This window comes from Nerophis ophidion, linkage group LG07 (assembly GCF_033978795.1).
Source record: "Nerophis ophidion isolate RoL-2023_Sa linkage group LG07, RoL_Noph_v1.0, whole genome shotgun sequence".
NCBI lineage: Eukaryota > Metazoa > Chordata > Actinopteri > Syngnathiformes > Syngnathidae > Nerophis > Nerophis ophidion.
In genome coordinates this window covers 18255183-18327271 of record NC_084617.1, presented here as the reverse complement: position 1 = coordinate 18327271, position 72089 = coordinate 18255183, and the positions used below count along the sequence as shown (strand labels likewise).

Here is a 72089-nt window from a genome sequence, read left to right as displayed (position 1 = left end):
GAGAAGCGACAAGGTCCATGTCCAAGCAGAGGTCGAGGATCGAGGGAGGCAGTCCATAATCCTCGAACAGGAGGAAACGGGAAGGACACTGTGGAGAACACAAAGGACATGAGACGCGGGGAACTCGGAAGACAAGGAGATAGCAAGTACGCGGGAGGGAAGCCAGAGACGGGATGCTTACTGTAAGGAGAAACTAGGTTCCGGCGTCAGCTCCTTAGTTCTGCTGGTGTTTATGCTGTTTGCTGCGACTAGCACCAAGTGCGCTGATTTATGATTGTCTGCAGCTTCGCTGTTGCGTGGGCGTGAAGAGCCAGGCGCGAGCAAGGGTGTTTCCTGGCATGCTGCCAACAGATGTGCTGGCAGAACTTGCTGCCGATGAAAGTCGAGTTCGAGCCCGCGCCGTGACATCCCTCACGGAACAATCCACCTTTATTGACCGTGATCTTGTGTATGCCTGTGAATCTGTACGTGTTTGTGTACGGTTGCATCTGCTTACTTTATCTTTTAACATGCTCTATCTACACTTCTGTTAAAATGTAATTATCACTTATTCTTCTATTGTTTGATACTTTACATTAGTTTTGGATGATACCACAATTTTGGGTATCAATCATGGGGGTGTGTATATTCAATCCAATCCAATCCACTTTATTTATATAGCACATTTAAACAACAATAACGTTTCCAAAGTGCTGCACAGCCATGTTAAAAACAATATTATGCTCCACCAATGACTGAATAAAACAAAAAATGAATAAAAATAAAACCAATAAAAACAATATAAAAACAAATATGATTAAAAACTATTTTAAAGGGTAAAATCAATTAAAACAGTAAAATAAAAAAAATAAAAAATAAAAAATAAAAAAAAAATTAAAAATTAAAAAATACATAAAAAATAAAAGTGTATAAAAGTGTATATTGTAGCGTCTCGGAAGAGTTAGTGCTGCAAGGAATTCTGAGTATTTGTTCTGTTGGGATTATGTTGTGTTACGGTGCGGCTGTTCTCCCGAAATGTGTTTGTCATTGTTGTTTGGTGTGGGTTCATAGTGTGGCGCATATTTGTAACAGTGTTAAAGTTGTTTTTACGGCCACCCACTCTCAGTGTGACCTGTATGGCTGTTGCCTAAGTATGTCTTGATTGACAATCAACTCACTCTCTCACTCTCCCTGACTCTGCCCTTCCCTTCCCTTTCCTTACCTCACGACTGTCCACAGCCATTGCCACGTTTTTTGTACCCTTTTTGTCAGGTAAGATTAGTTGTTTAGCATTACCTCCCTTGGAGCACCTTTTGTTATATTTTGCATATTTTTCTCTTTGCACACTTTTTCCCTCCGCAGCTGGAGCGTTTAGAGTTCATTGAGATTTTGTTAGTTTAGAGAAGGGGTCACCAACCTTTTTGAAACCAAGAGCTACTTCTTGGATACTGATTAATGCGAAGGGCTACCAGTTTGATACACACTTAAATAAATTGCCAGAAATAGACAATTTGCTCAATTTACCTTTAATACATAAATCTATATATATATATTTTTAAAAATGGGTATTTCTGTCTGTCATTCCGTCGTACATTTTTTTTGCTTTTACGGAAGGTTTTTTGTAGAGAATAAATGATAAAAAAAAACACTAATTAAACGGTTTAAAAGAGGAGAAAACAGGGAAAAAAATAATTTTAAAACATAGTTTTTCTTCAATTTCGACTCTTTAAAATTCAAAATTTAACCGAAAAAAGGAAGAGAAAAATTAGCTAATTTGAATCTTTTTGAAAAAATAAAAAAAAGAATTTTTAGAACATCATTAGTAATTTTTCCTGGTTAAGATTAATTTTAGAATTTTAAAGACATGTTTTAAATAGGTTAAAATCGAGTCTGCACTTTGTTAGAATATATAACAAATTAGACCAAGCTATATTTCTAACAAAGACAAATCATTTCTTCTAGATTTTCCAGAACAAAAATGTTAAAATAAATTCAAAAGACTTTGAAATAAGATTACAATTTTATTCTACAGATTTTCTACATTTGCCAGAATATATTTTTTAAATTTTAATCATAAATTTGAAAAAATATTTCACAAATATTCTCCGTCGAAAAAAACAGAAGCTAAAATGAAGAATTAAATTGAAATATATTTATTATTCTTTACAATAAAAAAATAAATTTACTTGAACATTGATTTAAATTGTCAGGAAAGAAGAGGAACGAATTTAAAAGGTAAAAAGGTATAAGTGTTTAAAAATCCTAAAATCATTTTTAAGGTTGTATTTTTTTCTCTAAAATTGTCTTTTTGAAAGTTTTAAGAAGCAAAGTAAAACATTTAATTAATTTATTTAAACAAGTGAAGACCAAGTCTTTAAAATATTTTCTTGGATTTTCAAATTCTATTTGAGTTTTGTCCCTCTTAGAATTAAAAATGTCAAGCAAAGCGAGACCATCTTGCTAGTAAATAAATAAAATAAAACAAAAATAGAGGCAGATCACTGGTAAGTGCTGCAATTTGAGCTGTTTTTAGAACAGGCCAGCGGGCTACTCATCTGGTCCTTATGGGCTACCCAGTGCCCGCGGGCACCGCGTTGGTGAGCCTTGGTTTATAATTTAGGTAAGCTGGGCTTTTGATAGCCTTTTAAGTTTCTCCCTTTTTGGACCCTTTCCCTTGTTTTGAATAAATATTTGTTTTCAAACTCCTGCATCTGTGTCCAGAGTCCTGTTCAGGTCTTGACAGATAATGGTGTGCCAGGGCATACATTCATTTTATATTTACCACAAAAATCTCTGGAGTCTATAACTTCAGATCTATTCCTCATTTCAAAATGTTTTACTTTTTTACGTAGTTTTTTTTTTTGTTTGTTTTCCGCCCTTTTTTGTCAAACAAAACTATGTTTTTTTATGGCAAACACACAAAATATGCAAAATATTACACCACAAATATTTTTCAAAGTGAAATATTTGATGTGACGTAATCGTGGTTGAGGTGGGGGGCAAGGGGGGGGGGGGGTATATCGTAGCGTCCCGGAGGAGTTAGTGCTGCAAGGGGTTCTGGGTATTTGTTCTGTTGTCTTTATGTTGTGTTACAGTGTGATTGTTCTCCCGAAATGTGTTTGGCACTCTTGTTTGGTGTGGGTTCACAGTGTTAAAGTTGTTTATACGGCCACCCTCAGTGTGACCTGTATGGCTGTTGACCAAGTATGTCTTGATTGACAAACAAGTCACTATCTCGCTCTCTCTATGGCCGCCCCTCTCTCACGAACGTTGCTGCGTGCGCACACCTTCACTATTTGTGTTGTTTTCGACTCCTTCTTAACCCTGGACGTACACTGAGAATGCACGCAACCCTGACTCACAACGCCGGAAATTTGAGGCATTTAAGAAACCCCGCCCGGAGAGACTGGACAGCCCCGCAAAAGAGGACATGTCCGGGGAAAAGAAGACGTATGGTTAGCCTACTTAGCATTAGCATTAGCATTGCAAGCACAGCACGGACAATCGGCTTGGACGCACATCGCCACGAAGGAAGACATTCCTGATTGAAGCCCCGAAGAACTCGCCAGGAGAGCTGAAAGTAACCGGAGAAATGCGAGGGCGCGAGGTGTGCATAAAAGACAGATGTCGGGATCTTCGCTCAAAGCCCAGAGACAACAGTTCTCATCTGCGCTTCCAGGATGTCCGTGGACGGCAGCCATATTCTTCCTCTTTGGGGCGACGGCATGCACGGCGTGCCGCCAGGGGATCGAACGGCGGGGCCGAGGGGAAGAGGAGCTCGCTCGCCTGGGACTGATTAGGAGGAGACGCACTCCGCCGTGAAGAATGAATATAAGACATCCAAGTTACAAGATGGAAGCTGAGGGATGTTAGCCAGATGATGATGAAGACGGTACTCTTGATGTTTGTATTGTCATATTCGTTTATACTAGCTCGGGTGTCACACCTTCAAAGGACGGAGGCAGGTTTAATACGCGGACGTGGTCATATATCAACATATTTACGTTTGACCTCTGACCCACAGCGCTTGTCGCCATTCATCAAGCTGCACCTTAGGTCAAAAATCAACTCCCAGGCTAATTAGTGATTTGTTCGGAGGTGAGGGGGTGCACTCGTCCCCCCTGGGCGAGTGTTTACAAAGCTCCTTTTACGCTTTTATTGGAAACACACCCCGGCAAAAAAAAACAAAAAAAAAAACGAGCCAACAAAAGTCCAAAATTCGAGGATGTTCAAAGTTTCCCGGCGGCCATATTTCTCCTGACATTCCGCAGTGAAGGAGCAAGAAGAGATGACCTGCAGCCAACTTTGCTGATACGTACAGCAGATGTGCTCCTGGTGGGCGGGGGCGGGAGGGGTGACGGGGGTCGCTGAGCCCTTCATATGGAATGGAGATGTTTCAAAGAGCTAATGGACGCTAATTGATGCTAACTGCCGCCGCTTGCCTGTCATTCACAAGCCTTATGTAAGACAAATGTTTTCCTTTCTCAATGCATTCTAAGTCATAAATAAAGGCTAGCAAAAGTCAGCCAACAGAGAAGGGCATCCTTGCGTCTATTCCACACTGCAAAATGACAGTTTTCAAAAAGAAGAAAAAAGAATACAAAAATTAGGGGTATTTTATTTGAACAAAACTAAATTATCTGCCAATATCAATCAATGAATGTTTATTTATATAGCCCTAAATCACTAATGTCTCAAAGGGCCGCACAAACCACAACACAAACCACTACGACATCCTTGGTAGGCCCACATAAGGGCAAGGAAAACTCACACCCAGTGGGACGTCGGTGACAATGATGACTATGAGAACCTTGGAGAGGACCACATATGTGGGCACCCCCCCCTCCCCCATTCTTAGAACAAGAAAATTCGGCTTGTCAGGAAAAAGACAAGAGTGTTCACTCTGTTTCTCATTTTTCGAAGAACCTTTCAGGAAATGTCAGAAATACAACAAGAAATGTTGTGGTTTAACAAGAGGAGTGACGGCAAACGGACAGCAGGTGGCAGTGGCAGTAGTGTACAGAGATTTAATATATATATATATATAGTAAATATATGTATATATATATATATATATATATAATACTACTAATAATAATAGACAATAGTAATATAGAATGGTGTGTGTCAAAAACCCAAGAGTGTGTATGGTGTAAGACTATGTGAATTATTTAATTGGAGCGTTTTACCATAAGTGTTGGAGACGCGGTGCTGTCAGACAAGGGCGAGGCAGGCAGGGAAGTCCAAGGGCGGAAGCGGGGTTCGAAAGGCAGGAGCGAGTCGTCGTTGTCCAGGGGCGAGCGAGGAGTCTACGAACGAAGGAGGCAATCAGCAAAAAGGAGGAGATCCGGGGAAAAGTGAGACGCACAGCTCACTTTGGAGGCGACGGAGGGTACTGCAGGGATACGGGAGAAGACAAGGGACAAGTCAAGCCACGGAGAGGAAACAAGACAGAGCATAAATCTTCGCTTACGGTTCACCATATGAGAACGAAGTTCCTGCTACAATCCTTGGGTCCACTGGTCCCTTTATACAGCTTAACGTCATCAGTCACAGGTGTGCAGGTTGACTGATCGTCTGCAGGCTTGAAGTTGCGTGGGCGAGCTGCGATCAGCGTGAGCGGGGCCGTGTGCGCTGTCAGCGGGTCCTCTGGGTGGACCCGCAACGGAGGGAGACGCAGACTGCGCATGTGCCACAACAAGAAATTAGTGATTACATTTTGGAGCTGATCACTGCCTGGGTTCAGGACTACTGACCTGCTCAGTGGCTTTGTGGTTAGAGTGTCCGCCCTGAGACTGGAAGGTCGTGGGCTCAAACCCTGGCTGAGTCCTACCAAAGACTATAAAAACAGGACCCATTGCCTCCCTGCTTGGCACTCAGCATCAAGGGTTGGAATTGGGGGTTAAATCACCAAAACGATTCCCGAGCATGGCCACCGCTGCTGCTCACTGTTCCCCTCACCTACCAGTGGGTGAACATGGGGATGGGTCAAATGCAGAGGATCATTTCACCACACCTAGTGTGTGCGTGACTGTTGTTGAGACTTTAACTTTTAACTACTTTTTGCGGCACAATGATCACAGAGTCCTACCTAACTTATGCTGCTATATTGACAGAGATTATAAATCATGCCTCTCACCAGGATAGCAGAAGCTTGTGAACATAAACTGAGAAGTTGGAACCCAGCAGCGAGAAAGACACGAAAAGACGCCCGTTTGTGCCAACTCTTTTTTTTTAACCCTTTTTGAGGTTTATCAATAATTCTTCATCTAAACGGGAAGCTATAAACATCCTAGGGAGAGCAAATACTGTTCTGTAAGTGACTGTCTTATTATGTCCGTAGTTTGTAGCTCTTGTTCCGCACTTAACAACGCTGCTTCTTGCTTACCACGCAGCTTTTAAAACAACAACTTTTCAACAACAACTTTTGAACTCATCCTCCGTATACTCAGGCTCAAAAATATAAGTTTCTGGATCATCATTTGTCCCAATGTAATTTTTGTGTCTCATGAATAGTAGTGTTGTTGTTGAAGGTAATAGCTTAAGTTGTGATGTGTCTGTTACTACATTACATATACACTCACAGTGTGTATACGTGTAAAATGTTCCAGATTTTTTAGAGCACTTTATAGGCAGAATTAAGGGAATCCTATTAACTCCATTGTAAGCTGACTTTTGCTAGTGTTTATTTACAATTTAGCTTGCATTAGAAAAAAAAATAAAAACATATGTGTTCTTGGATTGTAAATGATGGACAAAATACATTTTAAAAAATTGCAGGTCCTGTTAAAGTTCAGTCAGTCAAAAGTTCAAAGAACGTTTTTATGCACCTGTTTATGATCTTCATGTGTGTGGCTCGGGCATCTCTCTGGGTATCCTTTACAATAGTATCTGACACCGGTGCCAAGTCAGTACTTTTGAAATAGTGCCCAAACCAAAAGGAAACCACATTTTGCCAAAAGGAAACAAGCCATTTTTATTTTTGGTGGGTTTTTTTTACATGCAAGTTGAACACAATAGTCACTTAAATACTTCAATAATATGACAACATACCATAATTTGACTGGCTGACTGAAATAAGTATATGGATGATAGAGTTATAGTTACTGATCTGATATTGATATCTGATATCAGTCTGATATCAGCCAAAAAAAACAACCAAATTCTGTAGTCCCGCTTGTAAAATGTGTGATATAAGCTCCAATACAAGCAGTACGATTTGTGCTAGTTGGCAACTGGGCAGCCAATTAGTATCTAAATGTCCTCAAATAAGCACACAATTTATTCTGTTTGAGTCGAGTCATTTAAAAAAGGTAAACATGGTGGGCTAGAGGCTACTAAGAGCTAGCAGCTACACAACAGCTAAGCGCACAAAAGCACACAAGCCAGACACACATAATAATTATTAAACAGTGTTAAACAGCACGTGTCATTATAAAAAAAGTATCAAGTAATTAATGTTGTGTAATATTTTCACATGCAAAGTCTCCAAGGCAGATGCGTATAGGAAAGTACACAGTAACAAACGTGTCCGCATAAACTTAAAGGAGAACTCCACTTTTTTTTGTAATTTTAACTTTCTTTCACAATCCTTATGAAAGACATGATGACGGATGTATTTTTCTTTATGCATTCTAACTCGTAAATAAAATCAATCAATCAAAGTTTATTTATATAGCCCTAAATCACGAGTGTCTCATAGGGCTGCACAAGCCACAACGACATCCCCAACTCAGATCCCACATTAGGGCTGGAAAAAACTCAACCCAATGGGATGCAAGAGAAACCTTGGAGGGGACTGCAGATGGGCGACCGGTGCAATGGACGTTGAGTGGATCTAGGTCATAGTGTGAAAGTCCAGTCCATAGTGGGGCCAGCCGTAGATCGTCTTGGGTGGAGACAAGTCAGAAGAGCAGAGATGTTCCAAACTGATGCACAGATGAGTGGTCCACCCTGGGTCCCGACTTTAAGCAGCTAGCGCGTCATCTGTGATCACCTAATCTGGGTAGAGCAGAAAAGAGACGGCAGATCAACTGGTCTAAAAGGGGGGTCTATTTAAAGGCTAGAATATACAAATGAGTTTTAATATGGGACTTAAATGCTTCTAATGAGGTAGCATCTCTAACGGTTTCCGGGCATTCCAGAGTACTGGAGTCCCAATAGAAAACGCTCTATAGCCTGCAGACTTTTTTTGGGCTCTGGTAATCACTAATAAGACGGAGTTCTTTGAACGCAGATTTCTTGCCGGGACATACGGTACAATACAATCAGCAAGATAGGATAGATAATATTTATTAGTATTATATACATAAGTAGTAAAACCTGGAAGCCAGTTCAGGTGAGCCATTATAGATATATATATATTCTTATATATGTATGTATATATGTATATTGTTAGGAATTGGTCAAGGAGGAGACCCCAGGATGCAGAGATGGGAGGCAAGATTGAATTACAAAAAGGGAAAATTTAATAAGTACAAAAAGTGTAACAAAAGGCGATGGGGCAGAAGTGCACAACATGAATACGCAAACGAAAACAGTTCCCTCAGTGGTTGGCAGGGGAAAAGGCCAGGGTGCACTGAGCACAACAAAAGGTCCAACACAAAATCATTTTTACGTCAGGGAGGCTAGGAAGCAAACACAAAGAGGTGAGTAATTTCAGGAATAAGGAGAGACAACATACCAGGACTGACAAAGTGAAGCAGGTGCATGCACGTGGGAAAATAATCAGCAAGACCAAGCTGTCAGTGACAAGCTTAAATACTCCTGGGTGAAATTGGTTGCAGGTGTGCCTTAGTATACGCCCCGCGCTGAGGACTATTTAGCTGGAAGAAACAGACATCAGAAAAAAAAGGAGAATGCGGGGAAAATGATAAAACACAACATATATAGGCGTAATATGATCAAACTTTCTTGTTCTTGTCAAAAGTCGCCACATTTTGTACCAACTGTAATCTTTTAATGCTAGACGTAGGGCGGCCCGAAAAAAATACGGTACAGTAATCAAGATGAGACGTAACGAACGCATGAATAATGATCTCAGCGTCACTGGGACAAATTTTAGCGATATTACTGAGATGAAAGAAGGCTGTTTTAGTAACACTCTTAATGTGTGACTCAAACGAGAGAATTGGCTCAAAGATAATTCCCTGATTCTTTACCAAGTTGCTTTGTGTAATTGTTTGTTTGTCAAATGTTAAAGTTGTATTATTAAATAGAGGTCAGTGTCTAGCAGGACCGATAATCAGCATGTCCGTTTTCTTGGCGTTGAGTTGAAAAAAGTTAGCGGACATCCATTGTTTAATTTCATTAAGACACGCCTCTAGCTGACTACAGTCCGGCGTGTTGGTCAGCTTTAGGGGCATGTAGAGTTGGGTGTCATCAGCATAACAGCGAAAGCTAACACTGTATTTGCGTACTGTACCCTGTCAGTAAGATAGGAGTTAAACCAAGACAAGGCTAAGTCTGACATACCAATACGTGTTTCGATACGCTCTAAAAAATATTATGATCGATGGTATCGAAAGCAGCGCTAAGATCAAGAAGCAGCAACATGGATGATACATCAGCATCCATCGTTAGCAATAGATCATTAGTAATTTTTGCGAAGACTGTCTCCGTAGACTAATTTGTCCTGAAACCGGATTGAAAGGGTTCACAGACATTGTTAGACGCTAAGTGTTCATTTAGCTGCTGTGCAACCATTTTTTTGTGGATATTCGAAATAAAGGGAAGGTGTGATACCGGCCGGTAGTTTACCATGTTAAAAGTCATTGTGACGTCCTTGATCCCGCCCATAAAGCCCTCTAAAAAACCATTCAAAAAGCGCCACGATTACTCCATTTGCATTTTGTGACTTGAATATCAATCAAGTATTACTGATATTGTTATTATAAGCGCTTACACAGACCAACTCTGTTTGACTCATTTTACTTGATCAAACCTTTTCTTACATTTGTATATACGGCAGATCAACTGGTCTAAAAGGGGGTCTATTTAAAGGCTAGAGTATACAAATGAGTTTAAATATGGGACTTACATGCTTCTACTGAGGTAGAATTTTTAACTGTTACTGGGAGGACATTCCAGAGTACTGGAGCCCGGATATAAAAAGGCTCTATAGCCCACAGACTTTTTTTGGCCTCTGGGAATCACTACAGGGAGATTGTTGGACGCTAAGTGTTCATTTAGCTCTTATGCAACCATTTTTTTGAGGATTTTCAAAATAAAGGGAAGGTGTGATACCGGCCGGTAGTTTACCATGAGGTCGGGATCAAGGTTAAAAGTCATTGTGACGTCCTTGATTCTGCCCATAAAGCCCTCTAAATAACCATTCAAACAGCACCAAGATTATACTCCATTTTCATTTTGTGACTTGAATATCAACCCAGTATTACTGATATTGTTATTATAAGCGCTTACACAGACCAACTCTGTTTGACTCATTTTACCTGATCAAACCTTTTCTGACATTCCACACTACAAAATAATAAAAGTATGTAGGATTCATGCTAATATGATATCGGATCAATGTCAATATCGGCTGATACACAAGGATCCAATATCGGTATCGGAAGTGAAAAGTGGACTGAGACACCCCATGTTTTGTGAAGGCCTGCCATCTTTTATCTTGTTCTTTTAACTCAATTTACTCCTTTTTTTCATGCATTTGTTACGTCTCGTCTTGATTACTGTAACGTACTATTTTCGGGTCTCCCCATGTCTAGCATTAAACGATTACAGTTGGTACAAAATGCGGCTGCTAGACTTTTGACAAGAACAAGAAAGTTTGATCACATTACGCCTGTACTGGCTCACCTGCACTGGCTTCCTGTGCACTTAAGATGCAACTTTAAGGTTTTACTACTTACATATAAAATATTAAACAGTCTAGCTCCAACCTATTTTGGTGATTGTATTGTACCATATGGCCCGGCAATAAATCTGCGTTCAAAGAACTCCGGCTTATTAGTGATTCCCAGATCCCAAAAAAATTCAGCGGGCTACAGAGCGTTTTCTATTCGGGCTCCAGTACTCTGGATTGCCCTCCCGGTAACAGTTAGAGATTATACCTTAGTAGAAGCATTTAAGTCTAATCTTAAAACTCATTTGTATACTCTAGCCTTTAAATAGACCCCGTTTTTAGACCAGTTGATCTGCTGTTTCTTTTCTGCTCTGCCCCCCTCTTCCTTGTGGAAGGGGGGGCACAGGTCCGGTGGCCATGAAGTCCAAAGTCGGGAGCCGGGGTGGACCGCTCGCCTGTGCATCGGTTGGGGACGTCTCTGTGCTGCTGACCAGTCTTCGCTCGGGATGATCTCCTGCTGGCCCCACTATGGACTGGACTCCCACTATTATGTTAGATCCACTATGGACTGGACTTTCACAATATCATGCTAGACCAGGGGTCACCAACGCGGTGCCCGCGGTCACCAGGTAGCCCGTAAGGACCAGATGAGTCGCCCGCTGGCCTGTTCTAAAAATAGCTCAAATAAAAGCACTTACCAGTGAGCTGCCTCTATTTTTGTTTTATTTTATTTATTTACTAGCAAGATGGTCTCGCTTTGCTCAACATTTTTAATTCTAAGAGAGACAAAACTCAAATACAATTTGAAAATCCAAGAAAATATTTTAAAGACTTGGTCTTTTTTTGTTTAAAGAAATTCATTTATTTTTTTTACTTTGCTTCTTATAACTTTCAGAAAGACAATTTTAGAGGAAAAATAAAACCTTACAAATGATTTTAGGAATTTTAAACACATATACCTTTTTACCTTTTAAAGTCCTTCTTCTTCTTTCCCGACAATTTAAATCAATGTTCAAGTAAATTAATAGTTTTTATTGTAAAGATTAATAAATACATTTTAATTTAATTCTTCATTTTAGCTTCTGTTTTTTTGACGAAGAATATTTGTGAAATATTTCTTCAAACTTATTATGATTAAAATTAAAAAAAATTATTCCGGCAAATCTAGAAAATCTTTAGAATCAAATTTAAATCTTATTTCAAAGTCTTTTGAATTTCTTTTAAAATTTTTGTTCTGGAAAATCTAGAAGAAATATTGATTTGTCTTTGTTAGAAATATAGCTTGGTCCAATTTGTTATATATTCTAACAAAGTGCAGATTGGATTTTAACCTATTTAAAACATGTCATCAAAATTGTAAAATTGATCTTAATCAGGAAAAATTACTAATGATGTTCCATAAATTCTTTTTTTTTTTTTTTTTTTTTTTTTAAAGATTCGAAATAGCTAGTTTTTCTCTTCTTTTTTTCGGTTGAATTTTGAATTTTAAGGAGTCGAATTTGAAGATGCACTATGTTTCAAAATGTAATTTTCTTTTTTTTTCCTGTTTTCTCCTCTTTTAAACCGTTCAATTAAGTGTTTTTTTCATCATTTATTCTCTACAAAAACCTTCCATAAGAGGAAAAAAAATGTACGACGGAATGACAGACAAATACACATTTATATATATATATATATATATATATATATATATATATATATATATATATATATAACTGGTATCCCTTTGCATTAATCAGTACCCAAGAAGTAGCTCTTGGTTTCAAAAAGGTTGGTGACCCCTGTGCTAGACCCACTCGACGTCCATTGCATCCGGTCTCCCCTAGGTCATCCACATCTGTGGTCCTCTTCAAGGTTTCTCAGAGTCATTCTCATTGACATCCCACTGGGTTGTGAGTTTTTCCTTGTCTTTATGTGGGATCTGAACCGAGGATGTCGTTGTGGCTTGTGCAGCCCTTTGAGACACTTTTGATTTAGGGCTATATAAATAAACATTGATTGATTGATTGATTGATTGATTGATTGATACTCCAATTCAGCAATTTAAGCAGTGATTGCTGTTTTAAAAAAGTTTATGCGAATAAAGTTGACTCGATTATTGTTTTATGTCAGCATAAATCACTTTTTTTTTTAATGCAGTGCGACAAGAAGTCACATTAGTACTTCTTCAGGCTCCAATAGATGAATTATTGGGGTGAGCAAAAAAATGTGAGCGTGTCAAAGCATGACAAATAATGTCTGGCAACAAGGTGTTGTGGTCGCACCAGGTTGCCATCATTCTTCGTGGAATTATTCCACAGTGGATGCAGCTGGCTTCCTCAGCACTAATTAATTTGCAAGCAGAGAAAAGACTAACACGCTTGGCTATAAAAACATTATTTTGGACGGAGGATGTGTGGAGTGAAGGTACAATAAGAGCCCTTTAAAAAAAAAAAAGGGTTATATATTCCTGAGAACCTCTGTAGTGGACGTTTGTGTTTTGCATAGGACGTTTTATGTTTTCTGAAATTACCAGAAGAAATAGATCAAAAACAAACATTCACTGTTTTTATTTTCCTATTTTAGTTCTGATTCATTGATTTTATATATGTTTTTACATTTGGTTTATTTGTTTCATATTTAATGTTTTGATTTATTTTTTAAATCAAAATATTGGCTATATAAATAGATACAAAAAAAACATTTTCTGTTTTTTTTTCATTTTTAGTTCTGATTCATTGATTTTATTTAATTTTTTTATTTGGTTTATTTGTTCCATATTTAATTTGTTAGGATTTATTTTTTTAAATCAAAATATTGCCAAAAGAAATAAATCAAAAACAAGCATTCACTGTTTTTTTCCCTATTTTAGTTCTGATTCATTGATTTTTTGTTTTGTTTATTTGTTTCATATTTCCGCCCGATTGTAGCTGAGATAGGCGCCAGCGCCCCCCGTGACCCCGAAAGGGAATAAGCGGTAGAAAATGGATGGATGGATGGATGGATATTTAATTTGTTAGGATTCATTTTTTTTAATCAAAATATTGGCAAAAAAATATCAAAAACAAACATTCACTGTTTTTTTTTTTCCTTTTTTTAGTTCTGATTCATAGATTTGATATATTTTTTTAAATTTGGTTCATTTGTTTCATTTTTGATTTGTTAGGATTTTTATTTAAAATCAAAATATTGGCAAAAGAAATAGTTCAAAAACAAGCATTCACAGTTTTTTTCCTATTTTGGTTCTGATTCATTGATTTTATATATATTTTTTTAAATTTGGTTTATTTGTTTCATATTAAATTTTTTATGATTTATTTTTTTTAAATAAAAATATTGGCAAAATAAATAGATCAAAAACAAACTTTCATTGTTTTAGTCATACATTTTAACTTCTGATTCACAGATTTATTTATTTTTTTATTTTATTTAGTTTATTTCATGATTATGATTTATTTATTATAAAAATATCGATAACATAAAAATGAAATAAATGGATCAATAACCAACTAAGAGGATGTAGCAGCATATAATGACTGATATATGGCATACTAAAACCTTGTATTTATTAAATTTAATCTTTAAACTGAATAAAATAATGTATTTAAATCTCTTTTTTATTCTATATTTCTTTCATAATTAATGTTAATTTTCATCATTCACAAAAATAAAATGGTGTTTTGGATAAATATTGTCACATGCTTATTATACTCTCTTTTTTTGAAGTAGGACATCCTTTTCCAACTTCCATCTTGTCTTGAGCACTTTCTATTAAGGCAAGGAGGGGATTTTTTTTTCTGTTTGTAAGGTCAGAGGTCACGGAACAGGTGTTCTCCCGCAGCAAAGACATCGTAGCATGCCTTTTTTTGCACTAAGAACAGACAGAGGTCTTCTACAGGGGTGGACAAACTTGTTCCACTAAGGACTACACACGGAAAAACCAAAAAACATTTCAATTTTTAATATACAATTTTATTTTAACGTTTAGGGCGCTCCTCAGATGTGGTCCTGGGGACCCAGAAGGGTCTCTGTCATAAAAACAAAACAAAATAAGTTGTATATTGTTGTTTTTTTAATCATTATTAAAACCTTAAATCTCCAGATCAACTTCAGATCTATCTGCTGATATAAAGTAAAACCTATTTTTTATGTGTAATGCTCTTTTTGTCAAAGAAAACCCTGTTTTTTGGGGGGGCATCAGAAAAAATATGCAATGTTATCCACAAAAAATTCTAAGTGGAATAAGACGTAATTGGAGCCTTGAATAGAGCAATAATGATTAACATCGGAAATATATTAAACATCCCAAATGTCGACATCCCAGTGAGAGCAGACATTGTACAGTAAGTGATTGTTTAATTACATAACCCCAAACCAGTGAAGTAGGCGCGTTTTGTAATTCGTAAATAAAAACTGAATACTATGATTTCCAAATCCTTTTCAACTTATATTCAATTGACTATACTGCAAAGACAAGATATTTAATGTTTGAATTGAGAAACTGAATATTTTTTTGCAAATAATCCTTAATTTAGAATTTAATGGCAGCAGCACATTACAAAAAAGTTAGCACAGGGGCATTTTTACCACTCTGTGACATGGCCTTTCCTTTTAACAACACAGTAAATGTTTGGGAACTGAGGAGACCAATTTTTGAAACTTTTCAGGTGGAATTATTTCCCATTCTTGTTTGATGCAGAGCTTAAGTTGTCTCCCTGGTAGTATTTTAGGCTTTATTATTGCGCCACACATTTTCAATGGGAGACAGGTCTGGACTACAGTGGAATATTTGATGTGAAGTAATTGGAACCTTAAATAGGTCAATAATTCATACAAACATTGTTTTGATTCATTATTATATCATATGATATCCGTCAATTATACATTTTTATTTTGTTATGGGTTTGTGTGTTTGATCGTTTGTTTGACACGATATTATTTTTTAAGCTATGAAATGGGTTGGTTTTTTTTAAATCCCACTAAAATTATTCAGATCCAAAAGGACCCCCACTCATAAAAGTGGTAAAATAAGTAAAAAAAAAAGAAAAAAAATGTTTGGCAACTTTAAATCTCTAGATCAACTTCAGATCTGTTTGTTGATGTGAAGTAAAAACTAAATGTTTTATGCACTTTTTGTCAAACAAAAAAACGTATTTTATGGCAAAAAAACAAAACACAAAATTTGCAAATTTTTCCACAAAATATGCAATATGCCCCCCCCCCAAAAAAAAATTGTAAGTGGAATATATATTTGATGTCAAATAATATATATATATATATATATATATATATATATATATATATATATATATATATATATATATATATAAAAACCCTGTTTTCATATGAGTTGGGAAATTGTGTGAGATGTAAATATAATCGAACTACAATGATTTGTAAATCCTTTTCAACCCATATTCAATGTAATGCACTACAAAGACAAGATATTTGATGTTCAAACTCATAAACTTTATTTTTTATTTTTTTTGCAAATAATAAATAACTTATAATTTCATGGCTGCAACACGTGCCAAAGTAGTTGGGAAAGGGCATGTTCACCACTGCGTTACATCACCTTTTCTTTTAACAACACTCAAAAAACGTTTGGGAACTGAGGAAACTAATTGTTGAAGCTTTGAAATTGGAATTCTTTCCCATTCTTGTTTTATGTAGAGCTTCAGTCGTTCAACAGTCCGGGGTCTCCGCTGTCGTATTTTTCGCTTCATAATGTACGTGTCACGCCTGTAAATCTGGTTTTATGTTTGATCATGTTTTGTTTTGTTTTCTGGACTCTTGTTCCATTTTGCACTTCCTGGTTTGCTTTTGTTACCATGTCAACGTATTAGTTCCCACCTTGTCACACCCCTGCCCTCAGTCCCGCACCTGTTCCTGATTATCACAGCCAGTTTTTAAGTCATTTTCTTTCTGTTCATCAGTCTGGGAACTTTGCTTTCATTGCCTTTTATACTTCATGCCATGCTTTTCGATTCATCCACGCCAAGTAAGTTTTTGTTTGTATTTATGCCTTTGATAGTATATTTTGTTTGTTTGTAGATAATATTGCCATTGTGCTGTTTTTGTTCTAAGTTTTAGTATAGATTAGTATCCGCCATTGAGCGCGCTTTTTGTTTTGCCTTTTTTTGTGTTTTAAATATAAATAAAAACAAACATGTACCTGAACTCACGCCTGGCTCGTCCTGTAATCCCGCTGCGTCGAAGGAGCAAAAACAATCCTTGTCCAGGTCTGACGGTACGTAAGTCTCTAAATCAGCTTCATATCTATTTGTGTATTGTAAGTTTTTATGGATTTTTTAAATGTTTTTTTAATGTATTTGTTTAATGCTCTTTTGTCAAAAATGAAACTTTTTTTTATATGGCAAACACAAAAAATGCAATATTTCCTCCCCCCAAAAAAATTTCAAAATGCAATATTTGATCTAAAGTAATTGAAGCATTGAATAGGTAAATCATTCCTAACAAAATTGATTTTGATTCATCATATATATTTTGGCGCAATGACTGATGTAAAGAAAAAAAACAGCCTGTGTTGCAACTTTGTGTTATCAGAGCCAAAATTGCAACTTTTTATTTTTGCATTTCGCCTGTTTGCTCTTTTATTGCACTTTTCTAATTTTTTTTACAATATGCTGCAGGCCGTTAAAGAAAACAGCTGGCCGGGCGGCACTTTGGTCCCCCCCTGATCTAAAGTGTTCCCCCCAGCTTGGAAGCATGCGCTTGTCCAAAAGGTCTGTGATTATGAATAAAGAAGGAAGAGGATGTTGTTGTTATCAAATAGCATGGAGATGAAAACATGATCCTCTTCCTGCAGCCATCTTTGACTTCCTGTCTCTTCCTCCAACAAGTCAATAACCGTATGGATTTATTAGCTCTCATTTATACACATGGCCCCTATATTCTTATTCACGTGTGTGTGCGTGTGTGTCTGCGTGTGTCTGTGTGTGTGTGCGTTCACTTTGACGCACATGTCGTCGCCTCAGAGGACGCGACCTTTCGCGGGCCACAAACGCAACGCGCGGCTGCTCGCTAATGTACTGTAAATCCTGGATAACAAACACTGGCTGTGCGTCCACATGCAAACTGCACGTCTCTGCTTGAAACAAAAACATTTGTATTCATTCAACGTCTTTTCTTCTGCCGTCTTTCCCCATTATCTAATTTTCCAGGCACTGCTTATCACTGCTTTTCTACACGCCGAGCGTGCCAATAAAGTTTTGAAATGGGTTTCTCATGCTCCACTATGAGGGCCCGTCAGGGTCATTATTCAGAATTATTTCTTACATGCACCACTGAAATGCTCTCACATAAACAACGAAAACATATTTTCTCACACACAGTATTGAAATGCTCTTGTAGACACTGCTGAAACACTTTTATACACAAATGAAACACTCTCATACACACTACTGAAACACTTTTATATACACAAGTGAAACACTCTTAAATACACAAGTGAAACATTCTTACATACACAAGTGAAATACTCTTATATACACAAGTAAAACACTCTCATACACACTACTGAAACACTCACATGCACACTACAAAAACACTTTTATATACGCAAGTGAAACGCTCATACACACTACTGAAATACTCTTAAAATACACAAGTGAAACGCTCTCATACCCACTGCTGAAACACTTTTATATACACAAGTGAACAACTCTTATATACAAAATTGAAACACTCGTATATACACAAGTGAAATACTTTTGTATACACAAGTGAAACACTCTTACATACACAAGTGAAACAGTCTTATATACACAAGTGAAATACTCTTATATACACAAGTGAAACACTCTCATACACACTACTGAAACACTCTTATATACACAAGTAAACAATTCTCATACACACAACGCTCTGATACAAACTACTGAAATACACTTATGTATACAAGTGAAACGCTCTCATACCCCCAACTGAAACACTTTTATGTACAAAAGTGAACAACTCTTATATACAAAAGTGAAACACTCATATATACACAAGTGAAATACTTTTGTATACACAAGTGAAACACCCTTATGTACACAAGTGAAATGCTCTCATATGCACAAGTGAAACACTCTCATACGCACTACTGAAACACTCTTATATGCACAAGTAAACCGTTCTCATACACACTAGTGAAACACTGTGATCCAAACTACTGAAATACAATTATGTATACAAGTGAAACACTCTCATACCCACTACTGAAGCACTTTTATATACGCAAGTGAACAACTCTTATATACAAAAGTTAAACACTCGTACTTACACAGGTGAAACACTCTTATATATACAAGTGAAATACTCTCATATACACAAGAGAAACACTCTCATACATACTACTGAAACATTCTCATATACACAAGTAAACCGTTCTCATACACATTACTGAAACGCTCTGATACAAACTACTGAAATACACTTGTGTATACAAGTGGAAACGCTCTCATACCCACGACTGAAACACTTTTATATACAAAAGTGAACAACTCTTATATACGAAAGAGAAACACTCATATATACACAAGTGAAATACTTTTGTATACACTAGTGAAACACTCTTATATACACAAGTGAAATACTTTTATATACACAAGTGAAACACTCTCATACACACTACTGAAACACTCTTATATACACAAGTAAACCGTTCTCATACACACTACTGAAACGCTCTGATACAAACTACTGAAATACAATTAGGTATACAAGTGAAACGCTCTCATACCCACGACTGAAACACTTTTGTATACACAAGTGAATAACTCTTATATACAAAAGTGAAACACTCATACATACACAAGTGAAATACTTTTGTATACACAAGTGAAATACTCTTATATACACAGGTGAAACACCCTTATATACACAATCAAACCGTTCTCATACATACTACTGAAATGCTCTGATACAATCTACTGAAATACACTTATGCATACAAGTGAAACGCTCTCATACAAACTACTGAAATACTTCCTATATACACAAATGAAACACTCGTATATACAAAAGTGGAACACTCGTATATACACAAGTGAAACGCTCTTATACACACTACTGAAACACCCTTATATACTCAAGTAATACGTTCTCATACACATGACTGAAACGCTCTCATACACACTACTGTGACACTGTTATATATACGAGTGAAACACTGTTATCTACACAAGTGAAACACTGTTATCTACTGAAGTATAACACTCTCATACACACTACTGAAACACTCATATACACAAGTTACTTTTTTTTTTTAACAAATTTTACACATATACACCTCAGAGTCATATATTTTGGTACTTCACGCATGTTAATGCTTTGCATGCTAGCTGTTTTGCACATTTTACATGTATACCCCTAAAAGTCATATATTTTGGTGGAAACTGGGCATGCTAGATTTTTTTTTAAACTAATTTTGCATATATTCTTTTCAGAGACATATATTTTGGTACTTGAAGCATGCTAACTATTGGCATGTTAACATGCTAACGTTTCTAAAGTGTACACCTCAGAGTAATATATTTTAGTACTTCACAAATGCTAAATGTTAGCATGCTAACATTTTGTTTTTGCAGCTCATTTTACACGTATACACCTCAGAGTCACATATTTTGGTACTTCACACATGCTAACTGTTAGCATAATAGCTCTTTCAGCTCATATACATATATACACCTAAAAGTAATATACTTTGGTACTTAACGCAGGCTAACTGTGATCGTGTTCGATTTTTTTAAGGCTAATTTTGCTGGTATACTCTCAGAGTCATATATTTTGGTACTTCCCGCATACTTTAAGCATGTTCGATATTTTTGCTCATTTTAAATTTATACCCCTAAAAGTTATATATTTTGATACTTTTATGCATGCTAACTGTTAGAGTGCTAGATTTATTTTAACTAGCTTTGAAGGTGGTTCTTGACACATGCTAATTATTGGCATGTTAGCTTTTTTTTTTAGCGTCTTTAACATGTATACAACTCAGAGTAATACATTTTAATACTTGACACATGCTAACGGTTAGCAAAGTAGCATTTTTTTTTTTTACCATTTGTTGCAGGTATATACCTCAGTCATATTGTTTGTTTCTTGACGCATGTTAACTATTAGCATAGTAACATTTTTTTTTTAGCTTAATTTACATGTACCCACCTAAAAGTCATATACTTTGGTACTTGACACATTCTAACTGGAAGCATGCTCGATTTTTCTGAACTAATTTTGCTGGTATACACTTCAGGAGTCATATATTTTAGTACTTGACGCATGCTATAACTATTAGCATGTTAGCATGCATACATGTACACACCTCAGAGTAAATATATTTGAATCCTTCACACATGCTAACTGTAAGCATGCTACTTTTTTTTTTTTTACCATTTTTTGCAGGTATATACCTCAGTCATATTGTTTGTTTCTTGACGCATGTTAACTATTAGCATGCTATTTTTTTTTTTTTTAGCTTATTTTACACGAATACAACTCAGAATTATATATTTTGGTACTTTGCGCATACTAGCTGTTGGCATGCCAACAATTTTGCATTTACGGTATACACTGAGAGTCATATATTTTGATACTTCACATATGTTAACTGTGAGCATGCTATATTTTTTTTAAACTAATTTTGCATTTATACACCTAGAGTCATATATTTTGTTACTAGGGGACGGCGTGGCGCAGTGGGAGAGTGGCCGTGCGCAATCAGAGGGTCCCTGGTTCAAATCCCACCTTGTACCAACCTCGTCACGTCCGTTGTGTCCTGAGCAAGACACTTCACCCTTGCTCCTGATGGGTGCTGGTTGGCGCCTTGCATGGCAGCTCCCTCCATCAGTGTGTGAATGTGTGTGTGAATGGGTAAATGTGGAAGTAGTGTCAAAGCGCTTTGAGTACCTTGAAGGTAGAAAAGCGCTATACAAGTACAACCCATTTATCATTTATTTATTTACTTGATGATGTCTTGCTATGTGAAGTGAATTATATTTATATAGCGCTTTTCTCAAGTGACTCAAAGCGCTTTACATAGTGAAACCCAATATCTAAGTTACATTTAAACCAGTGTGGGTGGCACTGGGAGCAGGTGGGTAAAGTGTCTTGCCCAAGGACACAACGGCAGTAACTAGGGTGGCACAAGCGGGAATCGAACTTGCAACCCTCAAGTTGCTGGCACAGCCACTCTACCAACCGAGCTATGCCGCCCCATGCTAACTGTTGATTGATTGATGGATGGATGGATTGATTGATTGATTGATTGATACTTTTATCAGTAGATTGCACAGTACAGTACATATTCCGTACAATTTACCACTAAATGGTAACACCCGAATACGTTTTTCAACTTGTTTAAGTCGGGGTCCACGTTAATCAATTCATTTAGCATTGTAGTTCAGCTTTTCAGCTTTCAAACGCAATTTTTTTACCAAGATTGTTTTGTCCAGTTAATAATTTGAGCAATTGTTGTTAATTCTTACTTTCTGCTAAAGTGCTGTGTCAGCGTTCTGCTTCATTGGCAGTTTCTGTCTGTTTTAGCAGACGGCGTTCCCAACTTTTCTCCTGTTCAGTTCCCAGGGTTGGCGACATAGACGCTATTTGTTTCATTGACTTAATTGTTTCCTGAACTTTGCCCTTCCGCTTCGTCTTTTACCGCCTGAAATATGGCAGGCAGGAGGACACCTGAAGGGAGGGGGTCTCGCCTCGCCACTAATGGAGATGGATATGGACTCGGAAGCTCCGCGGAGACCCGGGAGAGTGAGTGAGCGAGCGAGTGAACAGTCGTCTTTTTCTCCTGCACTGTGGCTGCAGGCAGCAGTAGTGGCCTAATGAGGGGAGTGGGGGACACTGGGATGTGATTTGAGACAACGTGATGGTGGGAATAGGAAGGTCTGCAGAAGTGATGGTGGTAATGTTGTCAGGGGAAGCAGGGAATCATTCTAAATAAAGACAAATACATGCATTATCATTATATTGTCTTATACTTCAACCATTTTGTTGACCCATCCATCCATCCATTTTCTACCGCTTATTCCCTTTGGGTCGCGGGGGGACAAGTCATCACCTCATCACAGGGCCAACACAGTTAGACAGACAACATTCACACTCACATTCACACACTAGGGCCCATTTAGTGTTGCCAATCAACCTATCCCCAGGTGCATGTCTTTGGAAGTTGTCAAAAATAATGCAAATTTATCTATCAATTCAACATAAATAATAGAAATGTGAATGTATTTCTACATATTTAAATTAGGGTTTAAACAAACACTGAAAAATGTCAACACGAGTTGATTTAAATCAGGGGTGTCCAAACATTTTCCACCAAGGGACGCATAACATTAAAGGCCTACTGAAATTAGATTTTCTTATTTAAACGGGGATAGCAGGTCCATTCTATGTGTCATACTTGATTATTTTGCGATATTGCCATATTTTTGCTGACAGGATTTAGTAGAGAACATTGACGATTAGAGTTCGCAACTTTTGGTCGCTAATAAAAAAGCCTTGCCTTTACCGGAAGTAGCAGACGATGACGTCACGGGTTGTCGGGCTCCTCACATCCTCATATTGTTTATTATCATAGCAACCAGCAGCAAGAGCAATTCAGACCAAGAAAGCGACAATTTCCCCATTCATTTGAGCGAGGATGAAAGATTTGTGGATGAGGATATTTATAGTGAAGGACTAGAAAAAAAATAAAAAAATAAAATGAAATAAAAAGCAACAACTCCGAGCGGCGGAAGTGTGAGCGCTTCAGATGTAATTAGACACATTTACTAGGATAATTCTGGAAGATCCCTTATCTGCTTATTGTTTTAATAGTGTTTTAGTGAGATTGTAAAGACATACCTTAAAGTCGGATGGCTGCGGTGAACACGCAGCGTCTCAGAGAGAAGCCGAGGAGCCAAGCTCACAGCTGCCTTTTTTGACAGCTACTGCAGGAGAATGCATAATCCACTGATGTCTCCGGTAAGATATATGTCACAATTGGAGCCGGAAAAAGGTCAACAATTCATAACACCATTGATTTTAATTCACTCTAATTTTTTGTGCAACGACACTTAAAAACAAAACACACTGATCCAAAAGGGTCCTACTCATTAAAGTGTTAAAAAATAAATTATACGTTTTTGGTTTTTTTTACTGTTTACTTTTAACACAATGGTCTCGAGATCAACTTCAGATCTATCGGTCAATTATAAGTTGTTTTTTTTTGTTAATGTTTTTTGTTTATTCGTTTTAGGCCATTCTTTAAAAAAAAAAAAAAAGCTCAGTTCTTTTATATGGCAAACAAAATATCCAACATTTGCCCCAAAAAATATTTCAAAGTGGAATATTTAATGTGACGTAATTGGAGCCTGGAATTGGTCAATAATTCATAATTGATTTTGACTCACTATTTTTTTTTTTTTTAAGAAAGAAACAGCCTGCATGGGAGCTTTGTGTTATCAGAGTAAACATTGCAACATGTGTGCTCTTTTATACCACTTTTTATGTTTTTAATTTTTTTCCATTGTATTTTTAAAATGTGCCGTAGGGCCGTTAAAAAATGACCTGCGGGCCGCACTTTGGACACTCCTAGCTTAGGGCCTCAATTTAACAACAGTATGACGGCAAATTGTTCCATGGAGATGCTTTTGGGTTTGTAGACATGCGTACGTGTATAAAAGCCATATTATTTAATAATTGGAAAAACAAACAAAACAAAACAAAACATTGGTTGTTGTTGTTTTACACCACCAATATAAGGTAGTTAGTGTCAGCACTACTTGGGAATAAAGCACAGTGGAAAGAATAGACTTTATTTAAGTGTGATTTTGTTCAGATCATTTTTATATTTCTATTCTAACTGTGTGCGACGTTAAAGGGACCACTTCCTGTCTCTTATTCACAACACATGTTAATTTTTCTTTGTCGTCGTGATTGTAAAAACGACACCAGATGTAGCAGAAATTAAGTTCATGACGTCTTCAAGCTGAAGCGCGTTGAGCACATTTGGTGCAACAGCGCCCTCTGGTGGATGAACGTGTGAGTTGTTAGCAAAGTCAATGACGCTTACAGTTACGTTTAAAGGCCTACTGAAATTAGATTTTCTTATTTAAACAGGGAGAGCAGGTCCATTCTTTGTGTCATACTTGATTATTTTGCGATATTGCCATATGTTTGCCATGTTTCAGTAGGGCTTTAACTGAAACCCACTACTACCGACCACACAGTCTGATAGTTTATATATCAATGATGAAATATTAACATTGCAACACATCCCAATACGGCCTTTTTAGTTTACTAAATTGCAATTTTAAATTTCCCGCAAAGTGTCCTGTTGAAAACGTCGCGGTATGATGACGCGTGCGTTTGACGTCACCGGTTGTAGCAGACATTATTTTTCAGCCCGATCCAAGCTATAAGTAGTCTGCTTTAACCACATAATTACACAGTATTCTGGACATCTGTGTGGCTGAATCTTTTCCAATTTGTTCATTTAATAATGGAGAAGTCAAAGTAGAAAGATGGAGGTGGGAAGCTTTTAGCCTTTAGCCACAAAAACACAGCCGGGGTTTCCATGTTTAAAATTCCCGATGATGAAGCTTTACTATGGATTAGAGCGGTCAAGCGAACATGGATTCCGACTACATGTCAACAGGCAGTTTTCGGTGATAAAATTGCGGTAACAAGTCGCATCTTACCGGCGACATCAGCGGAGCTTCCGTCCTGCTGCAGCTGCCGTGACTTCCCTCAGAGACTCTGGCGTCAACACACCCGTGGCCACAGCCCTCCGACTTTCAGGTACTATTTAATCTTACTAAAACACTAGCAACACAATAGGCAGATAAGGGATTTTCCAGAATTATCCTAGTAAATGTGTCTAATTACATCTGAATCACTCCCACCGCAATCGTCTTTTTTTTCTTTCTTTTTCTAGTCCTTCACTCTAAATTTCTTCATCCACGAATCTTTCATCCTCGCTCAAATTAATGGGGAATTTGTCGCTTTCTCGGTCCGAATAGCTCTTGCTGCTGCTGGCTATGATTGTAAACAATGTGAGGATGTGAGGAGCCCTACAACCCGTGATGTCACGCGCACATCGTCTGCTACTTTCGGTAAAGTCAAGGCGACCAAAAGTTGCGAACTTTATCGTGGATGTTCTCTACTAAATCCTTTCAGCAAAAATATGGCAATATCGCGAAATGATCAAGTATGACACATAGAATCGACCTGCTATTCCCGTTTAAATAAGAACATCTCATTTCAGTAGGCCTTTAAGATGAAAATAATATTGTTGGCTGAATGTGTGCCTAATGTTGGGAACTCTTGTGTTTGCGTCTCAGGTCCTGGATGAGCGTCCAGCTGTGCTCCAAACTCCTCCTCACCTCGGCCAGGTCCACCCTGATGTCCTCCAGGAGGTCCAGTTTGCACAGTTTTTTGTCAATGGAGGAGAGCAGGTCCGCCCCGGCGTCACTTGATTGCACCGGCTCCCGCAGCGTGTCGAAGTAGCGGTCGATGAATGCCTCCAGCTCGTCCAGGCCGCGGTCGCCGCCGCGCTGGACGTACCGCCGACTGCAGAGCGAGCGCTCAAAGCTGCCGTTCCCGCCTGAGAGCATCTGTAGGTGAGCTTGATGCCACACCAGGAGCATCATGGGAAGTCTGGGTGAGCGCTCAGCCTGAAGATACTCTGGGAATGGAACCGTTAACCTTTGTCCTTCTCTGGGCCTCGGCCTGTCTGCGCCTGCCAACATGGCGAGCAAACAGGAAGTGACGTTGTCTCCGGTCCACACAGCGACGCCCTTCTCTCCTCTTTGGCGTCCTGCGTCCTGAAGACCCACTTGTTCGTCGTCTGCTGTCTGACTGACTGATGGACTCGTGGACGCTGCAACGACTACAACAACAAGGTGACAAGGTGTGTGTGTGTGTGTGCGTGCGTGCGTGCGTGCGTGAGTGCGTGCGTGCGTGAGTGTGAACAAGTCAGGACAGGGGTAGGGAACCTATGGCTCTCGAGCCAGATGTGGCTCTTTTGATGACTGCATCTGGCTCTCAGATAAATCTTTGCTTAAAGGCCTACTGAAACCCACTACTACCGACCACGCAGTCTGATAGTTTATATATCAATGATGAAATATTAACATTGCAACACATGCCAATACGGTCTTTTTAGTTCACTAAGTTGCAATTTTAAATTTCCCGCTGAGTTTCTTGTTGAAAACGTTGCGGAATGATGACGCATGACGTCACGGACTGTCAGGAAATATTAGCGCAACACCACTTGTGGCTAAAAGTAGTCTCTTTTCATCGCGCAATTAAACAGTATTCTGGACATCTGTGTTGCTGAATCTTTTGCAATTTGTTCAATTAATGATGGAGAAGTCAAAGTAGAAAGATGGAGGTGGGAAGCTTTTAGCCTTTAGCCACACAAACACATTGTGTTTCCTTGTTTAAAATTCCCAGAGGTGAAGCTTTACTATGGATCAGAGCAGTCAAGCGAACATGGATCACGACCACTTGTCAACCGGCAGGTTTCGGTGAGAAAACTGGGGAAATAGGTCGCCTCTTACCGGAGCCAGAGTCCTCCTGCTGCCGTGACTTCTCTCAGAGACTCTGGCGTCAAAACACCCGTGGCCACACCCCTCCGACTTAAGGTACTCTTTAACTCACTAAAACACTAGCAACACAATATGCAGGTTAAGGAATTTCCCAGAATTATCCTAGTAAATGTGTCCAAAAACATCTGAATTGCTCTCACTTGCCCTCGCCTTTTTTTTTTTCTTTTTTTTTCTTTTTTCTAGGCCTTCACTCTAAATTTCCTCATTCATGAATCTTTCATCCTCGCTCAAATTAATGAGGAAATTGTCGCTTTCTCGGTCCGAATAGCTCTTGCTGCTGCAGGCTCACATTATAAACAATGTGAGGATGTGAGGAGCCCTCACACCGGTGACGTCTTCGTCTGCTACTTCTGGTAAAGGAAAGGCTTTTTATTACCGACCAAAAGTTGCAAACTTTATCGTCAATGTTCTCTACTAAATCCTTTCAGCAAAAATGTGGCAATATCGCGAAATGATCAAGTATGACACATAGAATAGACCTGCTATCCTTGTTTAAATAAGAAAATCTCATTTCAGTAGGCCTTTAAGACCACGCTTTGTAGGAGGGTTTCTCCAATGATTGGCGCTGGCATCAAATTTCTGAGCAATCCTGCCATGGAAACAGCCGAACCAGAACTACCACGACCCCACACAAACACACACACATACACACATACACACACACAACGTTGATTAAGACTCACCGTCATGTGAAGGCTGCTGCTCCTTGCTCGGCATCAAACGTGGATCCTTCCTGCCGATTGTGTGCGGGCGTGCAGTGGACGGCGGTGTCCTGTCGTGACGAGAAGCCGCCATCATCTCGTCCACCTGCGTCATCAGCCGAACCACCTGCCCACCGTCCCCCCGCCGCTTGCTGTCCAGCACGTGGTACCTATTCCCGCACCTGTCCACCAGCCTGCGCAGCGCCGCACCCTCGCTCTCGATGCGTTCTTCGATGCCGGCGTCCCCCAGCCAGTCACCGTGGCTGAACAGGACCAGCGCCCTGCCCCAGGCCGAGTCCCCGCCCCCTTCCAGCTGAGCCTCCAGCGCGTCGCCTCGGTGCTCGGAGAACGAGGCGCTGGCGTTGACCACCAGCAGTACAGCGCAGGGCGCCCTCAGGAGGTCCGGGGTCACGCGGAAGCCGGCGGGCGTGTCGACCACCCTCACCATTCTGTCACCTATCCTGCCTCGTTCCTCGGTGCAGGAAGTAGTCCGGCGGTCGGCGGGGAAGCGGTCTTCGCCCAGGATGGTGTTTCCGCAGCAGCTCTTGCCCGTCTTCCTGTCGCTGACCAGCAGCAAGGTGACTTCTCTGAGGGGGCGGAGCTTCTCTGAAACATCCACAAGCCCATGTTGGTGGACGGGGGCAAGTTTATACAGTGGGGCAAAAAAAATATTTAGTCAGCCACCTTTTGTGCAAGTTCTCCCACTTAAAATGATGACAGAGGTCTGTAATTTTCATCATAGGTAATAGAGATGCGCGGTTTGCGGTCTCATCCGCGGAGTCCGCGTATAAATCGTGGGTCGGGTGGGTGACATGACGAAAAAATAGATTTGAATTAGATTCGGGCGGGTGGCGGTTGAACCTTCCGGAAATATTTGATATACATGGTTCTGGGATCGGTATCCTTTGTCAAAAGAGCCATTTAAGACCCGTGTCACAAAACGAAGAAGACAATAGGAGACGCTACTATTCACTAGAACGACTGCCGGCAGTCACCCAGATAATAAGTATTAGTGCGTGCTATGAAGCCATTGGCTTTGTCGCCTACTACAACATGTACGATCTACTTGTCAGTCCAGCATCATGTTGTGTGTGGCTTCCGCAGCAACACGCACACGACTGCAAGGCATATTGGGTGACACAGAGTACACTAATGGTTGTGATATAAACTGTGAAGCCACACCAAACAAGATTGACAAACACATTTCGGGAGAACATCCTCACAGTAACACAACATAAACGCAACACAACAAATACCCAGAATCCTTTGTATTCATGACACGGGCTGACTATTTTATACACCCCGCTAGCAATCGGTTTGTACATGTTGTTGAAGGTGTCACTAATTGTCTTCATTACTTACTGTGAAACGGGTTTAAATAGCTCTGTGAGTGGTAAAGGTGACCGACCTCTGATGTATTTCAGCGGGAGGGTGGCAGGCGGTTGCGGTTCTGATAAAATGTTGGTTCGGGTGGACGGCAGGTGGATGACGACTTTGGTGATGCGGTTGCGAATTATATAATTGCCTATCCGCGCATCTCTAATAGGTACACTTCAACTGTGAGAGACAGAATGTGAAAAAAAATCCAGGAATTCACATTGTAGGAATTTTGAAGAATTTATTTGTAAATTATGGTGGAAAATAAGTATTTGGTCAACCATTCAAAGCTCTCATTAATGAAAGGAGGTTTTGGGCTCAAAATCTCACGCTACATGGCCCCATTCATTCTTTCCTTAACACGGATCAATTGTCCTGTCCCCTTAGCAGAAAAACAGCCCCAAAGCATGATGTTTCCACACCCATAGGTATGGTGTTCTTGGGATGCAACTCAGTATTCTTCTTCCTCCAAACACGTCGACGAGTTGAGTATATACCAAAATGGATACATGGATGATACAGCAGAGGATTGGGAGAATGTCATGTGGTCAGATGAAACCAGAATAAAACTTTTTGGTATAAACTCAACTCGTCGTGTTTGGAGGAAGAAGAATACTGAGTTGCATCCCAAGAACACCATACCTACTGTGAAGCATGGGGTTGAAACATCATACTTTGGGGCTGTTTTTGTCACGTTTGGAACGCATTGAGATGCGCGGAGGTGTCAACTCGAGATGCATGGGACCAGACAAGCAAGTTAGCAGGTAGGAGCTGGATTTAATATATAAAATGACAAAAGAACACTGGTACAAAGGTAAAAGAAAACGCGTGCAATGCACGGGGAGCTAGGTTAACACTAGCACTGAGTAAAAGTCCAAAAGCTGCGCGTGTCATGCGCCCAAAAGCTAAGGTGGAGCTTAGCAAGCCAAAAACAGGACCAGATAATCGAACGTGTGTGTTGCATAAAGCAAGTGAAGAACTCAGGCAGGGCAAAGGGAGGAGGCAGCTATAAATACAGAAATGGTAATCAAGGACAGGTGCGTTGGGCGCCAGTGCAGGTGGAACAGATGACGAAACCATGGTGACTAATATAAACAAGGAAGTGCACTAACTAAGAATCGGAAGAGTCAAACCATAAACAAGAAAAACAAAAGACTCAAATATAGACAAAAGATGTGATCCGGGAATCGGATCACAACGGTTTTTCTGCTAAGGGGACAGGACGATTGATCCGTGTTAAGGAAAGAATGAATGGGGCCATGTATCGTGAGATTTTGAGCCAAAACCTCCTTCCATCAGTGAGAGCTTTGAATGGTTGACCAAATACTTATTTTCCACCATAATTTAAAAATAAATTCTTTAAAATTCCTACAATGTGAATTCATGGACTTTTTTTTTCACATTCTGTCTCTCACAGTTGAAGTGTATCTATGATGAAAATTACAGACCTCTGTCATCATTTTAAGTGGGAGAATTTGCACAATCGGTGGCTGACTAAATACTTGTTTACCCCACTGTAAATAATACAGAGCAGGGGTCGGGAACCTTTTTGGCTGAGAGAGCCAAAAAGCCAAATATTTTGAAATATATTTCCGTAAGAGCCATATAATATATTTTTTTAACACTGATCACAACCAAACGTGTGCATTTTTAAGTAAAACCAACCATTTCTAGAGTATAATAGGTCTCTTATTCTTTGTAATAACATTGTTATTCTGAAGCTAACTGTGGAGGGGGCGTGGCGTGCGGGCCTGCAGCGACAGGTGTGTAGATGGCCCACCTGGGCCTTGTTATCTAATCACCTGTCGCTCTGTTATAAGCAGCAGCCAGGAGGAGAGATGGGGTTGGGGCTGGAAATACTATTGCTGGAAAACAACTGAGAGACTTATTGAAAAACTAAACAATATTGTAACCCTGAAACAGGCTCTCATGTCGGTGCTTGGGGGTCTGAAGAACCCCCAAGAGGGCAAGCCCCACACTAACCAATAATAAATAAATAACTTCTTACCATTGATGCAACTTCTTGAACAGGTGCGGTAGGAAACGGATGGACGGATTAAAAATGCATGAGAATAATTTATATTTTGGACATTATTTTTAACACTGATTACAAGTGGAATTATTCATTACTTATCGTGTTAAGCAATGTCAGCTCAGATTTATCAGAGAGCCAGATGCAGTCATCAAAAGAGCCACATCTGGCTCTAGAGCCACAGGTTCTCTACTCCTGATACAGAGCTTGGCTTACCGGGGAGCACGCCGGCCGCCGTCCTCCTCATCAGTCTGTGCCGGGCCCTCGTCCTGTCAGCGTTCATCGTCCTCTCCAGCCGGGTCACACGCGTCGGGTCCTCTTCATGATGCCGGCCGCCGCAGCCCGCCACCACCTCCTCCATCTTCCCGACCAGCTCCCTCACCTGGAAGCCGTCTCCTCGGGTCCTGCTGTTGAGGACGTGGTAGCGGTTCCCGCAGCGCTCCACCAGCCGGCGCAGGGGCTCGCCCTCGCTCTCGATGTGCGTCTCGACGGTGGTCCCGCCCAGACAGTCGCCGAAGCTGAACAGCACCATGACGCGCCTCCAGACGTCCCCGCCCAGCAGCTCCAGGTGCTCCTCGGCCGCCCTCTCGTAGGTCTCGGAGAAGGCCCGGTCCATGCGGACCACCAGCAGGAAGACGTGGGGACCGGGGGGACACAAGGACGGACCCAGCTGGATTTGTCTCCGATCGAATACGGCGCTCTCGTCGCTGAAGTAGTTCATCCACCAGCCGGGCGTGTCCACCACCGTCACCCGTCTCCCGAAGGCCACGCCTCTTTCCACCGCACAGCTGGACGTTCTCCCCGACAACACCTGCTCCTCCCGGCCCAGGATCGTGTTGAGCGCTGACGTCTTTCCGGAACCTTTGGCTCCAAGAAGAACAATCCGGACATCAGTGAGAGGACGCACCCGGTCTGGAAAACACACAACGCTTTAACTTAGAGTAGTCCGTGTACATCTTCAACAGGAAATATAAGAACTCCACAGTTGTTAAAGGCCTACTGAAACCCACTACTACCGACCACGCAGTCTGATAGTTTATATATCAATGATGAAATATTAACATTGCAACACATGCCAATACGGCCTTTTTAGTTTTCTAAATCACAATTTTGAATTTCCTGCGAAGTGTCGTGTTGAAAACGTCGCGGTATGATGACGCGTGCGTTTGACGTCACCGGTTGTAGCGGACATTATTTTCCAGCCCGATCCAAGCAATAAGTAGTCTGCTTTAACCGCATAATTACACAGTATTCTGGACATCTGTGTTGCTGAATCTTTTGCAATGTGTTCAATTAATAATGGAGAAGTCAAAGTAGAAAGATGGAGGTGGGAAGCTTTTAGCTTTGAGCCACAAAAACACAGCCGGTGTTTCCTTGTTTGAAATTCCCGAAGATGAAGCTTTACTATGGAACAGAGCGGTCAAGCGAACATGGTCAACCGGCAGTTTTCGGTGAGAAAATTGTGGTAATAAGTCGCCCCTTACCGGAGACATCAGTGGAGCTTCCGTCCTGCTGCAGCTGCGTGGCTTCCCTCAGAGACTCTGGCGTCAACACACCCGTGGCCACACCCCTCCGACTTTAACGTACTATTTAATCTCACTAAAACACTAGCAACACAATAGCAGATAAGGGATTTCCCAGAATTATCCTAGTAAATGTGTCTAAAAACATCTGAATTGCTCCCACTGCAAGCGCCTTTTTTTTTTCTAGTCCTTCACTCTAAATTTCCTCATCCACGAATCTTTCATCCTCGCTCAAATTAATGGGGAAATTGTCGCTTTCTCGGTCCGAATAGCTCTAGCTGCGGGTGGCTATGATTGTAAACAATGTGAGGATGTGAGGAGCCCTACAACCCGTGGTGTCACGCGGACATCGTCTGCTACTTCCGGTAAAGGCAAGGCTTTTTATTAGCGACCAAAAGTTGCAAACTTTATCGTTGATGTTCTCTACTAAATCCGTTCAGCAAAAATATGGCAATATTGCGAAATGATCAAGTATGACACATAGAATGGACCTGCTATCCCCGTTTGAATAATAAAATCTCATTTAAGTAGGCCTTTAACGTAACGGTAAAATTCTGCATGCCATTTTGTGTTTTTTTGTTGTTTTTACCCTGAACCTGGACCATTTTTAAACCTTTTTTTTGCTGTAAAATCTACAGTCCTGGTTTTTAGAGTGCATCACTGTGTATGGAAAAACGGTACCACTCTTTTTTTACGGTAATATTCTGCCGACTGAGCTACCAGTTTTGGAAAGGGTAAAATCTACAACTGTTGTTTTTTAAAGTCTGCACTTCTTCTCATGGAAAAACTTTACGACTTTGAATTTTTACGATGAAATTCTGGCTGCCATTTTGTTTGTTTTGCAGTGCATTATTGTGTATGGGGAAAAAAAACTGGTACCACTTTTATTTTTACAGTACAATTCTGGCGACTGAAATGCCTTTTTTTTTATGCTGTAGAATATACAGTCCTGGTTTTTACAGGAATGGAAATGTGAATGGAAAAAGATGGTACCACTTTTATTTTCGCAAACAAAATTCTGGCAACTAAGCTACCAGTGTTTTACTGTAATTCCTACAACCATTGTACTTACAGCGAATTATTGTAAATGGAAAAACTGTACGATTTAAAATTTTACAGTAAAAATATGTGCTGGCTGTTTTTTGGTGGGGTATTTTCCCGTAAATCTACGGTAGTTTTTACAGTGCATTACTGTGTATGGAAAAAATGGTAAAATAAGAAACTTTTATTTTTACGGTAAAATTCTCGCAGCTGAGCTACCAATTTTTGGAGGGTAAAATCTACAACTGTTGGTTTTTCAGTCTGCCCTACTTTAAATGGAAAAACTTTACCACTTTGAATTTTAATGGTAAGATTTTAACCGCCATTTTGTTTGTTTTTTACGGTAAAATTCTGGCGAATAAAACGCCTTTTATAATGCTGTAGAATCTACGGCCCTGGTTTTCACAGTGCATTGCTGTGAATGGAAAAAAACGGTGCCACTTTTATTCTCGCAAAAAAAAAATTCCGGCAACTAAGCTACCAGTTTTTTACTGTAATTCCTACAACCATTGTATTTACAGCGTATTATTGTAAATGAAAAAACTGTACGATTTCAAATGTTACAGTAAAAATATGTGCTGGCAGGTGTTTTTCTGGGGTATTTTCCCGTAAATCTACGGTCGTTTTCACAGTGCATTAACGTGTATGGAAAAAAATGGTAAAATAAAAAAAGTATGTTTACTGTAAAATTCTGGCAACTGAGCTACCAATTTTTGGAGGGTTTTGAATGTTAATTGTAAAATTTTAGCGTGTTTGTTTTTACCGTGAACCTGTACCGGAAAATTTTGTCGACTGAAATGTCTTTTTTTAAACCCATTTTTTTTTTTGCAAATAAAATTCTGGCAGTAAACTACCATTTTTCTACTGTAATTCCTACAACTGTTGTACTTACAGTGAATTATTGTAAATGGAAAAACTGTACGATTTTAAATTTTACAGTAAAAAGATGTGCTGGCAGGTTTTTTTCTGGGGTATTTTCCCGTAAATCTACGGTCGTTTTCACAGTGCATTACTGTGTATGGAAAAAACAGTAAAATAAAAAACTTTTATTTTTGCAGTAACATTTTAACTACCAATTTTTGGAGGGTAAAACCTACAACTGTTGTTTTTTCAGTCTGCACTACTTAAATGGAAAAACTTTACCACTTTGAATTTGAATGGTAAAATTTCAGTTGCAATTTTTTTTGGTTTTTACCGACAAACTGTATCATTTTTTACGGTAAAATTTTGTTGACAGAAATGTCTTTTTTAAACCCTTTTTATTTTCGTAAATAGAAATCTGGCAACTAAGCTACCATTTGTTTTAATGTTATTCCTATAACTGTTGTATTTACAGCGTATTATTGTAAATGGAAAATGGTACCTTACCGTAAAATTCTAACCACTTAGCTGCCATTTTTTTCACCCTAAAATCTACGTTTCCTGTTATTACAGAGCATTACTATAAATTGAAAAACGGTACCACTGTTATTTTTATGGCAATATTCTGCCATTTTTATTCCATCAAATCTACTGACTTTAATTACAGAATTTAGCAGCAAAACCCCTACACCAAACCATATCCTAGTCCTGACCTCTGACTTGTACCAGAGTCTACCCGAGAATAGCCCTCGAAGCACCAGGAAGGTCACCTGCCAGTGTCCTCTAACCTCTCATGACGGACCTCTGAGTCTTCATCATCAGAAACCTGGCGTGGGCGTCCTCCTCCACTCGTCTCTTCTGGTCCGCGATGGCCTTGCAGACGCCCTCCGTCATTTTGAAGACTCTGTTTCCGTTTCCCGCGACCAGTCTCTGGATGTTCTCCACCAGCTCTGAAGCGTCACATCCACGGCTCAAGCTGAGACATCTTTGTCCACATTTGTCCTCCAGCCAGCGTACCCCGGCCCCCTCCGCGACCCCTTGCCTCTCCTTGTCCGTGGAGGTGAAGACCACCAGGCAGTGAGTCCAGACCCCCTCTCCCAGGAGACCCAAATGCTCCTCCAGGGCCCGGCGACGCCTCTCAGTGAAGTTCGAGCCAGACTTGACCGCGACCAGGAAGACGTGCGGACCGGGGGCGCAGAGAAGGACACTGGCCTGGATCTCGCTCCCCACCAGCCGGGTGGTCTCAGCTGCGGTAAAGTCGCACCACCAGCCGGGGGTGTCCACCACTGTCAGCCAGCATCGCCCCACTTGGGACAGCCTCCTGGAGCATGTGGTCCTCTCCTTGGTGGCAAACTCCTCTTTGCCCAGCAGGAGGTTTCCTAAGGAGCTCTTCCCTGAGTTCCTGCCTCCCAGAAGCACGATCTTCAACTGTGGCGGACACCAGCCGTCCGCTGACATGGACAAAAGAGTAAGAACAGTTATGATCGTACACAGTCTAGAAGCGTGTTTCAAAACCTCGAGCCAAATATGTCTTCGTGTATGAACGTTTCTTTCATTCATTTAGTGTCCCGCTGGAAGCCATTTTGTGCTTGCTGTTATTTTAGCTATCGAAGAAGCCGGCTTCATGCCATAGCAAGTTTTTAATTGTGATGAGAGACGACTTTTCTGGGAAAAATGCCAAAGCTGACTTATTTCACTGACAACTTCCTGTTCAGTGGCACCTCTTCCAAGAGCACACACACACTTGGCTAAGATGTGAAATTTTATTTCTAAAAATATCTCTAGTTTTAAGAGCTATTCATTTATTTTTAGTCATTAAATGATCTTAATTTCAGCACAAATCATTTCATATTCTCTATTGTTGGTTAAAATGTTTACATTTTGAAAATAACTATTCAAATAGGATACTTTGGTTTTTCCCCCATAGACAATTTTGTTTAATTTTCTGCGACATCTCGAGGATGCTGCGAGGAGGGGAGGACTTGTCCAGAGTGTACCCCATCTTCCGCCCGATTGTAGCTGAGATAGGCACCAGCGCCCCCCGTGACCCCAAAAGGGAATAAGCAGTAGAAAATGGATGGATGGATCTCGAGGATGTTTAATTTAATTTAATTTATTTTCAGAACAAAATACTTTATTTCTATCTTAAAAGTCCTGCTAATTTCTAGGCATAAAAATCTTAATTTGGAATATATTGTCAAGTAAAATTATCTGTCTATGCAATTTCACAACGTTTTTTTTTTGTAGTTTACCCTAAAATTGTATTTTGCCATTGCACACAGGACCTTCCCCCAGCCCCTCCGTCTGCTCCTTTCTCTCCTTTCGTGACCTGCTCCTTTGTGGCGGTATATACAGTAAGTAGATGTTTTACTTTTTTTAATGTTTACTATCAGAGCAATATGATTGTTAAAGTTGTTGCTTTTTGTGATTTCTGATTGTTTGTGAGGGCACCAAAATGACTTCTGTGTGAGTGCGCATACAGCGCAGTTTAGCATGTTGTTGTTTTAGCTTGTTACTAAAGATAAAGTGATTATCACCCCCTCGTTATGTTTTTTTGAATGAATGAATGAATGGTTTATTTTGAGCCATGCAAACAAAACAAGAGAATGACATAAAATACAAAAGAAATATATAAATACATTATTTTTACACTTACATTGAAAACATTACATGTGACTAATCTTTTGTAGATGTCAAGATTGGCTCAAAAGGGAGTGGGAAGAAGTAAACGTATTAGGTCCCACCCCTATACATATACAATATATATATACAATATATAATACAATAATATATATAATATAATTCAGTTCAGTGGTTGCTGCGTAGATGCTATTAATTATCTATATATAATACATTTAAATTCACACACACTTACATATATACATATGTACACACACATATATACACACACATACATACAATTTATATATATATATATATATATATATATATACATACATATACATATATACATACACACATATATACATACATATACATATATATATACATATACATACATACACACATAATCACATACATACACAAATGGATATACCCAAAATACACATATGTCCATCATATACACACACACACACACCTATATAAATACTATATATATGATAGTATATATAATATACACTTTTGTCTAAACATTATTAACAGTTTATGGTGCCTATGGGAACAAGCTTTCATTTTGACTGCGATATTAGTGGTTAAAAGTGGATCTGTGGCTGTGGAGCTACTGCCCCTGATCAACAGGACCTGAGGACCACTCTTGCCATGTGTCCTATGCTGTGCATTAAAAGAGACGAGGGGAGCCCCCTGCCAGAGGAGTTATCCACGAACATAAGATCCCCCACTCGCCTGCCCTGTACTCCAGATAGTGTACCCAAATCCCTTTTCTTAGTTTCCATCGGCACCAATTCTTTAGTCAGAATTCATATTTGTTTTTACATTTGCAGAATATTAGTATTACTCAAACTGCATATAGGATTGTTTGTACACACACACACACACACACACACACACAATTCAATGTACTCCTCTTATTGATACTAATTCATGTAGTTTAACTAGTTGGGTGATGTAATAGAAGTAATAGTAATAATAATAATGATAATATCAACAATGACTAAACAATAATAATAACGATAAAGATAACAATAATAATAACAATATGAACAATAGCAATAGCAATGACAATAAATGATGACAATAATACATATAAAATAATGAAGATGATGATGACGATGATAATAACAACAACAATAATAATAATAATAATAATCCTTATTAGCCAGTGATGGAGTTTAACACTTAGGCATCCATGTTCACATTCATATACATTGCCCATACCATTTTTTTGTATCTTGTTTTGAATTGATGGACATTTGGACATTGCTTGAGCCCCACATCCAATCCGTTCCAAAGTTTCACTCCACGCACAGACACACACAAACTTTTCCTGGTAGTTCTTACTGTTGGAATAGTAAGGATACTACACCCCCTTAGATTATGAACTCCTTCTCTGTGTTTGAAATGTATTTGAATATTGGCAGGTAGAACCTTTTTGTTTGCTTTAAATAGTAATTGAGCTGTATTAAAATCAACTAGATCAGGCAGTTTTAATAATTTAGATTGTAAAAATAAAATATTTGTGTGGTCACAATATCCCACCTTGTGTAGAATTTTTATCGCATGTTTTTGGAGTGTAACCAGGGGATGTAGTGAAGTTAATTAATTTAGATATGGCAAGACCAATGAACAATATAATAAATGCAGGGTAAAAGCTGGGTAATTTAAGAAGAATTTGGATTTATTGATAATAGAGATGGTTTTGGAGATTTTGCTTTGTATATGTCTTATGTGTGGTTTCCAGCCTAATTTATTATCAATAGTGACTCCTAAGAATTTAATTTCTGACACCGTTTCTAGAATCACGCCATCTATATTTATTGCTGGCCCTGGATTGGAATAGCCGAATAACATAACTTTTGTTTTCTTTAAATTAAGGGATAATTTGTTTGTATCTAACCATGTTTTTAATTTTGCAAGTTCATTATTTAGGGTGGATACAAAATTTGTATAATCATCGTTAGAATAGAAAATATTAGTGTCGTCTTCGAATATGACTAATTTTAATACATTTGATACTCTAAATATGTCATTATTATATAAGTTAAATAACTTGGGACCAAGAACGGATCCCTGTAGAACCCCACAAGCAATGTCCAAATGCCCAGATGTAAACTCACCCATCTTCACAAACTGCTGTCTTTGTGTTAAATAGCTCCTTATCCAAGTCAAAGCTACTCCCCTTATTCCATATCTGTATAATTTTTTCAGTAATATTTGATGATTAATGGTGTCAAATGCTTTACTCAGATCCATGTAAATTCCAGCTGCATATTTCTTACTATCTAAGCTATTGGTTGTCTCTTCTACTGCATCAATTATTGCCATAGATGTTGACCTTGCTGTCCTAAAACCGTATTGACTTTCATGAATTATCTTATGTTTATCTATAAATTTCTCTAATCTAGTGTTATATAATTTCTCTAAAATTTTGGAAAACTGACTTACAGTACTGTACAGCACTTTATATATTGTGTTCAAAGTGTACAAACCTTCACTAAAATATGGGATTTTGTCAAAGTTGGAATGCATTATTCATATTTACATTGTTTCTTATGGAGAAATTTGCTTCACTATAAGAACTTTTTGGTTCAAAAACCCAGTTTAATAATCAATTAAGTTTGTAAATCAAGGTTTTACTGTATTAGGTTGGTTGTAGCCCACTAGGTGGCAGTAGGGATCTTTACCAGCCAATCAATCATCACAAAGTGGTAATAACAATCAAACATTATTATTAGGAAACTTTTATGATTCTGATTATAGCAAAACTTTAATAAATAACTTAATATTTTAATACAGTCGAATGAGCTTTTGCATTCAATTAAAACACCCACATTGTATAAACTTAAATAGTACGACAATTTTGGAAAATTGTGTGTGTGTGTGTGTGTGTGTGTGTGTGTGTGTGTGTGTGTGTGTGTGTGTGTGTGTGTGTGTGTGTGTGTGTGTGTGTGTGTGTGTGTGTGTGTGTGTGTGTGTGTGTGTGTGTGCGTGTGTGTGTGTGTGTGTGGCGGCAAACAATGATTTTATTTATTTTTTTGATAAGAAAAAAACAATTATGCACACATTTTAAAAGTGAGATTGCATTGTTGATGATTTGCAGTTGATAGAAATATAGAGTGAAGTTAGTAGAGCAAAAAAAAAAGTGTGTTTGTTTTAATTACTTTACTTCACGATCCGGCTATAATGGAGCTTTAAACGTACAACGAAATGAACCTGACAAACAACAGACATTCAGTAGGCACGGGAGACGGAACAGGAAGAATGATTGGTCGGCAGAAGGGCGACGCCCTGTACACAGGTGGGGGAAAAGGGTAAACATGCGGGGAGGAGGAGGAGGAGGAGCAAAAAGTAAATCTAAACTAAGCTCCTGTGATGGGGTGGCTCGGTTTGAGACCAGGAAAAAATCTTGAGCAAAGCACAAATTTTGAGTGGATGCGCGTATGTGTACGTAAGCCTGAAGAATCCCTTGTCTTTAGACCTTGGTGCTCTCGCCGAGTGTCATGGCGATGACACAGCCGGTCAGTCCAACAAAAGTCAACAAACAAAGGGGTGTGTGTCCATGAGAGAGGTGGAAGGAATTTTGACCTTCTTCGCTGCGCTTTCCTTTGAGGGGATTCCCGTAACATTGACCTTGCCAAGCCTTTACAGCGGGAGAGACAAAATCTAGATTAGAATGTTGTGTTTGAGCGGGCAAAAACTAATTTAAACATTTAATTCTAATCGTCCGTTCCTGGTCCTCAAATCATCATAACTTTGTCTTGCAGAGCAGACAGCTTCTCCAAGATGTTGTCAAATTTGTGATTTAGTTAGGAAATCATAAAAGCCTAAATTCTCATACAATTTCTGGCAGCTTTAGGCTACCTTGGACCTCTGCCAGCATCTTTTGTTGATTCACCAGGGCAATGCTTGCTACAATCAGCAGATGTTCTGTAATCATGGTTCCAAATAGGTAGATGTCTTTACATCCTCGACTGAAAGAATCGACAGGCACGCGACCCTCCACTTCTCCCGGCGTCAATCGTGTGTACAGCAATAAATGTTTCGTCAGGACAAAGCTGAGCTTCTCATTGAGAAGATCTTGTCGTATGATGGAATGTTGTGAAGTATTTGCAATTCCAAAGATACGGTGGACCTCAGGCAGTGTGCAGGAAAGAAGATTTCTTTACTTCAATACACTAGGCAATGTGACCCAAACGGGTGCTAGCTTGGCATAGCATGAAGAATAACAAAGTGCAAACATAAGTAGCATTAAAATAAACAACAAAAGCAACAAACAAACCGTCGTTGGTGGCGTACAGCAAACAATGGACCAGCAACTAAGACGGGGAAAACACTAGAATACAAAGGGGAGTGATTAGGGGCAGGAAAAGGTGAGGAGGCTTAATAAACAGAAAGCATATGCTGCTAAACAGCCAAGAAACAAAGCCAAGGGAGCAAAGGAACATTGAAAAACATAACAGTCCACTAAACTCAGAAGAATAATACACAAACATTGAAATCCAAATCATAACAGATCTTGTCAATTATGTCGAGTGGCATGTTAATCAAGTCCGTTGTATAGATTTTGGAGAACAGTTAAGATGAGACAAGATAAAGAAGCAGGAGAGGGAAGGAAAGCAGACAAACTAATCCTAGTCACTGCCGTTGTGTCCTTGGGCAAGACACTTTACCCACCTGCTTCCAGTGCCACCCACACTGGTTTGAATGTAACTTAACTATTGGGTGTCACTATGTAAAGCGCTTTGAGTCACTAGATAAAAAGCGCTATATAAATATAATTCACTTCACTTCACCACTACTCGATTACTGAATGTTTTTTTCTGCATTTCTTATCTTTTAACCAACTCCTATGTTGTATTTCTCTAAAAGTTCTCTGCAATGTACTGTGCATTGCAAATCAAGTGGATTATTATTACAGGGCTAAACAGTCTTTTCAATAAAGTAGCTTTAAATTCCTGGGCATGTCCAGAGGGTTCAGCAGTCGACAGGGACTGACAAAAAGTATCAGGTCTGTACACAACATTTTCAAATAGAATGTTCTGACTCACCTGCCGACAGCTCGCTGGTCGCCATCTTTTTAAATCTCCTATAGGAACATTTCACGTTTTGTTCTGGGGAAACACGCGTGCGACACTTTGTTAAAGGAGCGTCATTTTTATGTTTTTATGAGTCTAAAGGTCTCCGATGCCTGATTAAGCACATGCTTGGAAGGACACGCCTAGGGGATGGTACCGTTCACATTTAAACCCATAGACAGTCCCTGGTAATCAATACCAGCACGCCACTGTAGCAACGTTTGATGTGTCTTGTTGGGAGAAAGGTCTCATGGTGCATTTAAACGTTCCGGTTTCAATGGAGTTGAACACAAGCGTGCAAAAGAGACCCGGAGCAGACACGAAAACCAGCCTGCAGTCGTTTTTTTGACTTTGAATAAAGGATCAGAACACCACAGTAACCGTATTTTCACCACATTTGCAGGCCTGCTTGCTTCGTCCAGTATAGGTATTGCTACCCTTAGAGGGCCGTAAATAACATATACAGTGGGGCAAAAAAGTATTTAGTCAGCCACCGATTGTGCAAGTTCTCCCACTTAAAATGTTGACAGAGGTAAGTCATTTTCATCATAGGTACACTTCAACTGTGGGAGATAGAATGTGAAAAAAAAATCCAGGAATTCACATTGTAGGAATTTTAAAGAACTTATTTGTAAATTATGGTGGAAAATAAGTATTTGGTCAACCATTCAAAGCTCTCACTGATGGAAGGAGGTTTTGACTCAAAATCTCACGATACATGGCCCCAATCATTCTTTCATTAACATGGATCAATCGTCCTGTCCCCTTAGCAGAAAAACAGCCCCAAAGCATGACGTTTCCAAACACGACGAGTTGAGTTTATACCAAAAAATTATATTTTGGTTTCATCTGACCACATGACATTCTCCCAATCCTCTGCTGTATCATCCATGTATCCATTTTGGTATAAACTCAACTCGTCGTGATTGGAGGAAGAAGAATACGGAGTTGCATCCCAAGAACACCACACCTACTGTGAAGCCTGGGGGTGGAAACATCATGCTTTGCGGCTGTTTTTCTACTAAGGGGACAGGACGATTGATCCGTGTTAGGGAAAGAATGAATGGGGCCATGTATCGTGAGATTTTGAGCCAAAAACTCCTTCCATCAGTGAGAGCTTTGAATGGTTGATCAAACACTTATTTTCCACCATAATTTACAAATAAATTCTTTAAAATTCCTACAATGTGAATTCCTGGATTTTTTTTTCACATTCTGTCTCTCACAGTTGAAGTGTACCTATGATGAAAATTACAGACCTCTGTCATCATTTTAAGTGGGAGAACTGGCATAAAAGGTGGCTGACTAAATATTTTTTGCCCCACTGTAAATATGTGTATAGGGATTTGCCTCATAATAATTATAATATGATGTTACGCAAATAACAATCATTTTAATATAATATTTATTTTCCAGAAACAGTCAAACAAATGGTAGATTTTCTGATCAAAAAACTAGCAACTCAATTTCCAGAATTTTACCATCAAATTTATGATGGCTTTACTGCATATTACTATAAATGGAAAAACATGACCACTGTGTTTTTTTTACAGTAAAATCTATGGTCATTGTTTTTACGGTGTATTACTGTAAATGGAAAAATGGTAGAAGAGTTTTGTTTTGTTTTTCCCCAGTAAACTTCTGGCGACTGAGCTACCAATTTATTTTTGTCATGTCTGTGTGATCATGTATTGTTTTAGTCATGTTCGGTTTTGTTTTGGACACTTTGTGCACTTTTGTTTGTTTTGTCACCATAGCAACCCATTAGTTTTCACCTGTCCTCGTGTCACGCACCTGTCTCACGTTTTTCACTCGCACACCTGTTTTCACTAATCACCACAGTATTATTTAAGCCACAGTTGCAAGGTAGTCAGCCGGGCAATATCACCATCGATCACCCTTCTACAAACCCATGATTCCATGCCCCTTGTCTCGGTCACAGTAAGTGTTTTCGTTATTCATGCCATAGTGCAAGTTTTTGTTTGTTTTTATAGCCAAGTTTTGTACCTCCATTGCGAGCGCTTTTCATTAATCCCTTTTTTTGAATTATATTTGAAATATGTCAGTACCTTCACGCTCTCTCCGCTGCAATCACTTTGCACCTCGGGAAAACAATCCACGCCCAAGTTGAAGTTGTGAAAATTTTACCGTAAACTCTATTGTCATTTTTACGGTATACAACTTGATAAATAGCTTGCTTTGAGTCAAGTACATATTTGAATATATATTTTAATTTTAAACAAAAAAAGTTTGAAATGTATGATAATATAATATTGTTGCATTATTAGAGAAAGTTTAAAACACATGAAATTACATGCAGCAGGCTACAGCAGGAAGGGGATTTTAGGGCCCCATTTTTCACTGTTTACCTGACACACGAAACGTGACGATTTGAGTAGGGTGCACTATCCACTTTAATGACCAGATGGCAGTAGAGTGTTAAATATCGCTAAAATTTGTTGTATTTTGTCCACTAGCGACGCTGAGATACTTATTCATGCGTTCGTTATGTCTCGTCTCGATTACTGTAACGTATTATTTTCAGGTCTCCCTATGTCTAGCATTAAAAGATTAAAGTTGGTACAAAATGCGGCTGCCAGACGTTTGACAAGAACAAGAAAGTCTGATCATATTACGCCTGTACTGGCTCACCTGCACTGGCTTCCTGTGCATTTAAGATGCAACTTTAATGTTTTACTACTTACTACACCGTCTAGCTCCAGCTCCAGTTGATCTGCCGTTTCTTTTCTTTTCTGCCCCCCTCTCCTTTGTGGAAGCGGGGGCACATGGATGAGTCGAGACCTGGGGTGGACCGCTGGCCTGTGCATCAATTCGGGATGTCTCTGCGCTGCTGACTCCTCTACGCTCGGTATGGTCTCCTGCTGGCTCCACTATGGACTGGACTCTCACTATTACGTTAGATCCACTAGGGACTGGACTTTCACAATATTTTGTTAGACCCACTCGACGTCCATTACATCCGGTCACTCACATTTGCAGTCCTCTCCAAGGTTTCTCATAGTCATTCAGCCCTTTGAGACACTAGTGATTTATGGCTATATAAGTGAACATTGATTGATTCATTCATTCATGTTGACATCCCACTGGGTTGCGTGTTTTTCCTTGCGCTTATGTGGGCTCTGAACCGAGGATGTCGTTGTGGCTTGTGCAGCCCTTTGAGACACTTGTGATTCAGGGCTACATAAATAAACATTGATTGATTGATTGATTCAATCAATCAATCAATCAATGTTTACTTATATAGCCCTAAATCACTAGAGTCTCAAAGGGCTGCACAAACCACTACGACATCCTCGGTAGGCCCACATAAGGGCAAGGAAAACTCACACCCAGTGGGACATCGGTGACAATAATGACCCAGTGGGACGTCGGTGACAATGATGACTATGAGAACCTTGGAGAGGAGGAAAGCAATGCATGTCGAGCGGGTCTAACATGATACTGTGAAAGTTCAATCCATAATGGATCCAACACAGTCGCGAGAGTCCAGTCCAAAGCGGATCCAACGCAGCAGCGAGAGTCCCGTTCACAGCGGAGCCAGCAGGAAACCATCCCAAGCGGAGGCGGATCAGCAGCGCAGAGATGTCCCCAGCCGATACACAGGCAAGCAGTACATGGCCACCGGATCGGACCGGACCCCCTCCACAAAGGAGAGTGGGACATAGAAGAAAAAGAAAAGAAACGGCAGATCAACTGGTCTAAAAAGGGAGTCTATTTAAAGGCTAGAGTATACAAATGAGTTTTAAGGTGAGACTTAAATGCTTCTACTGAGGTGGCATCTCGAACTGTTACCGGGAGGGCATTCCAGAGTACTGGAGCCCGAACGGAAAACGCTCTATAGCCCGCAGACTTTTTTTGGGCTTTGGGAATCACTAACAAGCCGGAGTCCTTTGAACGCAGATTTCTTGCCGGGACATATGGTACAATACAATCGGCAAGATAGGATGGAGCTAGACCGTGTAGTATTTTATACGTAAGTAGTAAAACCTTAAAGTCACATCTTAAGTGCACAGGAAGCCAGTGCAGGTGAGCCAGTACAGGCGTAATGTGATCAAACTTTCTTGTTCTTGTCAAAAGTCTAGCAGCCGCATTTTGTACCAACTGTAATCTTTTAATGCTAGACATGGGGAGACCCGAAAATAATACGTTACAGTAGTCGAGGCGAGACGTAACAAACGCATGGATAATGATCTCAGCGTCTTTAGTGGACAGAATGGAGCGAATTTTAGCGATATTACGGAGATGAAAGAAGGCCGTTTTAGTAACGCTTTTAATGTGTGCCTCAAAGGAGAGAGTTGGGTCAAAGATAATACCCAGATTCTTTACCGTGTCGCCTTGTTTAATTGTTTGGTTGTCAAATGTTAGAGTTGTATTATTAAATAGAGTTCGGTGTCTAGCAGGACCGATAATCAGCATTTCCGTTTTTTTGGCGTTGAGTTGCAAAAAGTTAGCGGACATCCATTGTTTAATTTCATTAAGACACGCCTCCAACTGACTACAATCCGGCGTGTTGGTCAGCTTTAGGGGCATGTAGAGTTGGGTGTCATCAGCATAACAGTGAAAGCTAACACCGTATTTGCGTATGATGTCACCTAGCGGCAGCATGTAGATGCTGAAGAGTGCAGGGCCAAGGACCGAACCCTGGGGAACTCCACACGTTACCTTAACGTAGTCCGAGGTCACATTGTTATGGGAGACACACTGCATCCTATCAGTAAGATAAGAGTTAAACCAAGACAGGGCTAAGTCTGACATACCAATTCGTGTTTTGATACGTTCTAATAAAATATTATGATCGACGGTATCGAAAGCAGCGCTAAGATCGAGGAGCAGCAACATAGATGACGCATCAGAAGTCTATCGTTAGCAATAGATCATTAGTCATTTTTGCGAGGGCTGTCTCCGTGGAGTGATTTGCCCTGAAACCGGATTGAAAGGTTTCACATAGATTGTTAGACGCTAAGTGTTCATTTACCTGCTCCGCAACAATTTTTTCGAGGATTTTTGAAATAAAGGGAAGGTGAGACACTGGTCGGTAGTTTACCATGAGGTCAGGATCGAGGTTAGGTCTTTTAAGAAGAGGATGAATAACCGCTTTTTTGAATGCTAGGGGAACAGTGCCCGAGGAAAGTGATAAGTTTATAATATTTAGCACTGATGGACCTAATAATACAAAGAGCTCCTTGATCAGTTTCCCAGGAAGAGGGTCAAGTAAACATGTTGTTTGTTTTATTCCATTTACACGTTGTAACAATTCCTCTAATGTTATTTCCTCAAAACGAGAGAAACTATTTTGGAGGGCAGTATCCGCCGTATATACAATCGTGTCAGTGTTAATAGAACCCCGTTGTAGCTGGGACGCATTGTCTTTAATCTCCTTTCTAATGACTTCAATTTTCTTACTAAAGAATTGCATAAAGTCATCAGCTGAGTGGGTGGAGCTACTGGAAGGAGTCCCTTGTTGGGTTAGCGATGCTACCGTACTAAACAAAAATTTAGGATCGTTTTTATTACGGTGGATGAGATTTCAGTAATATTTAGCTTTAGCTAAGGTAAGCATGCGTTTATAAGTTATTAAGCCATCACTCCATGCTTGATGGTGCACCTCAAGTTTAGTCGTGCGCCATTTGCGTTCCAGCTTTCTGCATAATAATTTCTGAGCTTTAGTTTCTTCTGTAAACCACGGGGTGCGCTTTTTTGGAGCCTTTTTTAACTTTAGCGGTGCTATGTTATCAATGGTTTCGCGCAGGGCGTCGTTAAAGTTGTTAGTGAGGTTATCAATAGAGCCCACATACTTTGGGAATGGTGCCATTACCGAGGGTAGTAGGTCAGCAAGAGTTGTGGTTGTGGCCGTATTAATGTTGCGGCTGCTAAAGCAGTTATTATTATTATTAGTTTGACGAACATGCGTCTGAACCTCGAATTTTATAAGGTAATGATCGGACAATACTTTAGTATACGGAAGTATCGTAACTTTGGAGACGGTGATACCCCTGACAAGCACTAGGTCTATCGTATTACCGTTGCGATGCGTGGGTTCATTTATTATTTGTGTGAGACCACAGCTATCAATTATAGTCTGGAGCGCTACGCACGGTGGGTCCGATGGGGTATTCATATGGATATTAAAGTCCCCCATTATGATTACATTATCGGCGTGTGTCACTAGATCAGCAACGAACTCTGAGAATTCATTGATAAAGTCCGAATAGGGCCCTGGGGGGCGGTAGATAACAGCCAGGTGTAGAGGCAGTGGTGTGACAGACCTCATAGTAAGCACCTCAAACGATTTATATTTATTATTTATGTTAGGACTAAGGTTAAAGTTTTTGTTGTATATTAGTGCGACCCCCCCCCCCCACCCCTTTTAAGCGGACGGGCAATATGCGCATGTGTAAAGTTAGGAGGACATGCCTCATTTAGCGCAAAAAAGTCGTTTGGTTTAAGCCAGGTTTCGCTGAGACCGATGACGTTAAGATTGTTGTCTCTGATGATATCATTAACTAACAACGTTTTGGGAGACAATGATCTTATGTTTAAAAAACCTATATTATAGGCTGTTTTAGGGAATTTTTGATCAAATTATCCGTAGTAGCAATATTAATAATGTTGTGTTTATTATGCCCTGTGCATTTAGTATAATTACGACCATATCTAGGAATTGATACGACGGGAATTTTCCGATTGTTTGATTGTTGCTTTGATAAACTGCACGTATCATGGTTAGCCACCTCAGTAACGGGGATTTTCCGATTGTTTGTTTGTTGCTTTGATAAACTGCATGCATCATAGTTAGCCACCTCGGTAAAACACATGTCCAACTCTGAAACACTCAAAGCAGAAAAAACTTTTTCTAATTTAACTGACTCCTTACCCAGACCAGTAGTCTCGCATCCTTTATTTAAATCCGGCTGCAGGATGGAGGGAAGTGGTGTTCTGTGGGGATTAGCCTTCTGCTTTGTTTTAAGCCCCGCTCGGCATCCGCGTTTCCGATCACACCGCTGGCGTCTGCTCCGTAGACGGCCCCCGCTGCTACTATACTCCCCTGCTTCACAGGCCGCTGGATGTAGCCGCCACAGCACTCCCGTGCTAGTCAGCACGTCCAGCAAGCACGCGTCTATCAGTCCAAAACGGCCCGATATGTCCACATCCAGAAGTGTCTGGTGGTCGTACGTGATCACGGAGTGACCACGATGTGAGCCAGCCATGAAGTCTGCAGAACTGTCCGGCATTTCCGCCAAATGTTCCATCTTTAGCAAGAGCACCGCAATGTTGCAGCCCGTCCGGGCGCCGCCATCTTGGAAATATCTTAATGGTTTTTGTGACACTTCTAACTTTGACCACAGCGTCAGTCGCTATGTAGAGTGGCGCTTTCCATAATTTTTAGCAGACTGCATTGCAAAATGATTGTGAATGGGGCCATACAAATCTCTTCCCTACTTTACATGTATGTTTTCTGTCAAAATGGAAGGAACAAATTGTCAGGTTCAAACACTAATGACATCTATTAAACAAGACAAAAGGCAAAGAATCAAACAGACACATAATTAAATCTGGACTCAGATCTTGAGGAGAGACACGGCCACTGTACACTCGTTGTACAGTCCTGCACCAAGCTCTGACGAAAAAGGTTTACGTCTCCTCTTTTATTTAGATATTCAATGTTTACGCAACAACACGTCACAACAGAGATGGGGAGTATGTAAACAGTCATTGTTTTTGGTCACATTGAAGACAAAAGAAGAAGATGCCTCATGTTTGGTTTTGTCCTGGATTCAGCTTCGGCAGGTGTTTGAGGACAATAGATAACCCCTCCCGTCGCATTCCAATGTACACAGCGGAATCTTCCAAGACTTTGCTTGGTCGAACAAGGACAGCTCTCATCTGTTCAATGGAAACTCAGAGAGTGGAAAGTTTTTTGATAATTTACACACAATTTTTCTAACACAAATACATTTAGTAAGACAAAGAGAAAGTACTTAATCGATGCACATTATTTCCAGTCTTTCGCGGGCCATAGAAAGTGATATGGCGGGACAGATCTGGCCCCCGGACCTTGAGTTTGACACCTGTGATTAAGATTATTACTTTATAGTGTAAGAAGGTTCAAATTGGAAGTGAGAAACAAAAAATTTACAGCAAGCTAGAAATGTAATTGTGTTTTTTAGTTAAAAAATATTTTGAATGTGTTTGTTTGCGGGACTTTTAAGCTACTTTTATGTGTATTCAGTAAAAATAAGATGAAAGTGGAAAAAGTGCAGTATTTTTCCGTTTGCCCTAATGATAATTGTCATTCATGCTATTTCTCTGGAAAATCAAACAGTAGCGTAACATTTTTATCATCCCAATTTACGCTCCGAATTCCAATCAAAGCATTTAGAGCAATTCACCGGAACAAGGCAGCTTTTGCGTCATTTATTGATTTTCCCTGGCATTGACAGACGTGGCGACTTACAAAAGTGTAAAGACGACATCCACTTTTGATATTCGCACGCTCGTCTCCCCGGGTAATCGGATGATTTCTCGCCAGAAGAATTCCGCCTTAATTGACAAAAGGGTACATTGTACGCTCTGAGTGCTGCAAGCTTGCACTGCGTAACAGTTTGGAAATGCTTGAAAAAGTCATATTTAGATACTTTGCGAGTGTACACTTGCATAATTCAACACGTCGGAAAAGAAACAGGAAGAAGCAGAGTTTATTTAACCCTAACCCTTCTCCGTGTATCAGCTGATTACTGACTTATTTTTTCACTTCCTGTGTTGAACATGTTAACTAGTTGCAGTGTTTTGTGAGGAAAATAAAACAATATGCAATTGTCGGTCCCTCCTGGATTGTGTGTGCTTTTTTTTGGGTGATTTTTCATGGCAGCTTTTTCAAAACATTGCAACATTTTGAAAGTCAATTTGTTATTTTATGAATTTGTTATAAATATTTTAAATGTGTTCCTTTGTACATGAACCTAAAAAGTACAGGATTTTAACACAAATTGTGTTGCATTGATGTTTTACATGGACTTAACGGTAGACACAAGATAGCAATAAAAAGCACACTTGGGTCTCCTTGGACGTATCCTTGCTCATCCATGCAGTCTGGACGCTGGCCGAGAGTTAGTGGGCGGCCGAAGGTGGAATCGGCTCTCTTAGTTGCTTTGTTGGGTCTGCTCCTGTCTCTGGCCATGCTCCCCCACCCCAGCAGGCGGTGGCGAGAAACACCGAAGAGGCCACCACAGTGTATGTGTTTTTTTTTTTTGTTTTTTTGTGTTGTTTTACTTTTGTGGCTGTATGTAGAAGTGGCTGGTTGCATCAGCTCTGCTTTTTTAAATTTCCTTAATGTTCTTTGAGGTTTCCCTCTTACACACACATTTATTTGTGCTATGGCTATGAGGTTTGATGTGTTTTTTTCTCCCCACCCCTTGTTCTCCCCACCATTACTTGTTGTTCACCTTTTTTGTAAGGGGTGTTGTGAGATCCCATTCTGTCTCCCTCTAATGTTTGTCTGCTCTTGAATGATATTGTGTTGAAAATCTTAAATTCCCCTCGGGGGCATACTTGCCAACCCTCACGATTTTCCCGGGAGACTCCCGAATTTCAGTGCCCCTCCTGAAAATCTCCCGGGGCAACCATCCGAATTTCTCCTGATTTCCACCCGGACAACAATAATGGGGGAGTGCCTTAAAGGCACTGCCTTTAGCGTCCTCTATAACCCGTCGTCATGTCCGCTTTTCCACCGTACAAAAAGCGTGCCGGCCCAGTCACGTGATATATGCGGCTTTTGCACACACCTAGGTGAATGCAAAGCATACTTGGTCAACAGCCATACAGGTCACACTGAGGGTGGCCGTATAAACAACTTTTACACTATTACAAATATGCGCCACACTGTGAACCCACACCAAACAAGAATGACAAACATATTTCGGGAAAACATCCGCACCGTAAAACAATATAAACACAACAGAACAAATACCCAGAACCCCTTGCAGCACTAATTCTTCTGGGACGCTACTATATACAAGTTATCATTCACAAGCCTGATGGCCTGTGGGTAAAAACTGTTTGTCAGTCTCATAATCCTGGATTTCGGGCTCCTGTATCGTCTGCCTGATGGTAGGAGGCTGAAGAGACTGTGCTGGGGGTGTGTTCTGTCCTTTATGATGTTGTGCGCTTTCCTGGTGGCCCTGGTAGAGTACATGTCCTGTAGTGAGGGGAAGGCTGCTCCTGATATGTATTGAGCAGTTTTAATCACTCGCTGGAGTGCCTTCCTGTCCTTAGCAGTGCAGTTTCCATACCAGACTGTGATTGAGCTGGTAAGGACACTCTCAACTGTACTTCTACAGAAGTTGCTGAGAATTTTGGGTGGCATACCAAATGTTCTCAGCCTTCTTAGGAAGTACAGTCACTGCTGGGCTTTCTTTATTGTTTGTTGGGTGTTGTGATCCCAGGTGAGGTCCTCGCTGATGTGGGTCCCGAAGAATTTAAAGGTTTTCACCCTGTCCACCTTTGTCCCCCCTATGTACAAAGGTGTGTACTGTGCACTCCTTCTCCGAGGGTCAATAATCATCTCCTTGGTCTTGTCTGTGTTCAAGGAGAGATTATTATCCTGACACCAGGCCACCAGTTCCGCTACCTCCCTTTTGTACTCTGCCTCAGCTCCCCCGGTGACCAGTCCGACGACCGTAGTATCATCCGCAAACTTGATGATAGTGGTGTTGTTCTGGGAGGCCACACAGTCGTGTGTGAAGACTGTGTACAGTAGGGGGCTCAGCACGCAGCCTTGGGGGGGGGTCCCTAACCTTTGTGCCTGATGTCTGGATGTCTGGTTGCCGATTCTGACTGACTGGGGCCGTTTTGTGAGAAAGTTCAGGACCCAGGTTGATTGGCAACACTAAATTGGCCCTAGTGTGTGAATGTGAGTGTGAATGTTGTCTATCTGTGTTGGCCCTGCGATGAGGTAGCGACTTGTCCAGGGTGTACTCCGCCTTCCATTCGATTGTAGCTGAGATAGGCTCCAGCGCCCCCCGCAACCCTGAAGGGAATAAGCAGTAGAAAATAGATGGATGTCAGTTACATTGTCATGATGTCTTGTAAAAATGTATTAGTGATAAATTTGAATAGACAACTAATATTACTAGACAACTTTTTATATATAATTGACTTTTTCGTGGTTAATTCTAGAAATAAATGTATATGTATATATACTACACCAGGAACCGTCAAGAACACTGAAAAACAAGAACCTATAAGGCAGCAATGAATGGGTTAGAAGGGCCCACACCTATACTCTTTCAGGGGGCCAAGAATTCCTAGCAACGGCCCTGCAGCACGGTGAAGAGGGGTTAGTGCGTCTGCCTCACAATATGAAGGTCCTGAGTAGTCCCGAGTTCAATCCCGGGCTCCGGATCTTTCTGTGTGGAGTTTGCATGTTCTCCCCAGGTACTCCGGCTTCCTTCCACCTCCAAAGACATGCACCTGGGGATAGGTTGATTGGCAACACTAAATTGGCCCTAGTGTGTGAATGTGAGTGTGAATGTTGTCTGTCTATCTGTGTTGGCCCTGCGACGAGATGGCGCCTTGTCCAGGGTTTACGACACCTTCTGCCGGATTGTAGCTGATATAGGCTCCAGCGCCCCCCGCAACCCCAGAGGGAATAAGCAGTGGGAAATAGATGGATGGAACTTTGATAAGCATCTGACGAAAGTCAGTTACATTATCATGATGTCTTGTAAAAATGTGTTATTAGTGGTAAATTTGAATAGACAACTAATAATACTAGACAACTATTTATACAACTATTTTAGACTTGTTAGTGTTTAATTGTAGAAAAAAATATATAATATATATATATATATATATATATATATATATATATATATATATATATATATATATATATACATATATATATATATATATATTACACCAGGCACCATCAAGAATACTGAAAAACAAGAACATTTAAGGCAGCAATGAATTGGGTTAGAAGGTCCCCCCTACAAAAAACCTTCCCCCCCCATTTACTTCCGGGGTCATGATTAATACAGACGTTTTGTTAACGCTATATTATGAATACATAACGCTATATTATAAAAATATAACGCTATATTATAAAAATATAACGCTATATTATAAAAATACAGACTTTTTTTAACACTATATCATAAAAAATTTAAAATTAAATTAAAAAAACAATTTACAAACACAAGCTATGGGATGACGCATTTACTTCCGGGGTCACATTTCCTCATGTTTCCTCTTACATCATCAGATAGCTTGTGTTTATAATTTTTTTTTTTTTTTTAATAATATAGCGTTAACAAAACAACTGTATTTTTATAATATAGCGTCATATTTTTATAATATAGCGTTATATTTTTATAATTTAGCGTTAACAAAACGTCTGTATTAATCATGAACCCGGAAGTAAATGGGGGGGGGGGGGTTGTAGGGGGAAGAAATTTGGTGTGACAGCCTACACCGATACTCTTTCAGGGGGCTGTCACGCCAAATTTCTTCCCCCCTAAAAAGACCTTCCCCCCTGAAAAAATTTGGCGTGACAGCCCCTCTAATGCTTGAAGGACCCCAATGAGGGTGGAAGGACCTTAAAGCAGCCCACACATGCCTGTTTTGAAGGCCTACTGAAATTAGATTTTCTTATTCAAACGGGTATAGCAGGTCCATTCTATGTGTCATACTTGATCATTTCACGATATTGCCATATTTTCGCTGACAGGATTTAGTAGAGAACATCCACGATAAAGTTCGCAACTTTCGGTGTTAAGAGAAAAGCCCTGCCTCTACCGGAAGTCGCAGACGATGACGTCACATGTTTGATGGCTCCTCACATATTAACATTAATTTTAATGGGAGCTTCCAACAAAAAGTGCAATACGGACCGAGAAAACGACAATTTCCCCATTAATTTGAGCGCGGATGAAAGATTCGTGTTTGAGGATATTGATAGCGACGGACTAGAAAGAAAAAAAAAATGTGATTGCATTGGGACGGATCCCGATGTTTTTAAACACATTTACTAGGATAATTCTGGGAAATCCCTTATCTTTCTATTGTGTTGCTAGTGTTTTAGTGAGTTTAATATTACGTGATAGTCGTGATGCCAATTTCTCAGGGAAGTCGACGGCAGCTTCATGGACGGCCCAAGCTCAGCTTTTCTCTGGTAAGAAGCGACTTTTTAACTACAAATTTCTCAGATGCTGGTTGACATGTGGTCTGGATCCACGTCTGCTTGACCTCGCTCTGATCCATAGTAAATTTTCACCTCCGGGAATTTCAAACAAGGAATCACCGTGTGTTTGTGTGGCTTAAGGCTAAAGGTTCCCACCTCCATCTTTCTAATTTGACTTCTCCAATATTAATTTAACAAATTGCAAAAGATTCAGCAACACATATCTCTAAAATACTGTGTAATTATGCCGTTAAAACAGACGACTTTTAGTTGTGTGTGTGCGCTCATACTTCCTAAAAACGCGTGACGTCTTGCGTACACATCATCATTACACAACGTTTCCAAGACGAAACTACCGGGTAGTTCAAAATTGTAATTTAGTAAACTAAAAAAGCCGTATTGGCATGTGTTGCAATGTTAATATTTCAACATTGATATATAAACTATCAGACTGCGTGGTCGGTAGTAGTGGGTTTCAGTAGGCCTTTAAAAGCATTATAATTGGCTGATTGTCATTGGTGAAAAATAAAGGTGAGGAAAAAATATTTGCATTCCAGCATGCTAACCTTTCAAGCTATTTTTGCTTCGCTTATTTTGCAGCTGTAACGCTTAAGAGTCAAATAACTTGGTAGTGTCACGCCCTTATTGGGGTCCTTCAGGCATTAGAGGGGCTGTCACGCCAAATTTCTTCCGGGGGGAAGGTTTTTGTAGGGGGAACAAATTTGGCGTGACAGGGCTGTCACGCCAAATTTCTTCCCCCCTACAAAAACCTTCCTCCCCCCATTTATTTCCGGGGTCATGATTAATACAGACTTTTTGTTAACCCTATATTATAAAAATGTAACGCTATATTATAAAAATACAGACGTTTTGTTCACGCTATATTATAAAAAATAAAAAATAAATTAAAAAAAAAAATTTACAAACACATGGGATGACGTAAGAGGAAACGTGAGGAAACGTGACCCCGGAAGTAAATGCGTCATCCCATAGCTTGTGTTTGTAAATTGTTTTTTTTTTTTATATATAATATAGCGTTAACAAAACATCTGTATTTTTATAATATAGCGTTATATTTTTTGAATATAGCGTTATATATTTATGATATAGCGTTAACAAAACATCTGTATTTTTATAATATAGCGTTATATTTTTAGAATATAGCGTTATATTTTTAGAATATAGCGTTATATATTTATAATATAGCGTTAACAATACGTCTGTATTAATCATAACCACGGAAGTAAATGGGGGGGTGGTAGGGGGGAAGAAATTTGGCGTAACAGGGCCAAGAATTCCTAGCAACGGCCCTGCCTGCCTATGTAACATCATAGGTCGGGCTGTGTGACTGACTGAGACTGACGCCGCAGTCACGTGACCTGTGTTTGTGTCTCCTCCTAGCCCCGCCCATCACCCCGCCCACAAATAGGACTACTTATAACCAAAGCTGAGGGGCGAAACCGAATACTTTGTTCACATCGTGCAGCTGCAATATCAGCCAAAAAACAAAATAAAAAAAATGGGAGTGTTGACAATAAGAGTTGAATACTGGTAAGTGTCATCATTACGCTATGAATCTTTGCTGTCATGTAATGTTTATGTCGTTTAAAGCCGGAGCTATTGACGCTAGCATGTCCAGCTAACGGCTAGCTAACGTGTCTCTTTGGTGAAACTCAACGTGTTTTGTTTTTTTTTTATTATTGATTATTTTTTCCCCTTTCTCTAAGTGGCAAATGAGGCTACGAGCCCCGCTACAAGGAGCTCGCCCGGGTGGTGAAGGATGAGTTTCCTGAGGCGGACGTGTCGGGCTTCGTGGGGAGGAAAGGTAAATTAATAATTTAACTGATAATGCTGGTTACTACGGTGGCAGGGACGTGAAATGCCGACATTACGTAAAGCAGGGGTCACCAACGCGGTGCCCGCGGGCACCAGGTAGCCCGTAAGGACCAGATGAGTCGACCGCTGGCCTGTTCTAAAAATAGCTCAAAAAACAGCACTTACCAGTGAGCTGCCTGTATTTTTTTAAATTTTATTTATTTACTAGCAAGCTGGTCTCGCTTTGCTCGACGTTTTTATTCTAAGAGAGACAAAACTCAAATAGAATTTGAAAATCCAAGGAAATATTTTAAAAACCAGGTCTTCACTTGTTTGAATAAATTCATTTTTTTTTTTTACTTTGCTTCTTATAACTTTAAGAAAGACAATTTTAGAGAAAAAAATACATCCTTAAAAATGATTTTAGAATTTTTAAACACATATACCTTTTTACCTTTTCAATTGCTTCCTCTTCTTTCCTGACAATTTAAATCAATGTTCAAGTAAATGTATTTTTTTATTGTAAAGAACAATAAATAAATTTTAATTTAATTCTTCATTTTAGCTTCTGTTTTTTCGACCAAGAATATTTGTGAAATATTTCTTCAAACTTAATATGATTAAAATTCAAAAAAATTATTCTGGCAAATCTAGAAAATCTTTAGAATTTTAGATCTTATTTCAAAGTCTTTTGAATTTCTTTTAAAAATTTTATTCTGGAAAATCTAGAAGAAATTATGATTTGTCTTTGTTAGAAATATAGCTTGGTCCAATTTGTTATATATTCTAACAAAGTGTAGATTAGATTTTAACCTATTTAAAACATGTCATCAAAATTCTAAAAATTAATCTTAATCAGGAAAAATTACTAATGATGTTCTATAAATTATTTTTTTAATTTTTTCAAAAAGATTCAAATTAGCTAGTTTTTCACTTAATTTTTTTCGGTTGAATTTCAAAGAATGGAAATTGAAGATAAACTATGTTTCAAAATTTTATTTACATTTTTTTCGTGTATTCTCCTCTTTTAAACCATTCAATTAAGTGTTGTTTTTTTCATCATTTATTCTCTACAAAATACCTTCGGTAAAAGGGAAAAAAATGTATGACGGAATGACAGACAGAAATAAAAAAATGTTTTTAATATTTATATATATATATATATATATATATATATATATGTATATATATATATGTATATATATATATATATATATATATATATATATATATATATATATATATATATATATATATATATATATATATATATATATATATATATATATATATATAGTGAGAGAGAGAGAGATTTACTAAAAGGTAAATTGAGCAAATTGGCTATTTCTGGCAATTTATTTAAGTGTGTATCAAATTGGTAGCCCTTCGCATTAATCAGTACCCAAGAAGTAGCTCTTGGTTTCAAAAAATTGGTGACCCCTGACATAAACGCTTCAAAATAAAACATTATATTAAGTCTTATTTGTTTAAATGACCGTTGAGACGATTTCAGTGGTTTCAAAAAATTGGTGTCCCCTGACATAAACGCTTCAAAATAAAACATTATATTAAGTCTTATTTGTTTAAATGACCGTTGAGACGATTTCAGTGATATAAGTATCATTTTCCTGTGATAAATAATGAAGTTTTTTTTTTTTTTTTTAACCTAGTGAAAATGCACTAATTTATGGTCAACATCCTCAATACAAAGTCAATGGGGCTTAATATTTTAGGTAGGACCTTGTAAAAATGTCCCAACTTTCTACATATTTGCCCCGTTTTAAAAAGGTTGGTATCGTTTGAAAGCTTGTTAAACTTGTTTCATTATGTAATTCGCTTTGAGTCACGAGAGAAAAGCACTATGTAATTATAATTAATTACACTTCACCTAAACAGAAGTATAGGTTTGACATAAGGATGGGCGATATATCGATATACACGATATATCGCGGGTTTGTCTCTGTGCGATATAGAAAATGACTGTATCGTGATATTCGAGTATACGTTCTCACGCAGTTGCTTTTAGCTGCTGGCATTACACTACAGGCTCTCCTCACTCTTTCCTGTCTCTCCTTCTCACAGAGTGTGAGCGCACCTTCTTACATACTTTACATACTGTCCCGTCATACATCACATACGTATACGCCCTCTTGGAGCAGAGAGGTAGCAGCATGGGTAACGTTAGCTGTGGTGCTAGCAGACCCGTGCGAGTGGTAATACGAGAGAAAGAAGGTGCAAATGAAGGAAGAAATAATTCCCAAGAAAAACAGCAGGGGGTCCATCGTCTGGCGGTGGTTTGGCATCAAGTGGGCATATATCGAACAGACAACCATAATAAGTCAAGCATACAGCACAAGCGTTGCTATAAAAAGTAGCATTACTGCTAATATGTAGCATCATTTGCAAAGTCACCTGCTAGAGAATGAAGAGTGCTTACTTAGCATGTCAACATCTCTGCTCGGTGCCACACGCCCACACCATCAAAATGCAGAGGCAAACATTTCCACATCAACACCGTATGAAAAAAATATAATTTAATAACGTCCGTAGTAACCTACCACATAGCGAAGAACGAACACTATTTGATTTCCTATTATGCAGCTAATTTTTATTTGACACTTAAAATGTCTCTGACAACCTTCCACTTTCTGTTTTGAAATGACATGAACGTTTGCAATTGTTTAATAAATACACTTTTGGTCAATTGACTTAGTTGTGGTTTCCCTCTCTGCATGAAATTTTAAAAGTAGCATATATTAATGCAGTATGAAGAAGAATGTTTTAATGTAGACACATAGAATCATCATACTGCCGTGATTATATGCATCAAGTGTTTATTCAAGTCCAAGGCAAAATATCGAGATATATATCGTGTATCGCCATACGGCCTAAAAATATCGAGATATTAAAAAAAGGCCATTTCGCCCAGCCCTAGTGTTTCAGTTAAGCTGTGGTTTTAATTGATCACTTTCATGAAATTGGCGTAGGAAGTGATAGAAAATCTGTGTAAACAAGATTGAGAAAAATATGAGAGAAATGCTGCAAGTTGACGGAACTATAAACCAGAGGTGGCCAGGCTAATACAATGTAGAATATTAGGTCCAATAGTTGATATTTGTATTAGGTTTTTTTTTTATAGCCATTGAATTGGGTTTGAGCAGGGAGGGAAAGGGGGCTGAAATGTCCCTTTTTTTATTCTGCATTTCCAGAAGAGAGCCACATTTCTCCTGGACATCAAAGTTTATTTATATAGCCCTTAATCACAAGTGTCTCAAAGGGCTGCACAAGCCACAGCGACCTCCTCGGGCAATAAAAGAACTCAACCCAATGGGATACAATGAGAAACCTTGGGAGGACCACAGATGTGGACTGGTGCAATGGACGTCAAATCAAATTCAGGTCTTTAAAATGGAGCTGTACTTTTTTGTAAATGTTTTCCTATCATTCACAATCTCTATGTTCAACAAAAATACATGTTTTTCTTCTTTTTACACATTCTAACTAGTAAATAAACGCTAATAAAAGTCAGCTAACTATGGAGCCAATGGGATGAAATTTACTACGCCCTTAAAAGCATCTAAAAATCGTCACCGATACTCTTTACAAGTCGTGACCTTGAATATTAACCATGTATTAGCGATATTTTCATTCTAAGCACTAGCACTACTTGTAGCAGCGCTGTGATCATAGAGAGCTAAATACCGTATGATGTTTTATTTACTCACTGAGCTGCTGGATCGCCTCTGAGCTGGTGAAAGTTAATTCTAGATTATAGATAATGCATCTTCAACTTAGACCCACCGAAGGTGGGAAAGACACAAAAAGTTACTCATTTGCTGCAACTTTTTTTTTTTTTACCCTTGAGGATTTTGATTGATTATTCATTTAATGGGAATATATAAACATCCCATCAGTTGGCTTCCCAGTGAGAGCAGACATTGTACAGTAAGTGATTGTCTTATGTTCATTTGTATTTCTTGTTTAGCACTGGTAAAAAATCAATTTACCATGAATTGATTAACGTGGACTATGACTTAAACTATTTGAAAAACGTATTCGGGTGTTACCATTTAGTGGTCAATTGTACGGAATATGTACTGAACTGTGCAATCTAATAATACAAGTCTCAATTAATCAAAGCAATACTGCTGCATGATGCTTAGTGTTTCACTAAAGCCACATCTGTTTAGCACACAGCTTCTACACCTTTTTAGATCATCCTCCCTATGTTCAGGCTCAAAAATATAAGGTTATGGATCATTATTTGTCCCAAAGTAGTCATCGTTGTCTCTCATTAAGTTTGCCATGATTAGAAGTATTGTTGTTGATGAAGGGAAATGCACACATTGTGGAGCGTCTGTGAAGTTAATATGCCGCTGTATGCTAAAAATGAGCAAAATATCTAAATAGCACATCTTATTATGAATGTGCCTGTTACTACATGACATATATTCTTACAGAATGTGTACAAAACTTTTATGGGGGAGGAGTTGGATGTTTTTAGAGGCATTACATTAGGAATAGTGACTCCTATTACTTCCATTGTTAGCTGACTTTTGCTAACATATATTCACGAGTTAGAAGCATAAAAAACATGGCAGCTAGGATAGACTCCAGAACCTGAGAGGGAAAAGCAGTACAAAATGTATGGATGGATGTGTTCTTGTCTTACACACAGGTTTTGAATGACTGGCAAAACAGAGAAAAAGGTGCAGTTCTCCTTTTAAAGAAAAACATTCCTCAGGTGTGGCTGTCTTGCTAGTATATTTTGGTCATTGAATTTTCTTTTTATGAAAGGGAAGTCAAGAAACTAAAATCATTAATTTTTATTTTTAAAAACTCTAAATATAAAATTGACAAACTTGTTTTTTTTCTTGTTTTCCATAAAGCAATAACCAGATGAAAATGTTGGCCTTTAATTTTCTATTTCATATAAGAAAAAACAAACAGAAATAAAAAAATTAAAAATAAAAAAAAACTGACCAAAAACAAATGTATTTTTAATATACTGACACTGTGACTGGAAGTTGCTATTTAAAGACAATGTTGTGTAGGAAAAACAGAGTAGTGTTGGATCCTGTTTCAGGCTGTGGTCTCGTCATTAAATAGCAAGTATGAGGAAAAAAATTTTTCTGTTTTTTTGTTTTTTTTTCTTTTGACTGTAGATTTTTTTAAATAAAATCTAAAATGCAAATTCAACCTTTTTTTTTTTATCCAGTTGATGCTTTTCAACACACGTAAAATAAAATAAAACATTTCAATTTAATTTTTTTGTATCTCACAATAACATTCAGACAGTTGTCACTTGCCATACTGCGTTTCAAATATTGTGGACTCACTACTTCCAGAGATTTAACAAAAAGTTAGCATATTCTGCAGATGTATGGCCTAAATTAAGTGTTGAAATAAATCTTGTCTATGTCTTGTATGTGTTACAGTGCAGCATTTGTCTTTTCTATTTTGTTGTGGCGATAGAAGATATTCTTTAAGCGGGACTTCAGTTTCCGGTTTAAGGGTGATTATACTATCTTAACTGCAACAAACAAGTTGACCAACTTTTTTTTTTAAGGACAACTTTTTGATGCACTATATATTCAACCCCTGCCTCGTCAATAACAATTCCACACCCTGAAATACTTCTTTGTAGCATACATAATATGCAATGGTGTTTCTTTGTTCAAAATGTTGCTTTCTGACCGTCTCTTTAGGATGTGCCTTTTTGTGGGCAGTCTTAATTACATGCCCCCAGATCGACCACGTCTTCCCCCCGCCACATTTGTTGTACCGGTAGTTTTTAGTGCTTCCATAGTAAGTCTACAGATATAAGTTAGAAGTGTGCGCTACTTTGTATTGGAAATGGCAACACAGAGGATGAATGCCACATAACAAGAAAATAGAGGAAAAAGGAGCTTTTTGACTACAGCGAGGGCTACAATGGCGGATTCATGCAAATTTTCAGGATTTATGCAGTTTCCAAATACACAGCAGGTATTAACGGGTAAGAAAGGTTGGTTTGCATAAAATTCCGCAACAAAGCACCAGAGATTATGTGTCCTAATAGATGCCCTTTTGAGGTACTGGTATACACACCATAATAGTTCCTGTATGTTGAAGCATAGTACGTCCTACTAGGTGCTGACAATCAAGTGGTGTGGCTTCATAGCTTACCAAAAATTTTACTAAAACATTTTCACAGATTTTTGAGCGCCGTGTGTAATGTTCTATCTTCTCAATGAATGAAACACTAAAGTTTGAGTGTTGCTTGCTTACGTGTACGTGCTACAGTAATTTGTTGAGCCGGCGTCAACCTGCAGTCCGCACGTATAATTCTTGTGTGACTGCTGGTCTACTGGTCACACTTGGCATTACACCATGTACCAAATAAATGCTTCGAGGTCGGTAGGCACAACCAGAATTAATATGTACATTAGGCGAACAGGGTTATAAGGCACACTGATTCTTGAGAAAATAAAAGGATTTTAAGTGCGGCTATATGTCCAACAAATAGGGCATGTTAAATATATTTAGAAGGTCATCACTTTAAAATATTTTATTTATTTACAATTACCCTACTTAATGGAAATTAGTTTACCATGTCCAGGCCTGGGAACAATTAGCCCAAAAAATAGGCATATTTTGTTTTGTTTTCTTGTTGATTAAAGAAAAATACAATGGCCAAAAGATACAGACCTGGTAGCTTGGCTAACTTTTTAGTTTTGTTCTGTGAATTCTGTTTTTGTTCATTTATGAAACAGGAACGACTGATGTGACAGTTCATGTGGTCTAACTCAGTTAAAATTGGTTTGTGTCAGAATCCTGCTCTGCAGCACAAAAAGAAAACCACAATCACAGCTAAGGCAACAAAGAGAAACCACGCCTGTGTCCCATCCACACAGACATGAGTCCAGGTCCTTCAGGGCTCACAGTACGACCCGTCCTGCAGAAACGTGGTGTACTTTTTAAAAATGTCTTAATGTGGAAAGAAAAATGTTTTCAAATGAGAACACGTCATTCTAAAATCGTTAAAAGCTGGGACATGGAGAAGTTCCTAGGAGCGTGATCTTGTGAAGTGAGCATGTCCAGTGTGCATTCTGTTTGCTGCTATCCTCAAGTGTACTTTGAAGTGTGAAGACTGCATTGTTTGTCTGTCCTCCCTTTTCCAGCCAGCTTTGAGATTGTCATCAACGATCAGCTGGTTTTCTCCAAGTTGGAGCTGGGAGGATTCCCCTACGAGGATGACGTAAGAAGCACACAGCACAGTTGGAAATATCTGCGGTTTCTGTCTAACATGTTGGACTGCACTTTTGTGTCCAGGTGTTGGACGTCATCCAGAAAGCTCGTGATGGCCACGCCTTGCAGAAGATCAGCAAGAGCCGCGCGCCCTGCGTTATCATGTAGCCGCCGGGAGAAAACCAGCGCAACTTGATGTGCAACGTTGCGATGAAGCCGGATGCTAAAAAGGTTACCAGCACACCTTTACATCCGCCAGACAACATCTTTTCTGCTGCTGCCTCCTCTCTCAGCTCCTACTCTGGAGCTCCAGGCCGCTAATGACTAGCACAGCCGAAAAAGCTTCACACGGCTGTGCTGCGATGAAATCACGCCTGGGTGTTCCTTTTTAACGTGCGAGCAGCGATGAGGAGAAGCAGGGAAAACAAAGTGGCTCTTTTTTTGTTTGTTTGTTTAATGCCTTTATCTCGTGCGCTCATCTTTTGGCTAGGTCAGTAAAAAAAAAAAAACGGAAATATTTCTGTAATATGCATTTTGTAGTAACAGTTTTCATGTCCTCTGTCATAACTGCCATTCAAATACATTTTTACTTTAGTGTCATGCACAAAAGGAGGAGCATTGCAATTGATTTTATTAAAAGTTTTATTAAAGCAAAATGGAGTGCACTACTTGAGTTCAACTAGAGGGGGCGCTGTTGAACAGAGGTGTCCAAACTTGATAAAAACAATTTTAAAAAAGCGTGCAGAGGCCATTTTGATATTTTTGAAACCAATACAATATATTTTGTTACTCTTATGGCTTCCCTCAATTTTAGTGAATGTTAACGGTCGCCGGGATCAAAAATGCTCAATCATTAACGTGTTGAAATAAGTCACTAATATTTAACTTTAAACGCTGTAATATCTATAAATCAATATCCATTTACTTACTCCAATGGAAAAAATACAAAATATACAGGATTTTCCCCCCAAAAAATTTCAAAGCAGAATATTTGATAATTTATTGGAGCCTTTTATACGTCAACAATTCATTACACTGTTATATTTAATTAATGGGGATATACTATACGGCCAGCACGGTGGTAGAGGGGTTAGTTAGTGCACCTTCCTCACAATACGAAGGTCCTGAGTAATCCTGGGTTAAATCCCGGGTTCAGTATCTTTCTGTGTGGAGTTTGCATGTTCTCCCCGTGACTGCGTGGGTTCCCTCCGGGTACTCCGGCTTCCTCCCACTTCCAAAGACATGCACCTGGGGATAGGTTGATTGGCAACACTAAATTGGCCCTAGTGTGTGAATGTGAGTGTGAATGTTGTCTGTCTATCTGTGTTGGCCCTGCCATGAGATAGCGACTTGTCCAGGGTGTACACCGCCTTCCGCCCAACTGCTGTTGAGATAGGCTCCAGCGATCCCAAAAGGGACAAGCGGTAAAAAATGGATGGATGGATGGGATATACTAATAATAAATGTTTTACTTCATGAATTTATTCATTCATTCATATTAAAAAATCCCAATACATTTATTGGGGATCCAAAAAGGCCCCACTCATAAAAGTGTTTAAGTCATACCTTTTTTATATACTTTAAACTCTAATCTCTCGCTGAACTTGAGATCTATTATTAGCTTGTATTTATATTTTTGTTTTTAGTTTAGCATGATGCCGTTTCTGTCAAAACTTTGTTTTTTATATGACAAACACGCAAAATATGCAATATCTCTTTCCCCCCCCCCCACCACCCCCCCCCCAAATATTTTAAGGTGCAATATATGAAATATTAGAAAGTTTGAATATGTTATTTCATAACATTGATTTTGATTAAGTATTTTTTGAGCAATGACAATTTTAAAGAAAAAGAAAAAACAGCCTGCACGGCAGCTTTGTGTTACTGCAGGCAACATTACAACTTTTTGTCGTTTGAATTTCAGCTGTTTTCTCTTTTATTACACTATATATATATATATATATATATATATATATATATATAATAATATGCCACAGGTCATTAAACAATTATGTACAGAACCCAAATAGCCCCTGGGCCGCACTTTGGACACCACCGCAGTACAACTTTAATTTTGAAAATAACAAATATTTTCACCGTTTATCTCTTTTCCTGCCAACAAAATTACATTATCGCAAGTGCTTTTTGTCATCGCTTTACACCAAATCTTCTATGGGTTTGATTTTTTTTTTCTGCCCATTACTACTTTCCCCAAAGCAGATGTTTATGAATAATGTCAGCCCTTACAAGTTCTCTTGTGTTTACGCTCTCGTCCTTGTAGGAACATCTTGCACTCCCAGCAGACTGCGTAGCTTTGGCGACCGCCGTGAGGTCTTTCATAAACATGTTTTTGTCTTCTGTCACTGAACAAGTGAGCGAGTGTCGTTCCCAAAAGGGGTTCTTGTTGTCATGTGTCGAGTTTATCTACATAAGTTTGCCGTTTAAGAACCGCTTCAGTAAATCAAAATACTATTATGGTATCCATGAAATACTGTGTCCTAGGAGTTAGTCAAACAAAGACTATAAAAATAGGACCCATTACCTCCCTGCTTGGCATTTAGCATTAAGGGTTGGAATTGGGGGTTGAATCACCAAAAATGATTCCCAGGTGTGGCCACTGCTGCTGCTCACTGCTCCCCTCACCTTCCAGGGAGTGATCAAAGGAGATGCAGAGAATAATTTCGCCACCCCTAGTGTATGTGTGTGGTACTTTTAACTTTAAATACTCACACCCCTGCAGTACACAATCACGGACGCCAGGGGGAGACAAATGCACATGCACATTTTAAACTCAAGTTTACAGATGGAATAAAGACAAATATTAGACTGGTGGAATTTTTTTTATTTTTGATTCATTTGAAAAATTTCCAAAACTAGTGGAATGAAATGCATTGCAGTTATCGCCAAATAACTTACCGCGTTCAGCAAAAAACTAAAAAATACTTTTAAATATTAAAATCAAAAGAAATGTATCCTGTTTGAAATACTTGTACAAAGTAAAGCATTCTGATAAAATGAAGTATTTTTCTCTCATGTTCCATATTTTCGAAGTTGTAATACATCAAATTGAATTATGTTTCATATAGATACATTTTTTTCTTGTAAGTGAAAAATGTTCTCTATGATTAAAAATGTCCATATAAGGTTCATAGTTTTACTGCAGTAAAAAAAAATATTGTGACACCTGCGGTCATTTACGGCCTGCACTTCATTTTTCAGTGGCCCACGCCACATTCTAAAAAAAAAAAGAAACAGGAAAAATATAATGAGAAAAAGTTGCAATTTTGACACTAATAACACAAAGTTGCCATGGAGGCTTTTTTTTTCTTTACTGTCATTGCTCCAAAAAAAAAAAAAAACAATGAATCAAAATCAATCTTGTTATAATTGTTTGACCTTTTCAGGGCTTCAATTACGTCACATTAAATATTCCATTTTGGGGGGATATATTGCATATTTTGTCTTATTTGCCATATAAAAAACGTTTTTTTTACACAAAGGGCATAAAACCAACAAACAAAAAAAGCATAACAAAATAATAAAAAAATATTGACTGATAAATCTGATTGATTGATACTTTTATTAGTAGATTTCACAGTACAGTACATATTCCGTACAATTGACCACTAAATGGTAACACCTGAATAAGTTTTTCAACTTGTTTAAGTCGGGGTCCACATTAATCAATTCGTACAAATATATACTATCAACAAAATACAGTCATCACACAGGTTAATCATCATAGTATGTACATTGAATTATTTACATTATTTACAATACGGGGGGTGGGATGAGGAGCTTTGGTTGATATCAGTACTTCAGTCATCAACAATTGCATCAACAGAGAAATGGACTTTGAAACAGTGTAGGTCTTACTTAGTAGGATATGTACAGCCAGCAGAGAACACAGTGAGTTCAGATAGCATAAGAGCAAGTGAATACAGTAGAAGTACATTTTATTATTTACAATAGGTTATTTACAATCCGAAGAGATGGGATGTGAATGGAGGAGGGTATTAGTAAAGGGTTGAAGTTGCCTGGAGGTGTTGTTTTAGAGCAGTTTTGAAGGAATATAGAGATGCACTTACTTTTACACCTGTTGGGAGTGCATTCCACATTGATGTGGCATAGAAAGAGAATGAGTTAAGACCTTTGTTAGATCGGAATCTGGGTTTAACGTGGTTTGTGGAGCTCCCCCTGAAGTTGATCTAAGCGTTGAAAGTAAAAAGAAATATAAAACAATTATTCTTATCTTCACACTTTTTTAGTCGAGACCTTTTGGATCCCTGAAAAAAAATAAAACATTAAAATCAGTGTTGCCCTAAAAAATTGACCCATTTAAGGGTCCAACTACTTCACATCAAATTAGTTTGTGAAATATTAAATAGTTTGTGGTTTTGCCCAAAAAACTATTTTCTCTAACAAAAGGGCATAAAACATGGAAAAAAAATTATATCAACATATCTGAGGTTGAGCTAGAGATTTAAGCGTGGAAAAAATATATGTGACACTATTTTAAAATGTTTATGATTGAAACCGCTTCAGGTCCTTGGGGCCAAACTTAAAGTCAGTCAAAGGTTACAAACAAATATTTGTATTGGTTTACAAAATATCAAACTGGCCCACACATGCTTTAATTATTCAGTGTGTTTGGACACCCCTGTTGTAAAGCATGATTCTCTAGTAAAATTATCAATTTAAATTCGAATTGCGATTCTACTTCCTGTTTGCAACCCCAATTCAAATGGGTAAATGTATTCTGATTTTTCAGTACAGAGCCTTTAATTGGGTACTAAACGTCAAGCAAATTTCTACGCAGTCATGCATTTATTAGTTGTGTCATCAAATACCAATGGTGACAAATGTACTAGAAGTGTGTTTAAAATGTGGGTGTGTGTAAGCGGCCAGGGTGTGTCTCCATGTTGGTGCGTGGAGTGAGCAGATAGCTCCTAAAGTGGCGATAACAAATATTTAGCACATTTGTCTTTAACTGGGCCTCACTTTGCCTCCATGCAAGGCTGTTCTGACAACCTTTATGATGTTTACAAATTCATTGCCACAATAAAGTATTATTCTGTATTGCATATGTATATATATATATATATATATATATATATATATATATATATATACATATATACATATGCAATACAGAATAATACTTCATGTGTGTATGTATGTATATATTTAGATATATGTACTGTATGCATATGTGTGTATATATATTATATGTATATATATATATATTTAGATCTATGTACTGTATGTATGTGTGTATGTACATATTATATATATATATATATATATATATATATATATATATATATATATTTGCACATTAGGTCAGGAAAAAACAGAGGCTACTTCATCCCTACAAGCCTGTTTCACAGGTTTCAATGGGATTTTATTATAAATTATAAATAAAATCCCCTGAAGAGCAGGGAAACTTGCAAAACAGGCTTTTGGGGATGAATTAGCCTCTGTGTTTTTTCCTGACCTAACGTATATTCTGCTGTATGGAGCACTGTAACGGATAAACTACAGAAATCTTGACTAAAAAATTGTTTTTATGTATAGGGGGGGAAAAAATTATATGTATATATATTTTTTCCCCCTATATATGTATATATATATATATATATATATATGTATATATATATATATATCCATCCATTTTCTACCGCTTATTCCCTTTCGGGGTTGCGGGGGGCGCTGGCGCCTATCTCAGCTACAATCGGGCGGAAGGCGGTGTACACCCTGGACAAGTCGCCACCTCATCGCAGGGCCAACACAGATAGACAGACAACATTCACACTCACATTCACACACTAGGGCCAATTTAGTGTTGCCAATCAACCTATCCCCAGGTGCATGTCTTTGGAGGTGGGAGGAAGCCGGAGTACCCGGAGGGAACCCACGCATTCACGGGGAGAACATGCAAACTCCACATAGAAAGATCCAGAGCCTGGATTTGAACCCAGGACTGCAGGACCTTCGTATTGTGAGGCAGACGCACTAGCCCCTCTTCCACGTGAAGCCATATATATATATATATATATATATATATATATATATATATATATATATATATATATTTATAATATATATATTGCCCCGATGATATGGAGCACTGTAACGGATAAACTGCAGAAATCTTGACTAAAAAAGTTTTTTATGTATAGGGGGGGAAAAAATTATATATATATATATACATTTTCTCCCTATATATATATATATATATATATATATATATATATATATATATATATATATATATATATATAATATATAAAACATAATGTAGCCTTTTCTTTATGATTTGTTATGTATGCCAAGTCCTCACTTTGCCCCGATGACACTGATAACTTGAACAATCCATAATTTCAGTTTCATGGAGGCTATAGGGATAATTATTTTCTTCTTCTTCCAACATTCTTGGAATTCATGTGACAAACAAAAGTATTTCATTTGCCGGTCACCATACTGATGACACTGTACACACGTCACATGACATTAACTGTCATGCACACAGTTCTTTTTGGAGGCTGCCGAACACTGGAGACAGAAAATATGTTTCAATTGTTATGATGATTTCAGGCTTTTGCTGTCTCGCTGCAAATAAAGTAGCACTAATTACATCTTATTAACAATTAAAAACAGGGAATTTACTAATTAGATATTATAAAATTAAATCCACAAATTAAAAATATGAGTAATCCAGAATGGGTCCTCCTTTAAATTTATACCCTCTAAAAGGCTAATCCAACAATTAGGATTGTCAAATGTATTAATATTTTTACTTAGATTAATTATGATTAAAACATTCAACCCATTGTAAATTATTATAACTAATTAACATAAATGATTATTTTTTGTCATTATTGTGCTCCTTTCTATAAAGTATATGTATATATATATATATATATATATATATATATATATATATATATATATATATATATATATATATATATATATATATTATACATATAATTAGTGCTAACATATTTAATTACAATTGGATTAATTGTAGTTAATTTTACATTATAATCTTAATTTTAGAATGAATGATTATATTTATTCAATTCTAGTTCAAAATTTATAAAATTGTGACATTAACTATTCAAATAGAATATTTTGGTTTACCCCGTGTTGTTGAAGATTCTGCAACATCCCGAGGGTGTTAACTGTAAGAAATTGCAAATTAAATAATGATTG

General features: G+C 38.7%; 2 protein-coding genes and 1 long non-coding RNA gene across 3 annotated transcripts; 1 reads left to right on the top strand and 2 right to left on the bottom strand.

Annotated features, from left to right (window-relative positions):
* Window positions 1-4950: 4950 nt before the first annotated feature.
* LOC133555655 (uncharacterized) lies at window positions 4951-5982 on the bottom strand. The gene is made up of 3 exons (XR_009807354.1): window positions 5736-5982; window positions 5453-5660; window positions 4951-5374 (listed from the first exon to the last, which is right to left on the bottom strand). It is a non-coding gene; the product is annotated as an uncharacterized LOC133555655 (long non-coding RNA).
* Window positions 5983-24270: 18288 nt separating this feature from the next.
* On the bottom strand, window positions 24271-42620 carry si:ch211-214j24.15 (GTPase IMAP family member 8). The gene is made up of 5 exons (XM_061905924.1): window positions 42596-42620; window positions 35696-36358; window positions 31699-32394; window positions 28056-28724; window positions 24271-26651 (listed from the first exon to the last, which is right to left on the bottom strand). Exons 1-5 carry the CDS (start codon window positions 42618-42620, stop codon window positions 26071-26073), a joined length of 2634 nt encoding a protein of 877 aa, XP_061761908.1. The 3' UTR covers window positions 24271-26070.
* A 14598-nt stretch (window positions 42621-57218) lies between these two features.
* Window positions 57219-65527, top strand: LOC133555976 (migration and invasion enhancer 1-like). Its single transcript, XM_061905502.1, has 4 exons — window positions 57219-57377; window positions 57554-57651; window positions 64805-64881; window positions 64956-65527. Exons 1-4 carry the CDS (start codon window positions 57346-57348, stop codon window positions 65037-65039), a joined length of 291 nt encoding a protein of 96 aa, XP_061761486.1. The 5' UTR covers window positions 57219-57345; the 3' UTR covers window positions 65040-65527.
* The last annotated feature ends 6562 nt before the right edge of the window (window positions 65528-72089 follow it).

Excerpts from the sequence above, each read along its gene's own strand:
- si:ch211-214j24.15 (XM_061905924.1), bottom strand. The coding sequence starts at position 42,620 with ATGGCGACCAGCGAGCTGTCGGCAG. Across the intron at positions 32,395-35,695 it reads TCAGAGGTCCGTCATGAGAG|ACCGGGTGCGTCCTCTCACT; the intron begins GTTAGAGGACAC and ends TGTGTTTTCCAG. Across the intron at positions 26,652-28,055 it reads GCAGCAGCCTTCACATGACG|TCGTTGCAGCGTCCACGAGT; the intron begins GTGAGTCTTAAT and ends TTGTTGTTGTAG.